The 72,089-nt window shown below is 39.0% G+C and overlaps 1 protein-coding gene across 1 annotated transcript; it reads left to right on the plus strand.

Annotated features, from left to right (window-relative positions):
• Positions 1-1,354: 1,354 nt before the first annotated feature.
• GDAP1 (ganglioside induced differentiation associated protein 1) lies at positions 1,355-20,881 on the plus strand. The gene is made up of 6 exons (XM_083876445.1): positions 1,355-1,376; positions 9,115-9,307; positions 10,568-10,741; positions 13,151-13,245; positions 13,706-13,820; positions 18,649-20,881. Exons 2-6 carry the CDS (start codon positions 9,202-9,204, stop codon positions 19,029-19,031), a joined length of 873 nt encoding a protein of 290 aa, XP_083732571.1. The 5' UTR covers positions 1,355-1,376; positions 9,115-9,201; the 3' UTR covers positions 19,032-20,881.
• The last annotated feature ends 51,208 nt before the right edge of the window (positions 20,882-72,089 follow it).

Consider the following 72,089-nt stretch of genomic DNA (forward strand, 5'->3'; position numbering starts at 1 on the left):
AAAAACAATTATATGATATTTTCTTATGTCTGAATGCATGATAAGTGTAACTGACTTACAAAATAATAATTTGTGTTTAGTTTGGCATGTATTCATCACTAAATCGTTAATTTTAGGTATGCCTAAAATCACCTGTGCTATTAAGTCCATTGTGGAGATCACCTTAGTTTCTCTTTTAGGTTGTCAATTTTAAAATTTGTCATTAACCTGCATGGTATTTGGTTATTTTAGGTGCAAATTTTTTTTTCCAGCTGAATTGAGAACTAAAATTGATTTTGCAATTCCTTTATTTCATGTGATAACATTGCAAAATTTTTTTTAATTCACCCACAGTTCTCTATCTGCTGTTTTTGCTTATGAGAAGTTCTGCCATGAAAACAAAAATTTAATAGAGCTGGAGGACTGTTTCTGTGATACAACATGCTAAAGTTAGAAGCTGGGCGTTGCTTCACATGTGAAGTTTTGTCTTCACATGTGAAGGGATATAGTTTTGGTTTTATGTAAATTTGAGACTGCAGTTTTTGTCTAAAGAAAATTTAAATCAAATTTTATTTTTACCAGCTGGTTGCATATTTGCAAAATTGAGTCAAATGAAATATTTAAAAAATGTCAGCCAGTTTCAAAAATTTATGATGTCAGGATGTTACTACCTTAAATTTTAGTATCCAGAAAGGGAATGAATCTAGCATTCTGCAACTTTGTAATTCTCGAGTTCTAGTGCTGAAATGTATTTGTATGGGCTAAAGAGACAAAAAAAAAAAAAAAGGCAACAACAACAAAAACAACAACAACAAAAAAAAACCACCCCCCAAAAAAACAACAACACAAAAACAAAACAAAAAAAAACAAAACAAAACAAACCCACCAAAAACAAGCAAACAAACAAAATTGTGATATTTTCTGTGCCATTTGGTGTCAGTGGCATATTTCTAGATTTAAAAAAAAGGTAAAATTATAACCCCTGAAGTGTGACAAATGTGCATGTTATTTTAATCTCAGATTTTGTTGGGTTTTTCATTTGTTTGGGTTTTTAAATTTTTTTCCTCCTTTCTCTTACAAAGTCTAACACAGATCTTGCACTATGTTGGGTTTAATCAATGACTGGAATTGCCTGGCTCATTCTGTTGCTATTGAGTGAGTTTCAGTTTGTAAACTACTTGCCCAGTTTTGGAAGAGGTGATCTTACATGCACAATTGCTTTAACAAATACAGTATTTTCCCTTCTACTTTCACAGGTTTTGGGAGACACAGCTGCTGTCCACATTTGGAAGTGTTGTGCAGAGCTGGAGCTACTGTGTTGCTGCCATTCTGAGTTAAGTTCATTTATGGGGACAAATAAACTTGTGTCCCCATTATCATTCGAATTATTTTATGAGGTAATACTTTATCTTATGTTTTTATTTTTTTTTAAATGGAACCTAAAATCGTATCTACCTAGAGTACAAAATGTTTAACATGATTATTTAAATAAGACCATGTGTGTGCGCATGAAGCTGTTAGAATGGAAGTCTTCAATATGCAAGTACGCTTGCTACCAGTAAATTTTGTTTTATTTCATCCTGTCACACTGGGAGTGAGTGTTGAAAGATGAACGGGCAAGTGTTGCTCCGCCAGAGGGGAGAAGCACGTCATCCAGCCCCCAGAATAGCATCGTCAGTAAATACGGTCATGCTGTTCCTCCCCGAGATAGACCCAGATCACATTCGTAGCACCCACCGGGTCTGCTGCTTACCAGACGTTCAGGCCTTTGATGAAACATTTACAAATGCAGCTACAGTTCAGAGGGATCTTCTGCCAGCACTGAAGTAGCTGACATCAAGAAAATGGGAGGAAACGGGATCACAAGCCACGGAGTTGAAACAAAACGCAGTTTAGGGGGAATACAAATTTAATCACAGTATTAAAACCTGCTCCAAGATATGAACCCTGTACTTGTTAGACTCTGTTTTATGTTAGCCTACATTTTCCAGTGACTTAGAACTGCTAAAGCATGAAGCTTTTGTAGAGGAGGAAAGGTGAACTGAAAAATAGCTCTTTGTTCAACTGTCTTGGGTCACACACAATGTCAAAACTGGAATTAAAATATATTGTAAAGTGAAATCAGAGAGAAGCTGAGATTTAATTTTTTTTTTCCAGTTTCAATTATTTCTCACTTTGTGCAATATATTGAAATGAAGTAAGATAGCCCAGCAGGTCTGTGGCAGTGGCCTATCTAGCACGTTAGAGGGGAAATTTTAATTATTCAAGGCCAAGAATTAGCCCTGTCAATTTCTTCATCTTGAAAAGACAGATTATCCCCCTGGTCCAAAAGAATATTCTTACTTCCTTGTCCCAAAGCTCTGTTCACATATTGTTTGTATTTTGCTCTGAGGACTGTAGCACACAGGTCAATTTCTGCCTTTGTGTTCTGCCCGATGGACTTGACAGGACACTACAGGAATTAAGTCAAGGCACCACGTCTTCCTCCTCCCCCCCACCAGTTTGCACGTCTCTGTAAAGTTTGAAAAGCTCATTTCAGCTTCTGCAGCTTCTCTCCTGTGGCTTTGCCCCCGCACCAGTGCATTAGCTGGGGTGTTAGTGGAAAGGGTTTGTTATTTCAGACACATACCATCGCCTGCTGCCCTCACTTCTCCCCTGAGCTCGCACAGGGCACAGAGACAACTTCATACTTTCATTTGTATCAGTTACACACACAGGATTTAAATTCATCCCTCTCTCTCTATAGTGCCTTTTTTTCTCCCCCCCACCCCCTCCAGATAACTCAGTAAATGCTAAATAGCAAATATTCCTGCCTTCAGCTGGCACTAATATCCTACCTCTGTTTTTCTTAAGAAAATCTCATTGAGATTTCTTTAAATGTGATAGGGTAAGTGTGTTTTCAGAGCAGTAGCTCTGGTATTTGTTCTCTATTTGTGAGTGACGTTATGCAGTTGAGAAAAAAATCATGCCAGCATGTTTCAGTCAGTGCCAAAAGAACATAGACAGTGATTCAGTGCCCAGATCTATTGCTGCCCAAAACTGTATCTTGTCCTATTTTTACTTTCACAAATGAGGGTCTTATTGAGAGGAGTTAGGTGAATGTTATGTTTGCCTGCTATCTGATAGTGAATTTACCCAGCTGTTTTATAGTCTGCTGTTCTTTTATTTCAAGCAATTGATTAGTTTTCAGAGTTCAGTAAATATACAGTAAATTGATGTATCATAATTGACCATTACAATTTCCTTGTTTCTGCCGTACTATAATTTGAAAAGATAATGCAACAGTGATGCATAAATGATGTGATCTAGACTGGGGGGGGGAAAAACCAAAACCTTAGCAAGAGAACATGTTCTGCTTATGGCTCCCACCCTGCCATGAGCACTTGTGAACTGCATTGCCCAGACAGCAACCATGATTTTCCGGTGGTGGTGTGGAGCCCACGGTGGCCCAGGACAGAACAGCCTCCATCCCTGCTGCTGTGCTGGTGCAGGGTGCTCTGGGACAGATGATGACTGTAGCTTTTCAATTTATTTTTTTTTTTTTTACTTCTGTCTAACACGGATGTCTGACCTTCTTGTAAAATGAGATTTCAAGGAGTCTAATTGAAATACTTCACCTGTTACTGTTTAAGTCCAGCTTGCACAAACGAAATGAGCAAACAACAAGAACTAAGGCTGAAGAAACAAGAATTTTCTTATTTAAATAAGAGCTATATTTCTATGTTGTCCCAGTGATTAATGTTGTTAAAAGATATGGATCTTCCTTAGTGGCCCCTATTTTTTTACTTGTCAATAACAAGGTGTGGAAGTAAAGATTATACTTTAAAGCATCTTAAAGCTGTTTGTCTGAGCTGTTTGTTGGAAAAAGATAAAATGTTTAAATTTATTTACAAATTAACTTATCAAAGTGTTCTTGTTTCCAATAGAGAGTGTAACAAGATTTTTAGAATTTTTAAAAAATTATTAAACTTTGGGTTTGTTTCAGGGATGGAAAGATTCTGATTTCTATAATTTGCAGGAAAGATTTTTAAAACTGTTTTCCAGTCAAAGAAAATACCAAATGAGACTTCAAACAACATTTTACAAATTTGTATTTAACTCCTTAAATTTTCTTAAGGCTTTCTGTGTTTAGGTGTCGTTCAGTTATTTTGCATTGTGATTGTAATAGAATTTGAGCTGGCCTAAGAGCTGATACAGGACTCACTGAAGTCAGTACAAATCACCCCTCTAACTCTGGTGGACTTTGTTTCAGCATCTGTCCAGTCTATTTTACAAGGCCAAAGTTGTGCACTCTGGTTTTGGCCACAGGCTACAGCAGGAAGGTACTATTTCTTAGATTCATTGTTTGTGTTGTGAAAATACGTGAGTTTTAATGGGCAACCAAAAGCCAGTGTGCCAGACAGTGCTGTGCAAACAAAATGTCATCATTAAAACCAGTATAAAAATCAACACCTGGATGCTGTGCACAGAGCTACAAAGTTTTCACTGTTGTGGCTTACTCATCTAAGTTAATGTGAGGGAAGATGAAGCATGTGAAGTGATGATACAGAATTATTCCTAAATGCTTGGTAATGATCCAAGTTTGTGAGCTGGCATGTTACACATGTGCACAGAGACAACAAACATGGGCAAGTATAAAAACAGTTTAAAATCTTTTGAATTTGGCTGATATATTAGATTTTATAGTAAAGATGCTGTTTACATATCCCTCCCTTGAGGCGGGATAGACTTGATAACACTTTCATGTTAATACCTAGATTTTAAGCTTTACAGCTAAGAAACTACACTTTTTCACTGTATGAAAATATATTAAATCTTCCTGTATGTGCATTAAAAGCCTGATATTTCAGGAAAATTCATTTCAATCATCAAAACTGTTGAGATTTATATATCATTAGAACAACTAATATTTTTTGTTACATCAAAATTACTGATAACTACTTTGAGATGGGCTTACTATAAAACTTCTAATAATTTTATATAAAATTAATTATTAAGCAGTATTGCTGAAGTATTTAGATATGAGACTCCGGCAAGGAACAAGAATACTATAGTATTTAGGGAAAATTTGGCAGAAGTTTCTGGTGAAATCCCTGAAGAAAACCTAGTATAATATTAAGTAACTTTAACATGACTAAATAAATTCTATTATAATTTGATTTTGTTGGATGTAAAATGGTAACTAATTATATTTCCTGAGAACATGAATCAGCTATCTAGAATTGCCATCGCTCCATGGTTTTATATGCAGTTAAATTAGGGCACAGATAGTCTCAGCTGTGACTATCAAGACATAACGCTGCTCTCACTCTTTCTATATAGTTGCATATCTAATTTTTCAGTCATGTTAAAGTTCTTGTGAGTTCAGTATTAAGTCTCAGCTGTGTACCTATGTTGTTTTGACTCATATCATTACCAGTTAATACCATTGCCAGTGGTATTCAGTCAATAACCATTGATGACAGAAGGTCCAGAACAGGACCTGTCTTACTTTCCCAACAAATATTAACTCCTGCAACACCGTCAATCAGGCCAGTTCTGCACTTGGAATTGAACCAATGCATCTGTTAATGATTCATACACAGAATACAGCTAATTTTCAGCTATAATGGCTCCGGCTGCATAAAAAAAGAAAAAAAAAAGATTTTTTTTTTTTTTTTGCCCCTGTAGTCTAATAAATTTGAGTTTCAATATGCACAATGAATTGATCTGATAATAAAAAAAAAGAAAAAAGTTCTTTTTTAACTTGCATCAATTACTCTAATGACACATCTCACCTATGTGTTTCTTGTTAATAACAGGGAGTGAAAGGTGAAGTAAAGAAGAAAACTGATTATCAGGATACTGATTTCCAGATCTTTGGCCCAATTTATATAACTGTTTATCAAAATGTTTTTTATTTTTAGCATTATCTGTAAATGCTGTTTTCTTTCCATGATGTAAAAATATGTGCATTACAAAAAACTTGTAGAGAGGAGTGCATATATGCATATATTTTTGAAAATGTGTATAGGACGCTAAAAAAGGCCCAAGAGAGGCCATGTAGGGCAAGAATATCAATGTGGTAGGAAAAATGACTTATCACAGAGCTAGGGGTCTGCTTGAAAATGCCAAGATGCCAGTTGGATTTGCATTTGTGCTGCTTGTGTATTCATGGCAGTTACTCATTAAACATGCCTTTAACGAGACTTTTATTTCAGTTGAGTGAATGCTTGTGGAACAAAGTTTTCCGGGATGTGGTGTGCTTTTTCATAATCTGACCCTTTTGCTTGCTTTTCTGTGGGTATGAGAAGATAGAGGGCAAACATGGAATGGATGGATTCCTTTCTTCTCCGAAGAGAAAGGAATCGTTCCTTTTTAATCTCTGGAAGAAGGAAAGTCCTATGCACCGTATTTTGGAAAAGGGAGTCCTCGTGTGGTCAGGCATGGGAACAGCCCTGGCGGGCTGGAGGGATCCCAACCGCCGGCACTCCCTCCTTCAGCTGAACCACGACTATAAACATGGACAGAGGGGTGGTATTTATCACAGAATCATAAAATGGCCTAGGTGGAAGGGCCCTTAGAGACCATCCACATCCAGCCTCTCTGCCGTGGGTAGGGACACCTTCCACTAAACCAGGTTGCTCAGAGCCACTTCCAATCTGGCCTTGAACATTTCTTGGGATGGGGAGTCCACAGCTCCTCTGGGCACAGCGCCTCACCACCCTCACAGTAAATAATCTCTTCCTAATATCTAATCTAAACCTACTCTCTGTCAGTCTGAACCCATTCCCTCTTGTCCTGTCACTCTATGCTCTTGTAAAAAGTCCCTCTTAGTCTTTTCTGTAGGCTTCCTTCAGGTACTGAAGGCCACAATTTGGTAACCTGTAAGCCTTCCTTTTTCCAGGGTGAACAATCCCAATCCTCCTAGCCTTTCCTCATAGGAGAGGTGCTCCATCCCCCTAATCATCTGCTCCAACAAGTCAGTGTCCTTTCTGTATTTCACAGCAATATGGATGACTGGGTTAGGAAGAAGAAATGCCTGTATATGATTGCAGCTGCTTTGTCTGAACAAGTCTGAAGAAGGAAATATGTTCTCAGTGGTCCTTCTTTCTTTATTGTGTTATAAGATAGATACATTTCCTTGCCTTTCTAGACATCTAAACCAGGTAACAAAATAAACTCAAACACAGAAGTCTGTGTGTGATATTAAATTAATTAGCTGTACCAAGAGAAATGCAGTAGTGGTCTATGTGGTAATTGACGAAATTATGGCATTTTTATTTAAAGGCAAAATTAAGGAAAAAAAGCAAAACAGAAACCTGAAAGAGTGCCTAGTTCATATAAATTTTAAAAACCCAGAAAAACAGTTTCCAGTTCTTTCCCTTGAGTTACTGTAAGATCTCGTTGTGAGGAACAGCTGTACAGCAGCCTAGGCAGGGACCTGTGAGAATATCCATGTATTGGTGAGTCACAGGTTAAAGCCCTTGTGCATGAGAAGATATTCCAGCACTCCTACCTTAGACACGTATCTTAAAGAGAAGTAAATCCAGCTGTAATGCCATCAACTGCTTTCTTGTTGTCAGTTCTAAGCACATTCTCCAACTTCTTGAAGACTGACAATTAAATTCCCCCAAATGTGGGATTTACCATCTGATTGCTATCAGCTGGGATTTGTGAGAAGCCTCTCATCCTGCATGACCTTCTGAAGAGATTATTTTGATTTGTGACTCTAACAGGGAGTGGTCTCAGAGGAAGGCATGGGGCTGCCCTTGTGCCCGTGACCAATACAGGGCTGGAAGCTGGCTTTTTGTTTCTTACCTTTTTATTTATGAGATTTGTCCATTACCTTGTCTCAGTGACTTAAATCCATTCCCTTGCTTAACATTAGTCAAAATTTCACTTAATTGTTCTTGTTATTGAATGGTCTCAACATACTACACTCAGGTCTTTCAGATACTGATTGTGGGGTTCATCTGTTACATAAAAATGGCACGTAGGACTGAGTTATCAGGCTTACCTGAAGTAGGAGCCTTTTCTGGGAACTGAGCAGTCAGAATGAAGAGAGCAATACTCTGGGTTTTGTAATCTCACTGTGTTTTTTAGTTTGCTAAAATCTGCATGCTGTTGCTGAGAGGGTCTAATATACCCTCTAATCAGCAATCGCATCTAAACTGTCTCCAGTGTAAGATACAGAGGAGGCATTTCCTGATGATGTAAGCTATTGTTTGTTATCAGATGCTTTTCAGAAAGGACCTTGCTTCACACAGGGAAAATGAAAAAAGCCCTACAAAACTGTTGGATTTTCTAATTTTATCTAGGAAAAAAAATTAAGAAACTTTCTCTCTTGAGACTGAAAGAACACATGTGGAGGCAAAAGAAGTTATTTGAAAGCTTTGTTCCTTCTTGCTGACTCATTCTGCAATAGAGGATCTATGCCCACAATGTTCAATTCAGGATGATTTATGTTTTTGATTTTTTTTCCCCCTCTAAGCGCGTGTCGCCGATGTCTCTGAAATTCACACTGGAAGTGATGTTTAAAAAAAAAAAAAAAAAAGAAACCAAAACAAAACCTAAATAAATATAAAAGGCTAAATCCTGCCATGTGACCTTCCCTAGCTGCGCATCCATCTTCCTGCGCTTCCTCAGGGGATGCTGCAGACGGCTTTGCAGGCGGTTTCCCCTTCGGAAAAAGGGCTGTCCTCCGCGCACTGAGCCTGGGGGGAAGACGGAGGTGTCCCCCGCATCCCCCGGGCATCCCCTTCGGCTAATTCCCAAGGGCGGCTCGGCGCGGGGCGGGCACGGCCGCCGCTCCACGCCCGGCGCCAAGGGCCGAGCCGGGCCAGGCATGGCGCCGCTGGTGCTGTACCACTGGACACAGTCCTTCTCCTCGCAGAAGGTGAGGGGCGGGCAGGGGGCCCGGATCGCCGCCTCCCGCCGTGCACACTGCCCCTGCCCGCCCGCGGCGGCGGCGGGGCGGGAGGGACGGAGGGATGAAGGATGGAGGGATGGAGGGATAGAGAGCTGAAGGGCTGAGGGATGGGGGATGAGGGCTGGGGGATGGAAGGATGGGGGATGGAGGGGAGCGGCCGTGGGTGCTCCGAGGCGGGGCCGGGCGGGGATGCGGCCCCGGTGACCGTGTCGGTGCCGTTCCAGGTGCGGCTGGCGATCGCCGAGAAGGCGCTGCAGTGCGAGGAGCACGATGTGAACCTGCCGCTGAGCGAGCACAACGAGCCCTGGTTCATGCGCCTGAGTTCCTCGGGAGAAGTACCCGTCCTGATCCACGGGGAGAACATCATTTGTGAGGCGACGCAAATTATTGATTACCTTGAAGCGACGTTTGTGGATGGTAATCCCGCAGGCATTTCAGTATGTGGTTCTTCCCCTCAGCCCGTAGCCTGCAGCAATGCTGCGGGCAGCTGTGTCCCTGCAGGACTCTGCCTTTAGGGCAGAAAATGTTTACAGTCTCACAAGTAAGCAGGCTCTCCTAATAGTTAGCACTTTGGGTTGAAAACGTGTTCCTCTAAAATGAACTGAAGGCTTTCCAGCACCTTGATGAGTAAACCTTTATTAGTAAAACTTACCTCTTTAGCCCTTCAAGGAAGGGAGAGGCCAGGGATAGCAGCAGCACTGTGATGCACTAACCTTGGTGTGACACTGCCATGGAAAATAACACACTGAACAGAGCTGCAGGATTCTTGACTGCATGACTGCCTGCATGCCTGCCTTTGTCGAGCAGGTCCAGATTCTCTGTTGAGATAAGAAGAAATGTGCATGATTTCAGAATAATCTTCTGTAAAACAATGGAAGTAGAATGAGCAAACTATTTTTGGAGCCAAATGGAATGAAGATGTAAAAGAGCAGGAAGAGAAGTCTTGGAAGTGATCATGTGCAGGGTTTTGAAGTTCTTTGTGCTGGTACTGTTAAAAAAAAACCAAACAAAACCAAAACACCAAGAAAAAAAACCTGCCTCAATTTTTGAAGGAAATGCAGAGCTGTATTTTGTATAGGTGTGAAGATGCAGCATTTTTTATTCCAGGGATTTATTGCTGCAGTTTTTGAGATATGAAGAAACCACATTGTTGAGTGAACATAATTTATGCTTTTAGTCAAAAAAAGAGTTCTAGCCCAGGTAGATCGAGGGTAGGGTAAAACTCATTGATGTGCAGGAATACTTCCAATCATGCTTTGCCTAGGATTCCTGTACTGTAATTCTTACATCATCACAGGAGCAGTAACGTTTCAGCCATTACAATTTCCTGGAGTCTCATCTGTGCCCAACTGTGAGAGTATTTTAAGGTTGTATGTGATGATGACCTGTTTCTAGATGTATGTAATAGAGCTGAGTGTGGTTTTCTGCTTTGAAAGCCTCTTAAATATGTGTTTATGTGGGTTGCTGCATAGGAATTGGAATTATAAAGCATTTTAAAATGAAATACAAATATACATTTCTCTGAGCTGCAGTCACACCATTGAGTTATGCTGGGGAACATGTGGAGCTTTCTCACCTGTGGCTGTGTCACCTGTCCCCGCTGGACATAACTGAATGAACTTTGGTCAATTAGATGATTCTCCTTTGCTTAACTTTATTTTAACCTTTGTTTTGCAGAGGAAGTACCAAGATTAATGCCAGAAGAGGGAAGCATGTATTATCCAAGGGTTCAACACTACAGAGAGCTTTTAGACTCCTTGCCTATGGATGCTTACACACATGGCTGCATCCTGCACCCTGAGTTAACAGTGGACTCCATGATTCCAGCCTATGCTACCAGCAGAATCCGTAGTATGTACTGGTGTAGCTCTGAATGTCTATAACTTAGTAGGTTGCTGCATTACATTCATCTTCTTTCTTAAGTCCACCTTAAACATGAAATATTGAGCATAGTTTACGAATATTAGTTGCAGGCCTTGATGATTGTGCATATAATTTTTATTGCTTGTGTATTTTGTTGTGATTTGAAAATGGGAAAAAGAAAGTGTTATTTTTGAGGTGTCTTTGGAGATAATTTTTGTACCATTTAAAAGGCAACCTTTGAATTGATGCTGTTATGTTTCCTTCTGTGTATTACAAAAGAACTAAGTAGTTCTAGGAAAAGAATCAACTTCTGACTACACAGCTGGATGATGATTCCTTGTTTACAATTACATTCTAAGATCTCTGATTTTTTTGTCAATGCCAGTGGTTTTTATAATGTTGATTTTTTTGTATGTTTTAGAATGCTCAGTAGAAAAAAGTCAAATACTGTAGAATTTTTGAAATGTAATACAACGATACTGTTAGTAAGTCCATGATATCGTAAAAGGTGATACTGTGTTAGTTTGAGAATCATATTTCCAACAAAATATCCTCCTCCTTAAAATTTTTGGTAAATCAGTTCTCTTACTAGCCACACTGTTATGTTGTCAGAAGTGAAGGCAGGCAGTTAATTTTCCATATAGTTGCATGACTGATGTTACTGAAGTAACATAGAATCATAGGATCATAAAGTCATAGAATCATAGAATGGCCTAGGTTGGAAAGGACCTTAAAGATCATCTAGTTTCAATGTCCCTGATGTAGGCAGGGACACCTTCCTCTAGACCAGGCTGTTCCAAGCCCCATCCAGCCTGGCCTTGGGTACTTCCAGGGATAGGGAAGTCCACTGCCTCCCAGATATTTTCTCTAGGCTATCTGTTCCAGTGCCTCATCACCCTCACAGGAAGGAATTTCTTCTTCATATTCAATCTAAATTTACCTCCTTCAGTTTAAAGCCATTCTCCCTTGTCCAAGAACATGAATTATTCTCTTACTTAATCAGTGCATTATGTGGTTTGGTGGGGTTTTTTGTTTGTTTGTTTGTTTTTTGTTTGTTTTTTTTTTTCCAAATGTGGAAATAAACAGTTCCCAACTGTTTATTGAACAATTGTGCTTTACTCATAGGCATTGTGGATAGTTTTTTCTGTTTTCACATGGTGATAATCAATGCTTTTATTACAGTTCACTTTACAACATTGTCTTCTGCTTTTCTTGTTGTATGTATTCTTCCACTCTAATTTCTAGTTGGTATAAGTTCTCATTTTGCACATATTCATAGTGTTAGAGCTCACATCACTGCTCATCTCAATTGGGATGTTTTCTTATCTTTTCATGCTTAAAACATAGCCTACATATTTTGATTTGAAGCATTTTTTTGAAAAACCTGTGGATGTTTCTTAACAATTCTTTTGCATGTTCAAACTTCTCCTGGATGGTTTAGTTTTCAGCTTGAAACACTTTTTTTTCAGACTGATTGATATAATAAGGCATGAGCCAGTTGTGTATTATGTTTATGCATACCAAATCTAAGTAAGTAAATAATTGCACATGTAAGATTTTAGTTGTATGAGTACATTCTTCAATTTCTTCATACAGTATATTGAAGTATATTGGAGGATGGCTTTCACAGTCATGTTGAGATGAATATATAAAAAAGTGAGTTTGTTATTTTCTAGAAAGAATTTTTTTATCAGTTTAATTTATCAGACTTCATTGTAACTAAACTTTATTATCAAGTACAAGTGAGAGGTGATTCATGCTCTATAATTACTCTTTTGTTCTCAATTTATGATTAGAAATATTTATTTTAGAAGATTTATAAATCTGTCTTTTGGTATTCTAGATTTGTAAGTGCAGCATTTTCATGCAAAGCCCCATTTTAAGGAAAAGGCTGTACACGTGTAGTAGAAATCAGTAAAATCGACTTAAACTTTTCACATCATTCCTTTTTTAAATCGTGTCATGAATATTTTTCTAGGACACGCACACAGTTCTTAAAGAACATTTCCAAAAGGATCACAGACTTTGGCATCACATTTTAGCTAAATGAAAACACCTTGGCTCCATATTCAGCTGCATTATGCTTTTGCTGTAAAATTATGCTAATGACATACTGTGACAAAAAATCTCACTGTGGGCCTACAGCACTTTCACATTTCAAACTGATAAGCTGAAGGTGTGGTGGGTCAATTTCAAAAGCATTTAAATTTTTCAAAATGTGATGTATTTAAATCCTAACCTGTTGCAGATGCTGTATTGAAGCAGCACTTCCAATTTCTTTGGTATATTTGTATGCAGGCGATTGATCAGTTCCTTTGGATCGCATTATGAATATGTTTGGATATCTAATATTTGTCATTCCTTTTTTTTTTAATATTTTTTTTTTATTTTAATCAGGCCAAATAAGTAACACAGAATCAGAATTGAAGAAGCTTGCAGAAGAAAATCCAGACCTTCAAGATGCCTATATAGCAAAACAGAAGCGCCTTAAGGTAAGAAACCCTTTGTATGGGTCCCTTTATTATAAGCTTGTTAGTGTTAGATTTTTTTCATCACAATATAAATATTTGTTTCACTTGTCATTACCAGTAATGTCATGCAGTGGTTTAACCCTTCAAGGCATGAAACAGTCTGTCTTCAGATCAGCTACACACTTCAAGTGTGTGCTGAAGTACTGGACTGGTCCCACTGACCTCAAAGGTAAGTAAACATCAGTGCTGATGTTGGGCTGTGAGCACCCTGCAGGGATAGGAAAACCTTAATATCTGGTATCTCTAAAGTTTTTTTCTGTTTTCTGAATTGTCACCAGTATCCATGTAGTATCCAGCTGACTATATGGACAAAATAATCACGTTTTATGAATAAACACTGTAGTATCCTAAGTATAAGCTTGTCTGATAAAAGTATAAACTCGGTATGATTATTAAAACACTAACCTGTATGTCTATTTAGTCTAAACTGCTGGATCATGATAATATAAAATACCTAAAGAAAATACTGGATGAACTGGAAAAAGTTTTGGATCAGGTTGAGACTGAATTGCAGCGGCGAAATGAGGAAACACCAGGTAAGGAATTTTTCTTATTAAATCCTGTTTATATTTCTCTTTGAGGATATTGAGTAAACTTGTTGACAGCACCATTATAAAACAATTTTTAATGTGTCAGATTTGATACTTTTAGTATATATTGATCTACACATCACAGAAGGGATCAATACTCTTTTAAATACTAGCTTACTTTACTGTTCCAGTCAGTGAGTTAGTTCTCACTGTCTCATGAGAGTGCTTGATCACATTTCCAGCAAAATGAGTACAATTAGCTGCACAATATTTTAGTATTTTTATCAGCAAATCAGAAAAAAAATAAACTACAGAATGTTGATGTTATAGGTGGAGGCTTCAGTTCACTATAGTGATCACAACCTTAATGTTTAAGACGGGTTTATTATAATCTTGTGCAGATACTCTGCTGCTATTTGTGGTGTATGCAGAATAAGAAATCTGAATAATTGCTCTAATCATTAGGCAACCTCCTTCTCTCACCCTCTTGGAAAGCTTACCTGCCTCCAGCCAAATGAAAGTCAAATTTTTCACAGGATCACAGAATCATCAATGTTGAAAGAGACTTTCAAGATGATCTAGTCTGACTGTCAACCCAGCACCATCATAACCACACCTAAACCATATCCTGCTGTCTGCTGCCCTGGGCATCTTATTCCAATGCCTGATCACTCTTTCAGTGAAAAGCATTTCTAATATCTAACCTGAACCTTGTCTGGTGCAACTTAAGCCCATTTATGCTCATCCTGTTAGAAACGACTGGCCCAAATACAGACCCCTTGGGAAACCCCACCAAGTGGATGTAGCTCCATTCACCACTATGGGGTTCCCAATACCTCTGAAGGTCCAGCCCTGGCAGAGAAATGACTTAAATCAATGAGTGAGATAGCATGATCGGATATGTCTTGAAAAATCAAAGAGGTTTTAATAAGGAAAGAAAAAGATAAGACAAAGAGCAAAGCTGAGCACAGTATAGGCAGAGGTCCCATACACTTAATACAATGAAAATGTGCTGAGTTTCTTTGTTTTCTTTCTTTAGTACTAAATAGTTCAGGTGGCCTATTTGGCCCCTGGCCCAATGAAATAGGCAACAGGCTTTGAGCTACGCTCTCCAAGCCCAATCAATGCCTCTGTGCTGGCGCTGAGCCAATTACTGACAGGACAGCAAAGATGTTTCTGGGTCCTTTACCTTATAAGAAATGCAAGGGGTGAGTTTTAAACCTTTCCCTATATGGAAACACCTGCTGGGGGTGTGGGGTGCATGCCAACACACCACCACTCCCTGGGCCTGAATATCCAGCCAGTTTTTCACTCAGTGAAGAATGTACCCACCCAAGCCAGTTTACCCAGGAGAATGCTCTGGGAGACAGTCAAAAGCTTCACAGATGTCTGGATAATATCCATAGACTTTCCCTCATCTAGTAAGTGGGTCACTGTTCATGGAAGGGAGGTCAGGTTGGTCAAATAAGACCTGCCTTTGTAAACTCATGCTGGCTGAGCCTTTCCCCCTTGTTGTCCTGCACATGCCATGTAGTGACACTCAGGACAATCTGCTCCATGATGTTTCCCAGTACCAAGGTCAGGATGACAGGTCTATAGTTTCCTGGATCCTCCTTCTAACCCTTCTTGTAGATGGGTATTACATTTGCTAATTTCCAGGCAAAGAAACTTCTGCGGTTAACCAGAATGGCTGGTAAATAGTTGAAATAATTGGCAAGTTTTTGGCAGCTCCTTTCTTACACTTGGGCACATCCCATCTTGACCCATAGACTTGTGGGTGTCTAACTCTCATGACAGGTCACTAACCATTTTCCCTTGGGTTGCAGGGGCTTCATTCAAGTCCCCATTACCAACTTCTAGCTCTGGGAGCTGGATGTCCTGAGGACCACGGTTTTGGGTGTTAAAGACTGAGAGAAGGAAGGCATTGAGTACTTTGGCCTTTTCATCATCCCCTATTATGTTTCCCCCTTCATCCAGCAAAGAATTGAGATTCCTTAGCCCTCCTTTTGCTGTCAATGTATTTACTGAAACTTTTTATTGTCTTTAACTGCGGTGCCCAAATTAAGTTCTAGTTTAGCTTTCTTTCTAATTTTCTCTTGCATAATCTCATTACATCGTTTTAGTTATCCCCTTCCTTCCAGAGGTGAGACACAACCTTTTTACCCTGAGTTCCAGCCTAAGTTCCTGTTTAACCAGGCTGGTCTTTTTCCTTGAGGAAAAGGCTGTAACAGTCCTGACTCTTCACAGCTGCGAGGAAGCTGTTTTATTGTCCATAGCATTAAAAGCTTCCTCATATCTTGAAATACATTCTTCAGGACTTAATTTTTGACTGACAAGTTGCGCAGCCTTTGAAATGGAGGCTTCAGGTTCTTTCTGGGATTCTTCAAAATTGTGCAAAGCCTCCTTCTCTGAGGGTCTTTTCTTAGATTTGGACAAGATGTTGTTGAGGTCACCCATGACAGCCTCTACTTTGTCTCTGGCTTCTCTGGCTTGACAACCTGTTCTTGTGCCTTTAAGTATTCCTCCTTAAATCTTGCCTGTCCTTCCTGTACTACTCTGCCTTTCAGGACTGACTCCCAAGGAGCTCTGTCAGCCAATCTCCTAAGCTGTCCAAAGTCTGCCTGGCAGAGATCCAAGGTGGCAGTTCTGCTGGTGCCTCTCCTTACTTCACTCAGAACTGAAAACTCCATAATTTCATGGTTGCTGTGCCCAAGGTGGCCACTGACCACCACATTACCCTTGACTCCGTCTCCAGTTGAGAGTCAGTTTTCTTTTACACACTCCAGGAATCTCCTAGACTGCCTCCTCTCCACTGTGTTGTATTTTCAGCAGGCATCTGGGAGGCTGAAGTCCCCCACAAGTACAAGGGCTGGAAATTGAGACACTTCTGCCAGTCTCCTGTAGAATGCATCATCTGCCTCTTCATGGTGGCTGGCACGTCTGTAACACACTCCTACAAGGACATCTGCAGTGCCTTTCCCCTTTCCCCTGATCTATACCCACAGGCGCTTAACCATGTCAGAATCCTAAATTCTGTTTAAATTGGATTAGCCTTCTGCTTATTCACAGTGTGGTTCAACTCCCAGTCGTGCTAACTAATATGAGTCCTTTCCTTGACTTCACTGGGAACTGTGTGAAGCATCAGTCAATATCAACTACATCTGCTCAAATCAATAAGTTTTTGCATTTAGCTCCATAAATAGCTGTTGTAATAATTACTGGTTACTATCACAACTGTAGGTTTGAACCAGCTGTTGAAAGTCTAGATTAAATTTTCTAATGACTCAACAGCAAAGGGGTCACAGAAAATATTTTAACTCATAAAGGATGGAAGGATTTTGTTCAGCAAACTACATCTGCCATCACTTCCAGCAGCCCCTTTCCTTTCTCTACTAAGTAGGCTTTCCACAGAGTCAACTGATACAGTATTGATGAGCTTATGAGAACTGCTGGGATCATAATTTACAGGATTTTGTAAAACATGGGGCTCTTGGAATTTCGTCTGAGGTATTCCCCCTTTGGAGGTTTGTGATCTGTGCTTCTCCAAGTCCTGGTTAAAGTCAGAGCTCCTGCTTCTCTTGCAAATGCTTGAATCCTTCAACTACTACTGCTGCTACTGCAGGCATCTTTCTTTCACACAGGATAGATTCTTTGGTCTTTTCCATGATCTTATTTAATGCACTGGATGAATTCCTTCCAGGTATCCTTTCAGCAACCTAGGATACACTCCTTTTCTACAGAAGCTTTTTCTTTTCCAGACCTCTGTAACCAGTCAAAATGGACTTGTACCAACTTTGTGCCAAGCTGTTGCTTTTCTTTGGTGGAAAATGTGTTGGAAAGGAGATTGCAAAACTTCTCTATTTCCAGAGGGGTGCTGCTGAGTGTTCATGCCAGCATTTTTGCATGCCTGCTGTGTGGGACGAACTGCAAACGTTACAAATGAGACAGGAACAGCATAGTCCTCCCTGTTTGAGATCTAGGCTGGAACAGAGTACTTATGCTGGCAGCTGTGATAGCTGTGCTGGCTATCAAGTTTCATATCCTGAGTTTCAAAAGCTCTTGGTATAGTCAGTACATGCCAGCCCTTTCAGGTGGTGGTGGTGGTTCAGATCCTGACAGTGAAGTGTGAGGCTGCCTGGCAGTGTCTGCTCTGAGCCATCCCAGGAAGATTCACCTCTTTCCTTTGACTGGAGAGAGTACCTGGGGTCTCCATCTGTGCTCCTGACTAGTGGTGAGCAGTGTGAATATTTGTCACTTCTCAAACATCTCAGTGTAAAACTTCTATGATTTGGGGTCTAAGAGACACAAAAGAGGGACAGGTAGACAAATTCTCTCATGTCACTGGGGTGATATGTTTGGTCCAAGTCAGTCATCTGATCCATTTCTTTTGGACTTGAAAGCCTCCAACAAATTAGCTGGAGTTAGTTCTTGAGTGAATGTCATAGAGCTAAGTGACACAGGCAATACAATAAATTCTTCAGACAAGTGAAGGCTTTTCAGTAAAAACTAAACTGCCTTCCTCCTTTCCAATCCTGTTTAATTTAATCCAGATTTGAGAAATGTAGTTGAGGAAAATAAGTGTTTACTGTGGTTTTTAATTTATGAACCTGGAATGTGGATCTTTTTTCCTTAACAAATGTAGGCCAGGCTGCTAAGCCTAAGACTGCAATATTGTGCAAAGAATGGACAGGGATTAGTAAAATGTTCATTGATTAAAGTCATATTTTAGTTGAAATGCTGTTGCTCTTTATTAGATGGTACTTTGAAGTAGCACTAAACTAAATGTGCTTATATTCCATTAGTTCCTAATGCTTCATGTTTTATCTCTTCTTAGAAGATGGAAATCAGCCTTGGCTCTGTGGTGATTTCTTCAGTCTGGCAGATGTGTCACTTGCTGTCACATTACATCGCCTGAAGTTCCTGGGATTAGCAAGAAGAAACTGGGGAAATGGAAAGCGGCCCAACTTGGAAGCTTATTATGAGCGTGTCGTGAAGAGAAAAGCATTTTACAAAGTTTTGGGACACGTCAACAATATATTAATCTCGGCTGTCCTGCCAACAGCATTCCGTGTGGCCAAGAAAAGGGCTCCCAGGGTTCTTGGCACCACCCTGCTGGTCAGCATGCTGGCAGGGGTGGGTTATCTTGCTTTCCTGTTTCTTCGGAAGAGATTTGCCAACATGGTGCTATCGATTAGGACCAGGCAAAATTATTTTTAGACCTTGTCCATCCCTGGTGGCGAGTGAAGGGCATCTCTGCCCTCCAGGAAAATATCTTCAATAAAATAAAAACGTTGAAGAACGATTATGTCTGTGAATTAGAACGTTGTCACAGAGTAATCGTCTCTGCTGCTATATAATTGGGTTGGCAACGCTGAGATATTTTTCAAAAATATGTGTTGGGAGGATGACAAAGGAAAGAAGAGACTTTCTTTTCAGCCAAGGGCCTATAACTGTGACAGTGCTTTGTTAAAGTGGTTATTGCCTCCTTTACCCAGTAGCTGACCTGATTAAAATGCTTTTATTTATCAGATATGCAGCAATGTGACAGCTTTTTACTGTAGATGAAATGCATAGTTGTGCAGAAACCAGCATCGTTAAAACACTGGAAATAGCTCTTACTTTAAATGCTTAGAGTAAGATTTAATTTGTGCCTGTTGTGTACAGGAGAAAGTTTCTCTGTACTGATTATTGTCTATTGATTTGCAGTTGGACCTTTAGGAATGTGTTAAAAAGTAATCTTGTGAAGCCACTTTTGTTAGTGTATGTTCATACAGCAGCACAGGAAAAGACCTGAAACAGGTAAGAACATCAGTGATTTGTGCACTACACAAGTGAAATTCTCCAGAGGCATCCCTGGACAACAGATACTAGAATTTTGCTGAAATACAAATGGGGGCAAAACACCTGACACTTTCGAAAGGCTTTTGGGCTCAGACACAAACTCTGGCAGAATTAAATCAAACTATCTTGGTGCACATTTGCTGCTTTCATTGGGGTGGCTTGATACAGTTGCCTCCATATGAGTGTCCTGTGTACCTTTTCCTGTTTCACTCTGAGCACTGGCTATTTTTTGCACACTTCTTGGCAACATTGGCAATTGCACGTGTCTCTCTAAAATGCTTGCCCACAATGTGCCACAGCTGACTAGGAAACACATGCAGAGCAATGCCTTTTTGTATAAGTAATTAAATATAGTTCACTATCTGTCAGTCTGGGTAGGAAGACTGGATTGAAGGTAAAGCTGAAATTTAGTAATCATTAAGCAGATGATGCCTGTGTTTACTTATAGATAGGAGTCGTGTTGATGGTAAGTGAAAAATACAGTAAGTTGGGAGATGATTTGTATTGCTGATTTTTTGCAAAACTGCACTCTTGTAGCATGGAGGAAAGGTGTAGAAAAACATTTTGATTACTTCCTACAGCTCAACAGATGCTGTGAGTTTTATTAGTTTTAGCTAATTAATAATTAGGTCCCGTTTCAACAAGAAATGTACATTCACCTGAAAGTAGACTTTGAATCATTTTGCAGCAAAAAAAAGCATTTGGGAAGGGCTGAAAATTCTCATGACAGTTCAGTATGACTTTTGTATGCTTGATGAACATTTGAAAGCCTCAGAGTTTTGTTTACAAGTTGTACATAGCTGCAGCAAACAAAGCATAGCTTTAAGTGTTTGCCTATCAATAATCAGTGCTAACAGGCCTAAGGAAATTTTAGGTGCAGTGCTGGTGGCTGTGGTCTCTCTGCACAGTTGCATTTAGGTGCCAAGAAAAACATCTCAAGTTTGTGGGAGGGAACTGTGGCAGTTTCTGTCTGGGCAGTCTCACCATCTAACACATATCAGTATGGATAAAACTGTTGGATATGCCTGCTTATTATTTAATGTTGGGCTAGTTGTCTAGCAAAAGTAGACCTAAATCTCATTACTCATTTTCAGTAATAAGAAACATCTTACCTAGGAAACAATGTGCTTTTTTATTTGTCAAAAAGACAGTTTTATATCATTCTATTTCATGATCCAGTGGTTCTCAAGAACTTGTTGAATTAAATATGCTCTATTTAGAAAAGCTATATTATCTCTAGAGTGGGTTTAATCCAACAATACTATTAATGTACTGGCAGCTTTAACTGAGTTCATTGTTTGTGTGTTGCAGTTCATCTGCATTTACTTGTGGCTATCAAATTCCACTAATTTAATAAACACAGAGTAAGACCTGTAACTTAATGCTTTCCTGGCATGTATTTCTGTCACACCACCTGTAAAATGTAATTTGATCAAGTCACAGTAAAATTAAGTATATAGGACTTAGCATTCTTTGGAATGAAGTGACCACCAGATGTCAGTGGTCCTCCAGGACTCTACTCTGTCGTGCCTCTGAGGCAGGAAAACACTACTTTTCAGAGAAAAAGTTTGTGATCTCAGCATAAGAGGGTTGTGAGCACCCTCATCACACCAGAATTCTCTCCAGAGCTCTGGAAACAACTCCATGTTTCTACCACAGGTTTGCTCTCTGACACCTGCCACTTATGCTTATGCAGTTTCTATACTGAGTAAATGAGAGGCCAAAGTTGATATTTCACATGAAAATGAATGTTACTGAACAACAATTAAACTTGTCATCTGCAAGGATGAGCGTGGATAAAATTTTACTGTGGAAAAGTATGGATCCCTGGTTTGATTCATGTCTGTTAGTTCAACTGTTTGGTATCCTAGTTATTTTCACTGCCCTCAAGTACTCTAATTGATTTCTGTACAGGTGGCAGCAAAAGGCTTATCCATGATTAAATTCCTCAAAATAGGATGAGATTTAGAAGAACATATGCTGCATTTGGCTCTTTGTGCAGGACAGATTTTGTGCTTGTAAAGTTTCTATTCAGCCTGGCTTATTTTCTTTCTGGTAGCTCTGTATACTATTTTGATTTGGTACAGAAGCAAACTTCTAGTTTTCATTTACTATTTGCTTTCATATCAGGCATCAGATATATTTCATATCTTTATGTGGGACCTGCACAATAAACATTGATTCTAAGGCCACTTTCTAGTCTGGTTTATATCTTCTGTGTCAGTAAAACAAAGCACATTTGAGGATTACACAGTATTGCTGTAAGGACTCTGATGCTATTCAAGGAGAGAAGCCCTTGAACATGTTTTAAACCAGTTTAAAGGTTGCCTTGCATGTATATGGAAACAGCAATGACAGTGATGTTTGCTTTGGTTGTTTGTCTGAGCTCTGTATGTATGAGGTCCAACAGAAGCTATTTGATAAAGTAAAAAAAAAAAAAAAGGAGAGGGGCAAGCAGGTTTTGTACTTTCAATTAATCATTTAAAAAACCCAAAAAACACAAAAGCCAAAAGCAAAACCAAAACAAAACTGAAAAAAAAAAAACAAAACCAAACAAACTCAAAAAAACCACTTTGCTTCTGAGTGTGTTCGTGATTCATTGTTGAGCTGCAGCAGCTGGGGCTCCTTTCTGTGAGGTGCATGACAAGCACATAAAGTGTCCACAGTGACATTATTCTTGGGGAGACTAAATGGTGTGCCCCATTAAATGAGTGTTAGTCTGGCCATAAGTTAAGCCCCTTCTTTTTTTTTTTTTTTTTTTCTTGCACAGTAAGAGTGTATTGGAGCTCCTTCCTTGTTAAGCAGAGGAGGAAATAACAGTATGTGAGGCTTGCGTGCATCACCTCTCAGGATCTTGGAAGACAGGGAAGCTGCTAGGATCAGGTAGACAGCTGGTAGGGTTTGAGTTTCTGGAGATTATGACACCTGTAGTCTGTGCACCAACTTTGGGTAGCCTTGATACTTTAGCATTAGTCAGAAGTGTGCACAGAGCTCTTGCAGTGGAAAGCTTATGTCTAAACAGACAAGAGGCAAGAGTGAATACAAAGGTAAGAAGAGTGAGTATAAATTGCCATGTCCAGATTCACAAAGCCATCCATCCACTTTTGCATGTCACATTTTTAAAGGCATTTTTTACTTAAGTCTGAATTTTATGGGAGCAAGGAGCTACTAAGATTTAGAGAACAGATTGGCATGCCCTAATGCATGAGGATTAGGGAGAGCAGCAGATGGAAAGTAGGTGAAAAGTAGTGGGTCTAAATATCTGGAGCACACTGTGCTCTGCAATATGGTGTATGACACTACTGTTTGCTGAGGCCTCCTTATTATCTCTCTGTTTAGCCAATGTTAGACAAAGAGGTGTAAGGTTGTGCTTAGGCAATTTATATGATGTACTGAGGAAGTCAAAAGCATGTAGAAAAATCCCAAAGAAAATATGCTGTGTTTTGTTCCCTCTTTTCTTTATAAAGAAATTTTTAGTTTTGGTACACTACCAAGTCATAAAATCAGGCACTCAAAACTCAGGAAATTCCAGAAGCCAGAGTTCTTACAATACTGTTAACTCACTCATACAATACTTCAATAGCCTTTTTATTTCTGTTTTTCTTTCTAAGTTACAATCACGGTGCTTAATTTAATGTGAAGTTAAAAATGTTGCACTATAAAACAGGCTGTGGATAAGCTGTGTTTTGGGAAGAAACTGTTGGAATTTGCAGACCTGAAGGCCTAACTATTTCTGTGCTTTACATTAGCATTAATATTTACCACAGTTTTAAATACTCATAATTATATAGAAGTGTATTGTGTAAACGAACACATAATAGCAGAAATCAGTATTAATCTACTTCATATATACTAATATATATTGATACTTTATATACATATCCACTAAGAATCCCTATTTATCCCTTTCATATTTCATTTGCTAAAAATTACTAATTGACAATTATGTATTTTTCTGTATTGCTTACCTTTATAAAATAAATTTGCATTTATAAAGGTAAAGTTTTGAAAATTTAATATAATTGTAGAATCATACCATGTTTTGGGTTGAAAGGGACTTTAAAGAGCATCTAGTTCCAACTCCCCTGCCATGGGGAGATGTGTTTCCCTTTCTTTATTTATTCTGATAGCATTATAAGAGTATTTGAAAAAATTGGTTATGTCATGACTGTAGAGGCTTGAGAATATATACAAACATATTTGGTGCTTCATGTTTAGCTGATCATCCAGATCAGAATCTGAATGCTGCTGTATTTGGACTGAATAGAAAGCTTTAGCTGTTGAGAAACTATTGCCATCCTGAAAATTGATAATTTAAGGCTTCTTTCAGAAAGATTACCTAACTTCAAGTGTTTAAGCAGATGATGGCTGTGTTTCTGTAAGCAACAGAAAACATAGGGCCAGAAAACATAGGGTCAGACCAGATGTGAGGGGACCACTGGCTCTGTCACCTTCTGGCTGAGGCATTCACCTTACAGAAAGTGGAGCCCTTCTCCCCCACTTTGTATTGAAATAGGCAAAACCAGAGAGATAAAAACTCAGCTGTAGAGACAAAAACTCCTCCCTCATAGACACAGGCCCCATGCACTAGGGTCAGGCTCCCTCTTTCTCAGCACAAAACACATCTGTCTTACAGAAATCAGAGGCCATTCCTTTGACAAAAAGTAATTTGGACATGTGGAGGCTGAGACTGTCAGTCACTCAGCAACTTGATGGAGAGCAGGGCCTGCCACACAACTTGCTCTGGCAGCTTTGTTTAAAAGCCAGCAGCAGCTGGCAAATGCCAAGCGCTTGGTAAGGATGTCTTTAGGTGCATAACACAGGTTTGGGAAAAGGGAAGGAATTCCAAAAACTGTCCAGAGAAGTTCCTTCACTGGAACTTGTGGTCCAGTTCTGTGTGGCATTTCTGCAGGTGAAGAGAGGCTTTTGGATTGCTGCTTCTGAGGATATATTGTTGTAACTCACTTCAACTATTTAACTGAAGTCAATGAAAGGAAGAAGAAATATCTGTCTCTGTTGAATACATGGTTAAGCCAGCTTCCTGATACAGATATTTAAGTTGGATCACTGTTCAGACAGGTACTGTGAAAGCATATGTTTTGAACTGTATAACTCTCCTCAAACACCTTTACACAAGCCTAGACACCAAACTAGAAAAATTCAAATTAGAGGTCTGGATTGCACCCCAGAGTCACAGGCAGTAAAAATAGAAAGACCTATTGTTTGAGTTTTCAGGTCTTCAAACAGAAATACTCCCAAAGACAAAGATCTCACTGGAAATCTGTGCCAGATGCTCTTTGTCCAAATTTTGTGCCTTAAGAATTTGTGCACCCTTCTATTGTGCTGAATTAAAGACAGCTCTAAAACACAGAATCGACTAAAATTTACAGAGGAAACAAAATTGGCTGATGTTGCAGTAATGGAGGTATCAAGATTTCAGTTTCTAACAGAGAGCCAAATTCAGATCTGGTATGAGTCATTGCTATGAAAAATGCAGTGGTGCATCTACTTACATGGGATCTGAATTTGATTTTAAAGTCATTATGCCATGAATCACATTTTACAACTTTGCCTTGACAAGTTTTATTTTAATCAATCTATTTGTTACAGGGACAATGAAAGCGGCACAGTATCTTTCTGAAACAAAGGAAATATGCATAACTTAAGCTTTTAAAAGCTGTGTAAGCTTTTAATATGGGCAGTATATACTGAGTCAAAACATTTGGAATATGGAGTTATTTTTGGAGTAAAGAATTCTTTTAAAACAAGTCCAAGAATGTATGTTTAGGACTGATTCCAGAACAGCATAATAAATTTTTTATTCTTTGGATTTGAAAGAGAACCAAAAATCTATAGCTGACTTAATTTTTCTGTTGTTAACTGCCAATTGTAACTGTGATACAAGGAAGCTCCAGCAAATAAAAAGATAAAAAATTTTGCTTTTATGTGTACATATATAATATATACAAAACAAAAGCCCTTATTTAATTTTCTTAGGTAAAGCATATCGGATTAGAGTTCTGCCTCTTGTGTTTTATAAGAAATTAACAGTGTCCTTTTCATGCAAAGTAAGAGATGGAAATATTCCCAAAGTGGCTGGCAAAACAGCAACATTGGCAACATTGGCTGAGGCTGCAGTTCCACATCCATAGCAGCCCACAGAAGTGGAAGTCCAGCAGCAACTGAAACAGGCTCATTGCAATCCAACAGCCTTCTGTGACAAGTGGGAGGAGAAGCAAACCAAGCTTCAAACCCAATGCAAGAAGTGGCTGTGCTTGCAGTCCCTCGAGCTGGTTGCAGATAGATGCAAAACATGTTCCTAGCATCTCTGTCTAACTTTATGTTTACACATTATCAATGACTGTACCAGTTGTCAGTCCAGGGGTAATGTATTGAGAAAACTTACATATGGAATTCTGGAATCAGGAAAAAGTTTTGCTTAAATTCTGTATAGAAAATGAATTGAAGATATATTTGTGAAGAAAAGCATATTCATACCCTGCTCTCAGCAAGGATTAGTTCTGAAATGTGGTCTGCTGTCTCGCACTTCACACTGACGTGCTTCAGCACCATGATGTTATGGGAGAGAAAAGGGACAGGGAAAATAGTAATGGAGACTCAGAAAGAGGAACTGAAATGGTAAGTTATATTAACAGGCTGATATCCTAAGGTTTATGCTTTGTTTGGTTTTTGTTGGCTTTTCAATAAGAAAAAAACCTACACCTGTTGAAGTGCTACACTGCGATGTGTGCATTGCTGTGGAGAGGGAAATGCAATCACATCACAAAAATGCTGTCTGTTGATGAAAGAGTAGAGCCTTTGCTTTCTGTGCATGAGAGTTTATCTGAACACCTCTGCTGGGGATGAAATATGTGAGAGGACAAGCATTGTTATTACATGGTTCATTGACTTATTCAATAATGATTCTGTTTAACGAGAGATTCTGTACTTCTGTCACAGCTGAAAACACTAATTCAAGACAGAAGTAATTTCCCTGCTTGCCTCTATTAACAATTTATTAGGTATTACCAAATGTTATGTTTTTGCATGTATCATAATTAATCTCACCACACGACCTTGCCTCAAAAGTAGTTTTGTTCTCCTACACTGCAGTCCTTCATCTCATGTTTGTTTGTACAGGACTGGTTCTAACCTGGGCTGTTTGCTGTATAACCTGCAGTTCCCCAGGCTCCTGCCGCTGGTGGGCACTTTGTGTAATGTTTCATAGAATTGTAGAATCATTTAGGTTGGAAAAGACCTTTAAGATCATAGAGTCCAACTGTTAAACCAGCACTGGCAAGTCCACCACTAGGCCATGTCCCCCAGTGTCACATCTATACATCTTTAAATAAACCACCAGGATGGTGGCTTAACTGCTTCCCTGGGCAGCCTGTTACACACTGCTTGACCACTCTTTCCATGAAGAAGTTTTTCCCAATAGCCAATCTGAAGCTCTCCTGGTACAACCTGAGGCCATTTTCTCTTGTTTTCCAGAACATCACCTGGTGGAAGGCTCTACAGAAGTGCAAATGCTTACTTCTCTAGTTTGTACTTTAAATTTTTTCACTTCTGCACTTAGAAAGAAATATTAAACAAAGAATAGATAAAAAACCCTGAAGCACCAGAAAAGCTAGTTAGCTATTTCAGAACATAAATTGACTCCTTCTTCAAGCTGAAGGAAAGGTCAGTAAGCTCCTGCATGTACTATTTATTTTTCTTTGTGTTTCATGTGAGACAGATAAATTTCAGATAAGTGCAAGTGGTGGAATTTTCCTTTCTAGCTCAGACAGGCCAGATTTTGAGGGAGTTTACTTGCCTACACTTGAATTTTTGCTGATGAAGTGTGGTCACTGTTCTTCATCGAAAGGAGCTCAGTACAAGTACATGGCTTATGGTCAACAATGTTTGGGTAAGACATTTGCATAATTTTCTCAAGTGTCAGTGACTCCACAATGTTTGCCTAAGTAGCTTTAAGAAAACACTAGATGATTTTCCAAATGGTAGTCCCTCTGTTTAAATATGAACCTTAATTGCCATGTTTAAAACAGGGAGTTTTTATATATAATAAACTATTTTTCCTTTAATCTCTGGAGTCTGAATGATTTGGTGTATACAGAAGAAGAGAAAGTATGGTTCCTGAAAGACCTTTTTTTTCAGACCTTTAACAGAAACAGTACAACAGAGAAGGATGAGTGAATAGTCCCTGCTTCATAATTTCAACTAAAACTATCTTCTGATAATCTTTGACATAACTAATAAGAGCAAGTGATATTTTATTCTGTGAATTGGGCCTATATCCTTAAGCTATTAGTTAATACTGGTTGCAATTTGGCCTTATTTGGACGCTTCATTGTATTTTGAAGAAACTAGAGAGCTTTTAGTCTGCCTGGAGTGATCTTGAAACATTTTTTTCTTCTTCCTCAATGCAGTAGTTGACATCCTTAGCACAGACTGTTTAAGACATTGTCAGCTCTTTTGAACTCCTCTTTTTTCTACATTCATACCCAGGGAAAACATAGCATAGACTATGAAAGTACTGAAATGTGCTTCCTTAAATTCCCATCTTTGTGTCTTTGTGAAACTTCTGTCTTCCACCCTCCTTTTCACAAGCCTTTGTAAAAGTCCATTTCAAGGCCGTACCCAAGTCCTTGTTTAGTTGTGGAGATCGAAGGGTTTGAAAGCATGACCTCCTAGTTCATACTCAGAAAAGTTTTGGCTCTTTGCACAGGATAGTTTGAAAACTGCTATCATGGAAGAAGCCTGTTCCATTTATCACATGAAATCCTATCTCCTCCTCCTCCAAGAAAAACTCATCTGTTGTCAAAATTTTCTGCCAGTTTGTGTCTTAAAATAAGCTTGGCTTTTTGCCCCCCATCATTTATTGCAAAAATAAGCACAACCTTGGGTTTCTGATGGTTTCTTGGTTAAAATTTTGAAACTAAGGTTATTTCCAAATTTCATAGCTCAGTCATACCCAGTTGTCCTTGGGTAGCACTAATGTTACAGTTTAAGCAAGTTTTCCTTCTTCCTGGTATATACATTCCCATTATGTATCTATATGCAATAATTGCCCTATAAAAATACCAGAACAAAATAGTAGAGTAAAACTATTAAACTGATATATTTTACAGAAGGAGAAAAGAAAATTTCCACAGGATGCCCTACCTCAATAAATATTTTCCCCAAAGGTGAGATTGTAAGCAAATACCAGTACTTGGAACCCTTACTTTCAAAGTGTGTTTACTAACTAAAACTCTGTTACACAGGAGGACACAAGTGAGAGCAGTATTCAGTGCAAAGCCAGTATTTTCAGTAACATGGTAATAAAGTTAAAATACTTGTTAAAAAAAAAAAAAAAGAAACCAACAAAAATAAATTAAAACCAACCCACAAAACCCTTAAGAACCCTTTTAGAAAAACAGTTCAACACAAATGAATTCTCTTAGCAGTGATAAATAAATAGTGATTTCATGACACTGTTTATTTACTGTCATTGAGATTTTATCTTGGATCAAAATATGTCAACAAACACACAACTCCACCAGTTTTGGAATTAAATACAAGACTGGTATTAAAATTATAATTCCTGTTGATACAGAGTATAATCCAGCCAGAAACTTAAATTAAGGTTGAATCACAAGCCATCTGTACTGCTATAAACACTCTTGCTGTATGTAGAAACCCAGTCACAAAAGAGTACTCCTTGTTCAATTCTGATTTTTTTTAGAAAAACACATTTACTCATCCCATTTATTTCATATTGTTCTAATTATCCTCACAATGTGATCATTCGCAAAAGGCATTCTTGACCATGAAGAAAACTGTGATGAATTATTAAAATAAAAACTAATTTCAGAGTCTACTTTTGAAAGTTTCTCTCTGGCCCAGAAGATGACATCATGTGTCAGTGACATTGGCAGCTTCGGAGTACTGTACACCAGCCACGACAAAATAGTTTCAGTCCTAGTTTAGCAATAAATTATATTACTATGTAATTAATTTCCAGATTATCAAAACCTATTAGTACTTCTTCTCAGTAACCCCTCCTGGGGCCACAAGGCATCAGCTGGGACCATGGAATAAGCCTGAACTGCTCAGCAATGTTGAAGCACAGACAATGGAGAGTCCTTCCAAAAACACCGCGGGAGCTGGAGGACCATGGGAGAACCATATCCCTGAGCTGGGTGATCATGGGACAACCACCTTCCTTTGCTTGATCCCACCATTAAGAAAGTGCCATTTTTCTTTTGCTCTTCAATTTGGCCATCTCACGGATGCTTTGCTGGCCATGAGTGGCAGGGTGTGGGCAGCAGGAGGCTGTGGGGGCCCAGAACTCCCTGTACCAGCCATGGATGGTTTTGGGACTGGCATGAACACCCTGGTATGTGCCACAACTTGGAGCAGTTGGAGGAGCCCATGGTCCCTCAGCAGGTGTATTTTGGAATGAGAACAGAGTGTGGGGGAGCAGTCCATGTACCCCTAAGGGCCTGTGGCAGCAGGTCACCAATGCTGGGGCAGGGACACTTCTGAGTGACTGTCATCAGCACAACAGAGCTCTGCAGGAGAATGCAGGAATGCATTTCCCACACCGAGCAGGTGTTTCTATATGAGGGAAAAAGTTTCAGCTTACCTTAAACAAATAAGGAAGGCAAACTAGAAAGTTCTGTGCCCTTCTCATTGTGATTGGCCTAGTGCCAGCACAGGAGCATTGATGGGCTTTGGAAGTGTAATTCAAAGCCTTTGCCAATTTCATTGAGCAGGGTGCAAAACAGCCCGCCTAAACCATCGAGTACTAAAGAGGCAACACAAAGGAGCTCAGGGGCTTTCTAGGGTGTCTTCACAAGGTGTCAGAGGCCTCTCTGTCGACCGTGCTTGGCTTTTTCTTTTGTTTCTGTAACTTTTATTTTTTTCATTTATTAAATCTTTTAATTTTACAAAACACAGCTGAAGAGCAGTCTTGCTAATTATTTTAAGCCAATCTGAGAAGTGCAGGACACCCTCAGAGACTTGATACGTCTTCACATGTCTCATTGCATTGTGGACACGTGCTAGCCTGTGTCAGGAGAAGGCTACAGATGTGGCCAGGGCTTTCTCTTTCTTTAGTCTTGCAGACACTGTGTCTGGTGGGCTGGATCCCTGCAGCCAGTGGCACAGCAGCTCAGGATCCATCACCTTGTCCCAGTGTCCGCTGCCCTGGTGTCTTGTGTACTGACTGGGAACTGGCCAGAGAGCACCAGGCTGAGTTTCTCACTTCAATGGAGAGCACTGTTTGGGCCAATGGATCAGAAATTCTGCCCTTAGAGCAAGCAAACCCCAACATGTCAATGCAAAGGCCTGTGAGCTTTGCTCAGGATTGAATTTAGTGCATTGGGTTAAAAATCACAGGTCAGACTCACAAGAAGAGACATGCCTGGCAAGGAGCTCGTTGTCAGAAAACAGTTATCACTGTTCAGTGTACGGATGAATAGTAAATTAGGGCTTCTCCAGTTCTTTTGCCGTGCCAAGCCTTTCCCTCTTGGCTGTACAAAGGAAAAATGCTTTTCCCTAAAAGGTATTTTTTGTAATGAGAAATCTGCACAGCATGGCTTCATCTATGAATACTTAAGATTTAATAAAATACAGAAGTAAAGCACATTTATTATCTGTACATCATTACAGAGTAGGTATAAATATATTTTTTCAATATGAGACTATTTTGGAATATCTGCCATTGAATTAGATTGCATTTCAAGGATCTATTTGCATTAAGTATTTTCCACTATGGACATTGCAAAATGTTTGTTTTTTCACAGTTCTAGAAAAATACAATATATTTAATAGTAGAAAGTAAGAAAATAGTCTTTGGCTTGGGATTCCTTTGGATACTGTGCTTTGACAACTGCATAAATCTTGTTTTCTTTTTGGTTTGTCAAACAAACTTCTCTTCAAAAGAAAAAATAATATTTAATTTTATTGACACATTAATAAATCTCATAACCTGCTATTAAAACCCAACTAATGCCTCTATTTCCATTATGCCCTATTTATTATGTACACGGTGCCATTTCCATTTTTTAATCCCCATGGATTTCTTACTATTTCTTGTCAAATTTTTCTGCCAATTGGCAGATGACTTGCCACTTCCCCAGTCCAATCCTGGGTGCCTGGAAGACACCAGACACTGGGATGTGGAGCTGTGTCCCTGCTCCTGCCCAATCCAGTGCAATTAGTTCCAGTTGGGTAATACCTGGAGCACTCCCTTAGCTGAGGAAGGATGATCTCCCTCGCCAAGTGAAGGTTAAAAGAACAAGTATTGAGCAGTGTTGCAGTTTTGCAAGCACTGTTTCCAGTTACAGAAAAAAAAAAAAAAAAAGTGTTTTTTCATCTGTTTCATCATACACAGCTCCAAAATGCAAGAAAAATACAGTTAGAAACCTCACATTGTTACATGCTGAATTATCTGCAGAATTGCTGTTATTTTATTGAACTTGACAGGTTGTGAAGAGGGATTTTATTGGTAAAAATGCATCTATAATTACATGTATTGTTTCTGATATCAAGTATGGTTACAGCTGCTGCTTGAAAATTCATAAACACTGCAGTGTTTGAATGAAGAACTGTAGAGCAAGTAAATAACAAATCAATAGAAAATATTTTAAAATATGTGGCAGCTCGAAAAGAAAAATCTTTGTATAAAAGGTAGACCAGATACTACTTTTTAAATGATAAATTTATTATCAGATCAGTGATTTAACATGAGATAAACAGAACTATAAAAGAGATAAATAAAAGCAAAATGGAAAGACTATCCTACCTTCTCTCTTATTTCATATTTGGTCTTACCAATTTATGTAATCTGATGGAAGATTAAACAAGGGCTATAAATTATTCAAGTCATCAGGCTTAAAATGGAAATACTAGAGGGATGGTTTCTCCACTAAAACATAATTTTGAACTTGAGATATCTTATATAGGCCAGAATGAATCATTTTAATGTCACCTGTGGTAAAGCATAAAACATCAATTTTCTTACCCCATTCATCCCTTTCCTCCTGTGATACAAGTGACATTTGTATCTCACGTTTGACTAAACCATTCCCATCTAATTAGCCATAAAGTTTCCAGGAAACAGACAGTCCCCTACTTCCTTTGCGAGCTCATTTTCAGTAGTTAATTGCACTTAAAAATGAAGATCTGAATCTATGTATTTGAAGTGTGTTTTAGATTATAATCTTCCGCATTTAAATAAGCCCAGCTGTGCTTATCATCACTTCAAACCCACTCAGCTGAATGAGCATGAAACCACACAGATGCTTGTCCTTAAAGACAATGACTTCCATGTCTATGTCAAGCTCTAATATCCAAGGTGATGGATGAGGAGCTGCAAAAATAGTTAATGAATACACTGTGTTGACATGACCGTTGGGATGACTGTTGGGCTGTTTGTTTAGTTAAACACTGGGCTGTAAGAAAAGCAAATGAAGAGAAAAACTGCCAGAGATAAGCTATATCTTGGTAAACATTTAAAGACAGTTACACAACCAATAGAAAAGACAGCTTGTCCTCCCTCTTAACTCCTTCTAAGGAAAGAAAGGCCAGAAACTGAAAAGAGTCTGGACTTAGAAGGTATCTCCCTTGATCTACAGAACAGATAAGTCTTGGGAAGAGAGGAGAACCAGGCCATGACATAAGCATCTGTTCCAGTATTTGTTGTTTTAAAGCCTATTTTACATTTTGTATATGAAAACAAGCCAAAGGACATCTGAGAACTGAGGCTGTAGTAGGTCACACTCTTGTCTTGAACAATGGTTTCAAACAAATGTTTAGGAAAAAGAGATAAGATTAGAGGAATGATACAATGAAAATTGCTCTGAGAAAAGTCCCAGCTGATAATGGCTTGTGGCACAAGGACTTCCTGAGGCAGAAATGGTTTCTGTGCATTTAATACCCCCTGTGAATTTCTTGTCAATGTACATGTCAATGTCTTCTTATACCTATGTACCCTTCTGGAAGTCACTATCCTGTGTCAAGGAGATTTTTAACTTACACATTTTGTATATAAACTCTCTCTTTTTATTTGTTTTGAGTCTTCCACTTGATGGCTTTAAGGGACTTCACACTTGCCAGGGAAAAAGAAGTGAAAAAATACTTCAACATCTGTTGACAGTAACTTGAAATACTGAAAATTACTTCAAAGAATTATTTCTGTCCTTTTGAGGGCCTTCAGGTTCTAAGCAGGTACTCAGCCAAAAGACAGATCTGCAAGTTTTGTGTCAAGTGGGTCCTACTTACAGGTAGGCTTCAATTGAATGATATATCTATGTATCAATATATCTATATCTACATATATATGTGTGTGTGTGTGCATATATATGTGCATATATATATATATATATATAAGAATGGAATCTCGGGCTGCTCATCACAAAACTGTAAATTCCTTTTTCAGGAGCAGTAAACACCTAGTATATGGTACATAAACATACACCTTTTGAGAGACCCTGAAGAAACAGAAGCTTTGAGGACCATTCTTCTAAGAAGCATTTGGACTGGAGAAAGCTTAAAATAGGTTCTTGAATGAACCTCTATTATGAGATTGTAACTTGTAGATAGAAATAAAAATCCACATTAATATTGACAGTAGAATATTTGTCATTTGTTTCTACGAATAAAGTGCAATTTTAAGCTAGTCTCTACTGTAAGTTGAAGCTAATGGTTTGTGACGTCAGTGACTGATAAAAATAATGGATTTCTTTCCTTCTTATGACATGTCTCCTACGTCATAGGCAGCCAGCAGCTCTTGGTTATGTGAGTATAACTTCCTAAAACTCAGTGAAGTTAGCCCAGATTTTCACTACGAAAACTGAACTGTTATGGCCAGTTGAATTCACTCACATTCTTTTATTCTAGTGTCAAGGCATCACCTCACCTTATTCTTTCATCAGAGGCAGGATTTTCTAGGAGCTCTTCGAGAACTAGAATTATTTAACAGGCTGATTAATCAGGTGTTCAGATAGTAGCTACAAGTTCTGATCTCAGTAATGATCTGACATCCCTTTACACTAGTTTGAGACTAAATTCTCCCTAATCCCACCTTCAGCTGCCAGCTGAAGCAATCAAGTCCTTTGTTGTTTATAAGGAAATAGTTCATTCTTTATTTTGTGGGTGATACTTAAGGTATACCTTAAGTCCTTGCAAACAACCGATACATGTTCTCTTTTCTTATAACAGCTTGAACAAGTTAATGTAACTTATAATAATTTCACAGTTTCTATTTCTCTATGCCTGAATGTTAACATTATAACTAACAAATAAAGAAAAGCCAAGATATACTTTATTGTAAAGTGCAACTTCTCGCTCCTTTGGAAAATACACTAGTGTGGCATGACATTGTTTTGTCAGCCATATAGTGACTTTATCTCATTTTCTGCAAATGTTTATGAATGAAATTACACTTGGATTTTAAGTAGAAATTTAAGAATGTATACCCTATCACTAATTGCTGACATGCTCTCCCACTGTATTCTGGTATAAGAAAATATAATTGTAGTGCTGTAGTAGTTATTTCTGCCATGGCATGTGAGAATAATGTTAGTTTATACTTCAAACTCTTCTCCCTTTCTCAAATGGATGATATGGAGATTTTAGTTTTCTTTTTCTCATTGACATATCTTATTTAAAGGAAAAGAAAGATATAGTTCTTTTTGTTTTTCAATACTGGGATGAATTTATTTGCACTTGTTTCTCATTAGTCAACTTGATAGCAAGCAACACCAACAGTTGGTAACAAACTGAGTACTTCTATTTCCTTGGAGATAATTAATGATAGACTTGACTGCTCACGAGGGTAAGGCTCATTAAGGATCAGATCTTGCTGTTAAATTGAAAAAGTACTTCATTGTACTTTTTGTACCTTTTGTGGGGATATGTAAATTTATAAGCAGTATATCAATATATCAATATCTCGAAAGTCTACAGTGACATAGGGAAAAGCCACTTTGGAATTGATGTGAGTGTCTGCAAAGAATTCTTCAACCTTTCTTCTTCCATTTTTTTCCTTTTTACTCTGAACAATCCTTTGTCTTGCTTTGATTAACCACAGAATGAGGCAAACAAGTGAGACTGCAAGTGGTATATTTCTTTTAAGAATGCTTTTTAAGAAATCCTTTTCTCAAGCTGGGCATTAACTATTTTTGTTTGAAACCAGTGTGTGATTAAAAGAAAATATGTGAGGAATTAAATGGTCTTGCTAAATGCTGCAAGGTCAGGATTACACATTTAAAAAGAGATATTTTCCCCAAATTGTCACAATCTCACAGATTTTCTTTTCAAGCTGCACATATTCCATGGATAGTAAATTTTTTCTGTCTTCACTTATTCATCTTTAAGATGTTTGTTCCCTCACAGAAGGGTCAAGTTTAAGTAAGTGTAAATGTTCTGAGGTCTGAGATCCCGACCTGAAAGATACCATGAAAAGCTACAAAATACTTATCTTTGCCATGCAATCTTTGCCAGTTTAGGTCATCTTTTTGAATTAAAGTAATCATCAATGAAACCAAGCTTTGGCTTAGAAAAACACATAATTTCAGAGCAAAGAGCAGAAACATGTGGTGTTTGAAAGCAGTCAAGTTCTCTGATACTTATCAACAGCAACACTTTCTTGGAGAGAAATATGATAAATGAAAATTTTGCACTGCCTTCCAGGAAGGGTTCAGCTCCTCTGAAGAGGAACATAAGTTCAGAAAGAATCACTGATGAGCCAAGGGAAACATCTGTGGTTAGTTAACATAGTACGGATTAAACAGAGTAATTGCGAGATGATGATAGTGCAGCTAAATGATTTCAAACCAGCATTTAAATTAAATTCCTCACGGCAAAAGACTTGCAACTTCATAATCTTTCAGCATGTAAGGAAACAACAGTGAAGAAAAAAGAAACAATAGTTGAGGGATTTTCTCAGTTAATTTCTTAACTCATTGTTGACATGTTTACAGTTTGTAGCTACATGCATACTGACCAGGGGACTGTGTGTTGGAGATACCAATTTCCTAAAATCTCTCCCTAGAAGAAGCAATGAGTATCTCTGCCTTTTTTACACCTAGGCCACTATAATCCTGTCTAAGGCCTCATTGTTAGTTTCATTTAAAATATGTATCTATTGCACAAAAGGCTGACTTTACCCTTGAGAAAAGAACTCTTTTTTATTCTCTACTTTGCTGGTGTTGCAACAAGTGTAGCATCCTTAATCTGAGATGTGGAAGTGGGAATCTCCTTGGGATGCTGCTGGTGAAAACTAAATGGTCTGAATACAGTTCTTTTTACTTGCAGTACTCTTTTTTTACATATACATCGAGATTTCCACTGGTTTTGCTTTCTATTTATAATTTTCTTTTCCTATAACCTTCGAGTTCATTAGTCATTATTTGCTGGGGTTTTTGCAACCAGCTGAGTGATGGTCATGTTCTAGAGCTTCCAGGACTCAAGATGAATGGTGTTACAGTGCTTGCTTATCACATCAGCTGAATGGTAGTGCCCATTTTGCCCATCACAAATGAAAACCGAAAAATGCCCTCAAACTGTGATGGAAGTCTACTCAGCTGGTCAGAGCATGGTGTTAATAGTGCCAAGGTTGTGAATTCAGTTGCCATATAGACCATTCACTTAAGAGATGGTCCTCATGAGTCCCTTCCAACTCAGAATGTTCTGTATTTCTGTAAAAGATTTCTTGTGTTCAAGTGAACGCAACTTCTGAAAGGTAGAGTTTGAAAGTTGCTCTGGGCCTGTTCCTGCAGCTCATCTAAGGCACTGTATTTCACTGAAGTGTGGTAACTGAACCTGGTTTTGGAGTCTTATGATAAAGAAAGTGAGAGTCAGACAGAGTAAGAACAGTCCAGCTGTTTCCCCGATAGGCTTTCTTACTTGTCAAACCAGAGTACCTAATATGATGAGGGGTGAGCTGGGGATGTTTTTTACTACTGCATTTGTCAATCCACACAGTGTTTGCATCAGAATTCCCACTTATTTGTCCTTTTCCAAACAGCTTGAAAGTGCTGTTATTTTCTTCTCATTTAATGAAATGTTCTGCAGTACTGCATCTCCCTTTGTGTGTCCTCTGATGAAACTACCATGCTGGTGATGGCAGATTTTCTCAGCAGATCATCAGATTGCAGTCTTCCAGGAGAAAATGCAATTTGGATGTACCATCACTGCACTTGCATCAGTCTTTTTGTGGTTCATTCATGTAAATGCTACTAAAGAGCGTGGTTTTACAGGACACAGGACACACATAAAAACATTCATTTGAACTCACCCATAACACGGCTGCTGTGCTTTTTCTGATGATCATGCTTGTGGACAGTGGAGGATGGTTCCTTATTTATTTGTGAGTGACATTAACTTGTTGTGTGATATTTTATAGTAATTGGCTTATTTGTGACAGCTTTGAATTTCATTCCTTTGTATGTTGCTGGTTAATTCAAGTTGCTGCCTATTCTCTGATATACCTGTTAATTTTGTATCCTAAGATCAAAGGGAGCATGAATATGGATACAATGGATGTAATGCACAATTTCATTACCTGAAAAATTAGTAAAGTGACTGCATGGAGCGGTAGAGGATGGAATCTTTAATTTGATGGAGAAGGAAGGGCAATACAGGTATATCTTCTATCCAGTGTTACATGAGAGTGTGAGAATCCCAGGTAGTACCCACATTCTTACTGCTGTGAACAATACAACTATAAACAATAAAACCTTTTTGTTGGCCTTTAATCCTTATCCTTACATCCTTGGCTGCAGCCCTGAGAAGGCAGTTCAAGGTTAGCATGGTACAGGTGACATACAAATAGCCTGAAATCTGTCATTTAGCTGTTTTGTTGTGAGATGTCTTGGCTTGCTTAGGTAGTAAGTTTAAGAAAGTTAAAAAACGGTGAAAATTTTTGATCCTTTCCTCCAAATCAGTCTGCTGTAAATTGATTTGTCTAATGTCCCTCTATTAAGGTAAAATTTTCATTAAAATTTTCATATGTCATCAGTCCTGGCTAACTGGTGAGATGCCAGGTGACAGAAGGTTAGCTAAGGTAACACTCATCTCCAAGAAGAGCTGGAATGAAGATCCAGGGCACTGTCTGTCTGACCTTAGTGTCAAGGAAGACAAAAGAGCAAATTGTCTTGAGTGTCATCACATGGCCCGTACAGGACAAAGGGTTGGGACCAGTCAGCCTCAATTTTTGAAAGACAGGTCCAACCTGACCAACCTAATCCGCTTCTATGACAAGTGAGTGAAGGAAAGGCTGTGGGTGTTGTTCTCCTGGATGTAGGAAAGCATTTGACATGATCTGACAGAGCATTCTCCTAGAGAAAATGGCTGCTCATGGCTTGGAAAGGTGCACTGTTTGCTGGATAAAAAAACTGGCTGGATGTCTGGATCCAGAGGGTGGTGGTGAATGGAGTTAATATCCACCTGAATTTTGGTGAGAATGTGGATCTGCTGGAGGGTCAGAAGGATCTAGATGGGCTAGATCAATGGGCCAAGGCCAATTGTAAGAGGTTCAAAAAGGTTAAGTGCTGTGTCCTGCACTTGGGTCACAACAACCCAAGGCAGCACAAAAGACTGGTGACAGACTGGCTGAAAAGCTGCCCAGAGGAAAAGGACCTGGGGTTGCTGGTCAACAGCAGCTGAACACGATCTAGCTGTGCTCAGGTGGCCAAGAAGGCCAACGACCTCCTGGCCTGTATCAGCAATAGTGTGGCCAGCAGGACCAGGGAGTGGTCATTCCTCTGTGCTCAGCACTGGTGAGGCCATGCCTCAGGAACTGTGTTCAGTTCTGGGCCCTGCTCTACAAAAAAGACATTGAGGTCTTGACAACATGGAACTTGTCCAGAGAAGGGCAATGGAGCTGGTGGAGGGTCTGGAGCACAAGCCTTACTAGGAGTGGCTGAGGGAGCTGGGAGTGTTTAGTCTGGAGAAAAAGAGGCTCAGGATGGACTTATCCCTCTCTACAACTGCCTGAAAGGAGGTTGTAGCCAGGTGAGGATCCCAGGTAACAAGTGATAGGACAGGAAGAAATGGTGTAAAGTTGTGCCAGGGGAGGTTTAGATAAGCTATTAGGCTATTAACTAAAATAGTTGCCAAATATTGTCCTGGGACGTGAAGGTTGACCAAGGTTCTTAGCTTCCCTGACTCTTACTTTCTTTATCATAAGACTCCAATTCCCAGCTTAGAGTGCAAATTTAAATAAATATTAAGATGTGTAAGATTTGTTTTTATGCCAATATTTAATTGATTTATTTAATTTTTTTTTTTTTTTTTTTTGGAAGCTCATAGTGCAGATAATAGTTGTAGATTGAAGTGAAGGAAACTGTAATTTGTGCCAAAGAGAATAGAAAACCAAGTAATGCTGCTAATCTTGGCCAGGCCAGGATCGCCTTTGGCACTTGATGGTTGAGTTTAATTCAGCAAACCCATTATTCAACTTTCATTAACCCACAATGAAAACAGAGATTTGCAGGGGCCATTGCCATTTTTCTATTATTTTATTAAATTGATAGGTTCTAGTGAATGAGAAGTGCCTGTGCATTTGTTGCACTAATTCTCGTGCAATGCAGTTTTACCAAATGCTATCAAGAACTATTTGACTCTGAGACAAATGAGTTTTTTACTTTCATATTTGCTGCAGTACTTGCACATGAAGTATCTTATATTCTGCTCCCTGCAGGTGTTGGGAACTAAGACCAGATAAGAGCAGTTGGAAGTGCTCAGAGCAATCTGGAAGAAGCAGGAGATTATCCTGTAGGTCAGCAGGTGTTTTCTAAGCTTCGTTGTTTCTCTCCTTTCTATCCTATCAGCATTCCTTTTTCCTCCAATCTAAAAGTTAAGTCACTGAGTAAAGGCTCTGAAGGTAACTATGGCCTAATACCACGAACGCAAATATTTATTACCATTTGAAATCCTGTCAGGTAAGCAGAGCTTTAAATTTTATTCTTGGAAAGATTGGAGACCTGTTTTTCTACTCAAGACTAAGCAGGAGTTCAGGTACACTCCTGGGAGAGCTCTTCTTTCCTGAACTGAGTCTGACTCAGACCTGTTCAGCTGCAATTAGCTCACAGTTGGAGTACATTAGAATGATCTCTCACATTACAAGTCCCATCCTGGACACTCAATGTCTTCCTGATTAATTCTTTATTTCTCTAAACAGGTAATTTCAAACCACTGTGCCTTAACAATGTCTAGTTTTACAAAAATGTGTGTTTTATGACATCCCTTCACAAGAAAAAAAAAAACAAAACCCCAAAAAAACCAAATCCAAAAGGGAAAAAAGTCATGTTTCCTAAGGTGCTTATAACCGAGTATATACAATAGGTATGTTTCAGTTTCTCCACAACACAATACTGACTTCCTAGGCAATGCTGATGGAGTAATTCTTCTTGGGTGGTTCAAGTTCAAAACTGACTCTAAGTTTTAGAGTATCACCTGAGGCATGCAATAATCATAACAGCATGCACTGTCAGGAGTGTTTCATTCCTTGATTGCTGTATTTTTGGTGTATGCTTGGGAAATCAACTGATCAGAATTTGTTTCAAAGTTTTAACTCATCCTGAAATATTTCTTTATATATATATTTTTTTAATTTTGTAAGTAATGAAATCCTGGGTCTTACTACTGAGAACACTTCTGTTATGCAAAATATTTAATTTTTATTCTTAGTCCTTACAAGGACTAGTAATATTCAAATAGCAGCAGTCATTTGGGAGTAGAAACCTCAAAATGGCACTTGGAAAAGACCCCCAAATTAAATATAGATTGATAATTCTCGGGTTTTAATCTGGTTGTTTCCTCACCCGAGATTCCAAGGCTGGCTGGTGGTTCGTGTGGGCATGAAGGGAGTGATTTTCCCTCTTGACCTCTGAAGGATTTAGGGTCTGCTGTCTGACTCTGTGTCTCTGTGTTCTGTGCTGACCTCAGTGCTCGGTGCTCGGCACGAGAATGAAGTGGAGTCTCAAGGTCTTGGTTTTCTGGTTTCTCGCGTTGTTTATTAGTTCTTATCTTACAATTCTCTGTGTTCAGCCAAGATGTTCACAGCAGCCTGGACACGAGGTGACTCCTCTCCTGTGTCCGGCCATGGTGTTCACAGCAGCTCGGACACAAGGCGACTCCCCTCCTGTGATGGGAGGTCACTACCTCTTATACAGATAACTACGTACCCATTGTTTACAATTCCATGCCAATGTCTATCACCTATGCTAACAGGGTCATTTCTACTCTGATCCAATCCACTGAAACTACTTTGTGCCCACGTCACTACAGAAGATGGATGCCAAGGGAGAAAAAGAAGAACCCAGGGCACCGCCCTAAAACCACCATCTTGTCCCTTTGCATCTACATTCTAAAAATCCAAAACTACAAAATCTTCTGCACAGTGATAACTACACTACTCTCAGTAACACCTTTGTGACTTGCAATTCTTCTCTGTGTTAGATGTTTTTCTCATGGACCAAAATCAAAGACTGTGTCTTCCTGGGCTCTGTGCCAGGCAAACCCCCCTGCACAGACTCCAGACCCTCTTTCTTGGGTCCCAGGCCTCTCTACCGAGGTCTGTGACTTCCCAGGGCGCCCAGAGGGATGCCCTAGACTCCAACAGATAACATATATTTTGAGCATTGATTGTGTCTGAGGGAACAAGGTGATGCTTTCAAACTTAATTGAAGCTCTGAGATAGCCAATATGAAAATAGAGAAATTCAATTTTTTTATGATAATGATGATGTTTATTATTATTATGCTAGTTTTTTTAGTGTCTATGGAAATCAGTGCTTTTATGAGTTTAATGTGGATTTCATGAGGAAGAGGCTGTTGGAATTTCCATTATGTATTCACTGTGTTAGGTATGTCTATACAGCCCTTTAAAGAGGCCTGGATGGGCACAGGGCTGATAGGATCATACTGCACTGCCTGCAGAGAATGCCAAATAAGATGAAGCAGTGCAGGAGAATGTTGTGGTATGCCTGGAGAAGGGTAGAGAGTATGAAAAACAGCAAAATCACCTGGGAGATATTATAAGAAAGGGAAAACTGCTTGTTTAGCTTGGAGATCTGTCTAGATGTGAATCTCATTTTATTTTAAAGATTTCATTTCAAATGGAAACTTTGGATATGAAGTGTTGATTTTGTGCCAAGGGCTTGGTTGAGGGTATTATTCATAAAACTGGGAGGGTTCAATTATCCAATGAATGGCTGTTACAGAGCAACAAACTTTTACACAGAAGCTTAGGTGAGGAGGAACTTCTCAGGCAGAATGTATAGTGGAAAGATCAGAAGGAAATTTGAAAAGGAGGTTTCTTCTCTGAGGAAGGGTCTAAAAACCTGGCCAAAGATAAGAGAGGCAGGCATTATTAAAATCTTGATCAGATATTTGTTTCTGAAGGCTGCAAGAGTAAATTTGGAACTGTTAAATTTAGGGGGGGGACCATTAGAAGGCAGAAAGGTAAACAGTTGAGTTTCTTCCATAGTCTTTTTGTTAAGTTCTTTCCCCTTAATACGATATGACAGAATTCAAAGCTGACTGGTTGAAAATTGAAAATAATGATAAATCTCTCTCTCCACTTCCCCTAGTGTTATTGATAAAATTCTATTTACATAAAAGATCTGAAAAGAATTCAAGATTTGCTGATGCCAGCTTCCATGCTTAGCGCTGAGCTAAAACTCTGTAGGCTAAATGCTCTAAATTCTCATCGTGTAGGGAAGCAATTGTTAACCTGTGGAAAGAATTCTCTAGAGGAGGTTCTATGTCAAATCCTTTTTAGGAGTCTTTACATTGCAGTATGTAGCACTGACCACTGACAGAGATAAGCTGAGGCAAAGCAGTTCCTTCTGTGAGCTGTGTCAATCTTACCCCAAGGTTTTCAAGACTACTTGTGGTAACTCTCTTTGCCTAAAAGGTTTTCTAGTTGTTATGTTCCTGAAAAGTCATATCACTTGATGCAGTAGTCTCTAAGGATACATTTCTGCAGATGCATGATTTCTTTCACTTTGCTGTTAGGCATCTCCCCATGGGCTCTGACTGTTATTACATTTTTATCTACAGTACAAATGAGACAAAATGTTTGTACAAAGAACCTCACAAAGCATAGCAGAAAAAGAAAGAATCCTGGTTCTTTATCCTGAAAGGTCCTGGGACCACCTCCAAAGAGGCTGCATTCCACAGATGGGACTTTCCACTCATGCATTGCACCTCATAATTTTCAGAACAACCAAACCAAGCCTTTATGTTGTTCTGCTTACTTTCTTCAAGGTGGTATGTTACTGAAACAGTCCAGTTGTCATTAATGTTTTGCAATATCTCTTCTGGGCATTCAACATCAGTTTTGGTCTACTGATGTCTGCTCATTTCCTAAAATGAAATACATCTCTTAGACTCTTTTGGGTATGATAGCATTGATATTACAGAGTCAAGCCTTTTGAAGCAAAAAAAGAAACATGCAAAAAACCTAAACCCCCCCAGCATCCCCCCCATGAATTAAAACACTTTGTTCAGCCTTAATTTGCCTCTTCTGCACATATACAAAATAATCTTTAATCATTCAATTTTTTGAAGTCCCAGCCAGGGAGCCCTATCCTTATTCTACAGCAGCTCTTAGCTCTCTTCTGACAAAGTACTGGAGAGCAGCACAAGACAGTTGTATTATCACTAGGAAATCTAGTGGCTATTACAAATTACAGTGTTATCAACATAAGAAGATTACACCAGTGATGATAATAATAAAAGAAAGCACTGAAGGAAAACACAACCCTTACAATCATAGCAGTTCGTGCTCACAGTTATGTCCCACCCTGAGACTCTGCCTTTTGGGGAGCGCTGGCTTTGAGCCTGTCTCGGAGCTCCCTCTGGTGCTTCACTGCTCCAGTGCAACGAAGAATTCAAGTCGTGACAGATGTCCACAAGAAAGGGCTGTTTTGGAATGAGTCTCATTAAACAGAGGAAACTACAACAAGAAGTCTTTGCATCCTCTGGTTTAAATTATTATTCCTGAAGGAGAGTGGATTTAGATTAGATACACAGATGTAGTTTTTACAATGAATCTGGTGTAACACTGGAACCCAGAGAAGTTGCCCAGAGAAGTGGTGGATGCCCGTCTCTGGAAATTCTTAGGTTAGACTAGATGATGCTCTGAGCAACATGATCAAGTTGAAGCCTGCTCATTGCAGGGCTAAATGACATTTTAAGGTTCCTTCCAAGACAAACTATTCTAAGATTCTGTGATTCTATGACTTCTTATGCTAAAAAGCATTCAAATTTTTTAAAGTCTTTTTTTCATTTGCTTAATAACCATTTGTTATTCTCAGGTAAACAAAATTGAAACATTTTAATTTTAAAATGTAATATTAGTAACTGAAGTTGTGATAAACCATTATCTCACATTTATGGTGCTGAAGATACACATTCATCTTGTCATCTATGTTTAATTTTGGGCCCCTCATGACAAGAAAGACTTGGAAGTGCTGGAGCACATCCAGAGAAGGTCAACAAAGGTCAATGAAGATGGTCAAGAGTCTGGAGCACAACTCTTATGAGGAGCTGCTAAGGGATCCTGAGTTGTTTAGCCTGGAGAAAAGGAGTTTCAGGGACGCCCTTAGTGCTCTCTACAGCTGCCTGAATGGAGGTTGTAGCAGGGTGGGATTGGCCTCTTTTCCCAAGTAATAAGTGATAGGACAAGAGGAAATAGTGTTAGGTTCTGCCAGGGGAGTTTGAGATTGGATATTAGGAAATACTTCTCTATAGAAAGGGTGGTGAAGTATTGGAACAGGCTGCCCAGAAAGGTGATTGAGTCACTATCCTGGGAGGTATTTAAAAGACGTGTAGATGTGGCACTTAGGGACATGCTTTAGTGGTGGATTCAGCAGTACTGGATCAACAGTTGGACCTGGTGACCTCACAGGTCTTTCCAACCTAAACAATTCTATTATTAATATAAGAAATATTTAAAATAAATTACTGGAGTTGCTTTGCTCTAATTTCATGGTTTCTTTTCTTTGTAATTTTTTTGACTTCACTGATTTCACAAAACTGCTGAACACTAAAAGCCTCTTTCTTGATGTTAGTGGCTATGGAGTGAGTGCAAAACTGTCTTCTGTAAGTAGAATGCATTGTAGAAAGTCCAAGTAGACTGACAAAGATATTTTTCATTGCACTAATCTCATCTCTATCGATCTTGAGTTAGCAATTAAGATGTCTTTGATTTCTCTTCATGAAGCATTATTTTCATTCAATTGTTTGGCTTCATTAACAGACAAGACAGGCTTCTATGAAGACTGCAGCAGCTTGCTTACTCTGTATTTTTTGTCTTTTTGAAACGGCCCAGTTTTTCCTGTGTGATGTTAAATAAAGAGAAATAATTTGCAACAATTACAGCCAAATATGTTTCCATTTGATGGATGAAAAGAGAATTTTGCTCCTTCTTATGGGACACATTATGCTGGTATCTGTTGTTGAAAATCAAGGGGATCATGAACTGATATTTGGAGCAAAACTAATTTGTACTTTTTTTTTCTATTTTTTTCTTTTTTTTTTGGCACCAGTAAAACATAAAGTATCTGTTGGTGTAGATGTTGGCTACATGTGCTAGTGATGGTTGGAAAATTGAAAAACTCTTGCCAAGGTAAATAGTTTTTATCAAAGTGAGTTGCTGTCCAGGAATCTGAATCAGAAAATTCTTTCTGCTAACATTCTAGGATTATTGGGGAAGAGCAGTGAAACCTGCATGCAGAAGGAAAAAAAAAAAAAAAAAAAAAAAAAAAAAAAAAAAAAAAAAAAAAAGCAAGAATGATGCTTTTGGCAATTCAGCTTGCATTTTATTATTCTTTTGTCAACTTGAACATGTAGATATTGCTGTCAATGTGCCCATATGGGCACCCCATTCAGCCTGTCAAGTCATCTGGAGCTCAACAACAGCTTTCAGTGTGCCAACCATATGTTTGGATCCCACCTACAAAACTTCAGTTAAATAAGCAATGGTCTCTTGAGAGATAACTGTCTGCAACATGATTTATTACGAATACTAAGCCAAACATAGTGTAACTCTATTATATTTGCAATGCAATCTCGTCCTATAATATTAAGTATAAAGGAGAAAGTCTTGCTTTAAGTCACATCATTATTGAGGAAATAATATATTTTTGGTAACACTGAATTTTAACAAAGTAGCCATATAAAATCTTTGCTAATATATATTGACATGAGCCAAGCCACTGTACTGAATTTATCACAAGAGACAGGGCAACTTCTGTGTTCTGCCTCCCATGTTGGTTCTACTCTATCAGAACAGCTGTGAGAAAGACAAAACCCTTTGTCTTTGCAATCATTTTGCCTGGTCTTCATTGCTGAGACATAAATCTGCCTATCTTCTCAGAGGTGCTTGGAGCTTGCTGAGCAGAAAATTGACAATCTTTTATCAGAGCCACAACAGGACCTTTACCTGTAGCCTTCAGTTGCTGGTTGAAAGTGGACTTCTGTTTTTCTGTCTTGCCAGCTGAACTGGGAAGTCACAGCATAACACGGGTAGCTAAAAGAACCCAAACAAAATAGAATCCTCCAAACCCCTAAACCCTCACCTGAAAGAGTTTCTACTAGAGAGGAAAAACTGCTCCTACCAGAGAGGAAAAAAATAGCATGCCTTGAATTGAAAGCTGGCAGAAATCTTGAGCCCTGCTGCTAGAGCTGGAGGTGGTATAATCCTGCTCTGGGAAGGACACATGGAAGTTGGGATTGAGGCTGAACTTGGATGTTTCTGAGGAGTCTTAGCTTGAACTTGAGAAATAAATGTTTTACTCGTAGCAGAATAGCAGTATTTTCCTCTAAAGTGCACAGATACACAGATGAAGTATTTGAGACTGATCGGATTACAAATCCATCCATGAAGTGGCCAGTCACTTTTCCAGGCAGGACTTTTTGCTTGTGACCTCCTTAGAGATTTCTGTTCCACAGGTTATAAAGTTGCTACAATACAAGTTGCTAATTAAGGCAAGTCTGACTTGCAGTAACTTTTCAAGCTGATATTTGAATTATATTCAGTAAAGTTATATTTGTGAAATACTTTTCTCATATCTTAGGTTTTATGCTGACCACAGGCAAGCAAAAGTTGTCATTTTTTTTTTTTCTGTCCTGAATTCTGTTTTAGATTGTCTGTATCTGTAAAGCAAAAGCTGAGACATGATAAAGTTAATTGTGGGAAATGTTAAGAAAATAATTGAATAGTGCTTCAATTTGAGGCCCACTGCATTCTTTCTTGGCTGTAAGATGCTTCCTTTTCAAGATCTTCTGAAAAGAAAGTCATCTGTCTTTAGCAGAGGTGACTGAAAAGTTGGAATTCTAATTGAAATTGGACTGGCTTTATTGGATACGGTGGCAAGAAAGTGGTTGGGTTTCAAGAAATTAATGGCAGTATCTGTCACAGAATATGTTACCTTGTCTTGCAGCTTTTCAAGCTTGTTCTGCTAAAGCTTATTCACTTTCCTGTTACCTGTAAGATTTCCCATTTTCTTTTCACACCATGGGGAGAAGTCATCATTTTTGGTGTATGACTCTGATCTATTTCAGATCTTTCTTTTAGATAAGATGAACATGCTGGTGCTTCCAAATACTTAGGGCCCTTGCACTTTGTTGAAAGTTACATTAAATAATATAATTTTTTGTATAATCTCCAAATTAGCAAGACAAATACATACTGAAACACTTAAGGGCTTACTAAAGTCAACTTTGGCTGAGACTTTCCTCAATATTTCAGTTGTATGTCTTCATCTCATCCCTATTTCTCTTACGTAATTTGCATTGTTAAATGGTGGAATGCAGTTTGTATAGTGGAATTTGTTTAAGGAAATTTCTTATTGTTGTGCATCATATATTTTCTGTGCTATTACTCAGAATTTAAAGACAATACTTGAATTTTGCTTCTTTGAAATAGTTTTTCTTCCCATTGGTATTCCTAACTTTGCTTACAAATGTTTTATTGAGCAGGGCCTAGAACATGAGAACATGAGAATCCATCTCTCTTCTCAATTTCTTAAACTTAAGCATGTAAAACTGGACTTTCTGTTGCTTCTTCTCTTTCTGACCTTGTCAGTCTTGATGCTTACCTCTTGCATAGTCTAGAATGCAGTGGAAGAATGGGGAAAAAATTTCTTGTAAAACCTATGTATGTAGCCTGTTTTTTCATCAAGATGTCATTATATGCAAATGACAATTGATTAATAACTGATGTTGGGTTTTTGTCTGGTTTTGATGCATTTTTTCCCAAAGTATTGATGGTGGTAAGGGTAATTCCCATGATAATGATGTATACAGAACACCTTGGGATGATTTTCCAGGCACTACAGCTGAGGTCTCTAGTGCTCAGTCAGCAAGAAAGACTGGTGAAAAGATGCTGGAAGCTCTTATTTTCTTTACCAGGGAAGGAAAGTACTTGCACAAGGCACATTTTCACCTCTTATTGCAAGTGCCTCTGCAGCAAAGAAAGCCAACAACCCTGACAACCCCAATGATTCTGCAATTCATTCAGATCATCTGTAACAGGTAACATTTTATATACTTCATGCACCTTTAAGCACAGATGCAAACAATGACAAACTTATACATCTATATGTATGTGAATGAATAAATAATCAAACAGATGCGTACAAGCTGGGCAGACTTACTTCAGGAAATTATTTATGATCAGGAGAAAAGCTATTATATCATAAAATATCCCCCTCTCCCAACCAACAACTCCAAAAACAAAGTATAATGCTGACTTTTTCCACAGTGACCTAGATGTCAGATTTCAAAAGAGGTTATCCAAAACAAAAACTTATAAATGAAGTAAAAGCTAAGGAAGACGTTTAAGTGGGCATGAAAGAGGTAGTCAGTGGGGGTGGTTCAGTGTCTCAGACTAACAAACCATCAGCCAATTTTCTGTGTGTGTAAGATTCAAGAAATGATAGTTTTAATTCCTCAGCCTGCTTATTGACAAAACTGTTTATTGTTGCTTATCCTAAAGTTTTGCATTTCGGGTTTCCCTAACCTCTGTTTTTAAATATAATCCAAAATTAAACACTTATACCTCATTTTCCCAGAGAATGCCTCAGGAAATTGGTCAGGTACCTATAATCACAACACGAGTGGATGGGGCTGTGAATGCTCACCAAGAAGTCCCTGCAGCTGCACATTTCATTTCCTGCAGCTGGCATTGGGATAGATTTTTATTCCCATAGCGGATTTATGTTGTGATAGATTTTTAATCCCATAATAGATTTATGTGTGGTGAGATGCCAACTAATCATTAAGCACAGTGTGTGCTTCCTCCTTGGTTGCCAAGTGGTGCATTTCCCTTGAAACTCACCCTCACGCTGCACGTATTATTCATGCACAATTGTGCAGGAGGGAACCAGTCAAAAGCTGGAAGTAAGAAGGAGCCTTAGCAAAGCTGGGCAAAAAGCGTTTCCGTATCTGTAACTGTCTCACTCTTTCTGGGCTAAGAAGTATAGAAGTAGGGACTCGCAGTAATGAAGGTTGTACCAAGGGTTCCCCATAGCCTGTAATTGTCACTTGTTACCACAGAAAGCACTGTCACATAAATCCTTCCATGAGCACAAGTAAGACAGAGGAATTTCCATAGAACTGGGAAATGAAAGAGCTTTGTCAACTCTGTGGGCTTTAAATCTGAAAAAATATTTTTGTTTCTTTCCACTCACCCTGATTTTAATATGAGATTCTGTAGACAAAGGTGTATACAATCTATAGGAACCTTTTCTCTGAAGCAAATTAAGGCACTTTAAGCCAGTTATCCCATGGCTTAAATGCCAAGGAACTAAAATTTCTGGAATGCAATGCTTCAATAAATAAATTCAGAAAACTGGAAATAATTTGGAGTGAGATATTTGAAATGTAACCATAGCTTCTGAGCAAAAGGTCAGTGAGGTGGTGAGAATTCTTCCCAAGCCCATGGAACTGCTCAATCTTATCCATAAAGCTGATCCTTCTTGCTTAGCATATTAAGTAACTTCAAACAAACCAGCCCTGTCAACCTAGATTGACCATGACCAACAAGGATTGCACAAGGTTTTCAATTTAAGAAAAATTGCTAATGGGTGTGATAGGATATCCCCTCAGAGCACTTCCCTGCAGCCTGCTGTGTCTGTTACAGCATTCAAGGCAGAGCAGTTCAGCCAAGGTGTCTGTGTGATAGCCTTGCTTGAGGGAATGCTTATAGCAGATGGTTTAATGGCATTTGCTAAATGGAGGGCTAAGCACTTTCTGCTCTTTGACAAATGAGAGTGCTATAAATAAATGTTTAAGTAGCAGTAGCTTTGAGCTTTCCTTCTCATCTATCCATTTCTGGTCTGTGGCCAGATATTTGTAGACCTGCTTTGCAAAAAACAAAGCCTCCAGAGACTCCTAAATGCTGCCCTCAGTCTTGGCCAAAACTACCAGCTTTCTAATAATTCCTAATGAAAAGTCAGTTAATTTCTGAATTCTTTTAAATTTTAGTTGTGTCTGGCCAAAACATTACTAACAGCCACATAAGGAAGATGGCAGAGTGTAGATTTTGGAAGGGGGACAAAATACAACATTTAAAACCATCGCTCTGAAATTTATGCAAAGTTCAGTTGAATCTCACATTCATTTTTAGGAAGCCAGTTGCTTGCCAATTTCTTCCTCTCTTGTCTTTCAGTGTTTTAAATTCTTATGAAGTAAAATACCTGTCTCCATATTAAAATACTTCCTGTGTTAGAAGGGAGCTAAAGGGATTTTAACAGAAATACCTGGAAATAAGATAACAGCTCTTGAAATGTATTGGAGCTAGGCCATCTGCAGTTGGATGCAATATGCTGCTTTATAGATGCTAGAAATAGACAAAAATTCTCAACATAAACCAGAGGTGAGTGCCAGTATTTCAAAATGAAGCAAGATGCATGAAACATTTAATTATCATTTTTTGAGACAGTGTGAAAGTGAAATCTCATTTCAAACAAGTGAGGATAGGCAAACAAAAGAGGCTCAGTTTCATTCTGTAAAACTAAAATATTTACAAGTAAATTCTCAGCCATTGTGAAATGTGGAGCCCATAATAATTTTACTGTCTTTCTGCTTTGTAGCAATCATTTCCCTTAAGAAATTCTTGATTGGAAAACTCAATGTTTATGGGAAAATATCCGATACAGTAAAGGCTTATATTGGGTAAAATTCATCCTGTGTGGTAGGTCATTTGCTGGAACAGAAAATGAGTGGAGAAGGCATCAAGCTTGAGAAAATCACAGGAAAGAAATGGATCAATGAGCTGTCTTGTCTAACATTTAAAGTGTGGTCTTTTTCCCTTAACACAGTGGGAGATCTGGTCCAATACCAGCAGGTACTGATATCAGTGGACCTTCATCGTGATCCATTGTGCTCTCTGTTGGTTTTATCAGTACAAAATCTCTCAGTGCTACTGAGCTTTAATTTACAGATTTCCTGGTGTCAAGCAGCATGGAAAAAGGAAGAAAATATCTCCATGGCTACACTTGTTCTGGTGTTAATATTTTTTGTTTAGATTTTGAAGTAGCAGAGACAGAATTTGGATCAGTTCTAAACCTCTGCACACATAATTGGGATCACAATCAACTCCTGACATGTAACAGAGCAGAAGTGCTGCAAAGGTGATGTGCACCTGTGTGTCTTGGACATTGAACTGAACAGCTTGGCCAGACCTGAGGAAGAAGATGAAGGCTGAAGACCCAAGCGAGTGCTGAATGATGGAGGACTGCTTGAGGAAGGATTAGCATCTTGAACTTTCTCCATGTTCTTAAAAGCCAAACAGCAAACAGGCAATCCTTAACCGAGAGAAAGAAAGCCTGACTACAAACAGTGTTTAAAGCAGATTTAAGCTCTTGAAACCCCACCTTCGTGATGCATCATAAAGTGTTTGAAAAAATGTGAAATAGACAGTGACTGCTGAGAAAGTTTACCAAAGAATGAAAAAGAAATAGTTTAGTTAACAAGATGAGTTATACACAATTCACTCAGGATATGGTAATAGCTATATTTTTTTCACTGAATTATTTAATATTTCAAGGTAACTTTAGGACGGGAAAGGAAGCTTACCAAAAACTCTTTACATATACACGGTTTGACTGTCAAATGGCAAGGGAAAGTCACTCTGAGGAGTGGACAACAGTTTCCCAGATCCTTGCTAGCTTCCCCTTATAAAATCAATTCATGGAAAAAAAATAATTCATGTTTTTAATATTGTAACAAAGGGCACCACTTGCTCTGGTGTAGTGCAGCAGTTATTTAACCTAAAAAGTAGATATTACTGGGAAATTGCTACCTCTAGAATAATCCAAACAATTTCTTACAAGTGAAGATTTTTCCCCAGAATTTTACTTTCCATTGTTTGCTAAGCTATGACAGCTTGAGGAGACTGTCAACTTGCCATACATATTCCTAGCTATGTCCTGCATATTTAATTTATTTCTACATTTTAGAATGAAAAACAGGCCAATAAATCATTCTAATGTACACAGATGTGGCTAAGATTACGTCCTGTTCTCTACTATTTTTTTGCATGCTGTAATCTGGATTTATCTTGACTGGATTCTTTACTTATTGCAAGTGATTTAGGGGAAAGTCCATGCCTTCATATATGCTTGCATGGTTCCTAGAACAACAGAACTTTAAATGTGAATAGAGCCTTAGGGCATTTTTGGTGACTAAATATGGACTTCTATGGTCAAACTAATGTACTTTGGAAAAGTGGGTAGACAACTAAATTATGACTTACTGAAGAAGGGGTTAACATTTGGGGTTCTAATTTCAAAAAAACTAAAACAAGCAAACACCTCCTCTCCCCCTGAAAAACTCAGCATGATGATACCAAAAAGAGGATTTTTCTCTGTGTAAGCAAATCCCTTGGAAGCAATTCTGCCTGGATAGCTCTGTGGAGAAATTAGGTCACATTTGGCTAACATCACTTTATTGTCAGGGTAACCTGCTCCTTTGGCCTCTCTTGCTTGCTGTGTGTGTCTGTGTACTCGTTTGTGTGTGTTTGTCTGCACTTTTCCACAAAGGCTCACTAACTGTGCTGAGAGTCTGTGAAGGAGTTGATTTTTATTTTTTTTCTTCCTCTATCACTGCAGGTGCTTTAGAAAGATAAGGGACAAAAAGTTACTGAAGGCTTCTTTGATCTTGGCATCCATTTTGGTTTCTTTATCAAGGAAATCTATTTTCAATATAGAAGATTGAGGACTGCTAGACTGTTTTGCAGACTCTGAAGGCTGTCCTGTAGAAAACAGCCTTCCAATAATAATAACTGTACAAAGTAATTTCAAAGTAACCTCTTCTTATCTAGTCAGTAAGGAACAAAGAACAAGAACATTTGTTTTGGTTTTTGTTTCTTAATCTGAAAGAAATCCAGAATTTAAGAGCTCTTTGGCCTTTTCAAGAACAACAAGCTCACATGTGATTTAGTCATATAGCTGCCATAAAGTTGTGGTACTGTGCTTTCTTAAGAGCTCTGTTATCAGTCTGATATCTGAAACATCAAAATGAATGCCATGCTGTTGCAGATTATTCCAAGATCTACACACAACTGCAGATGTCAACTTTTCCTACATACTATGTACTTTTATGAGTGCAGACAATGCTGCATTATTTGTGATTTTAAAGCAGTGAGAAACATAATGCCCTCAACCAGCCCAGTATATGTTATATATTAGAGTGTGTGAATGAACAATCCCAGTAAAATGTGTATAAACAGCAAGTTCTTGCAGCAAGCTGTGTCACCTCACAGAACAAAATCACTCTGAACTAGAGACATTATAAGATGACTTTGTGGCTGCACAGACCTGAGGCTAGCTGGGACTGGACCAGACCCCAACACAATTTGTGAAACAGGGAGCCTCAGCTTTTAATAAAGACAGTGATGCAGCACAAGGGTCCAAACACACCACAGCTACTGTCTGTAAGGGCTCAAGAGCTCAAGCAAATATAAGGCACTTGAATTGGAAGCAGAACTCATTGAGCCTAAATTTTAGCCTAAACTATGAAGGCACTGGCATTTCAAAACCAATTAACAATGATATTTAATAAGTTGAGGTAATTGGTAGTAATGTGCAAATAGAGAAGAGAAAAGAAGGGGGGAAAGTTCTGAGCTATGTCAAACATATTAGCATAGCCTGAAGTATATTAAAAGACTGAGGAATAATTTTAAAGAAAAAATAATTAAGCACATGGAGGTAAAAGGAAAATAGGATGAAATGCAATATTGAGTTACCAGAGACTGATGTTGAAGTTCAGCCCAATATTTTTCTTTAATAAAAATGGATTTTTAGACTAGAGAAATACAGTAGATCTATCTGGATTTCAGTGAAATGTTTGATATGCTGCCACATAGGAAATTACTAGTTAAGTTGAAATAAATGGGAATTAGAAGAAAAATTGCAAGGTGAGTAAGGAGCTGGCTAAAAGGAAAACTTCATGTGTTTTGCTTAAAAGGGAACTCTGAGGCTAAGAGGAAGTTACTGGAGGTAGTCATAAAGGATCTATGTGGGCCAATATTACTTAATATTTTCAGTAGAAATCATTGACTAAGAAAGATAACATTGTTTTAAGAGAACCTGTTGATGACCCAGAATTGTGGCTCTCCATGCTTGAGAGCCACACACTGTCTTTCAGAAGAACCAGTCTGGCTTGCATTCAGGTCTTGTGGGACTGCCTTTCCCAAGAAGAGTCTGGCATGTGCAAGATAGGCATTGCATGGTTTTTCAGTGGAGGAAGAACCCATCTCCCATCTCACTGGGATCTGCTGGTTCCTCTCCTGCCCATCACTGGGTGTGTGTTTAGGAGACGTGAAGGTCCTGACAGGGCATCATCTCTTGGGGCAGTCTCATTGCAAATCTCCCAAGGAACATTCATCAGAGCCATAGAGCAGCCTTAGTCTAGAGTTTTACCCAAGACAACCCGCCCAGGCTCTCAGCAGGGCGTATTAACTCCAGCACAGTGCGTGTGAAGGCTTTGACAGGGCTCCTGAGTCAGACCAGGCTTGTGGCTGCCCAGGCTGGCACTCTGACTCAGATGGAGACAAACTCCAAGATAGTTTTGTTTGTTTAGCCTACCAAAATAAAGTCTGAGGAGAAATTGAATTATATGATAATTTCAGGACTGGAATTATAGTAAATTGTTTCCTTAAGTGAAAGGAAACTGGATTTGATGCTCCTCCCAGTCTTTTGTCCTAAGCTTCTAAGTCATGCCTAACTGACTGTGTGGTTCTTCTGGCAACAAAGCCTTGTCAGGGTGGTCCATAGTCGAAGATGTACACTTAATTAATTCTTAAAGATAGCTGGAGAGGGAGTTTTCTGCTGTCTTTCTGCAACTTTGTGATGCTGGAGGAGTCTCTAGGTGGAGTATTTAAATTGTTTGTGGTCTGGATAGAAAAGACAGCAAGAAACAACTTTGCCAAAAGTTAAGCACAACCTACTGAGAGCTATACAAGAAACACTAAAGGAATGGAATTTCTGCCTGAAAGAGGATGCAGACATTTTGAAGGAGCCAGGAAAGCAGCACTTTGATAGAGAGGCTGTGTGCCTCTATTGGAAAAATAGAGAGTCATGGATTGATTTTGCATGGCAAGGTTTAGGAAGTGGGGGCTACAGGGGTGGCTTCTGTCAGAAACAACTCTGCAAACTCCCCGGTCAGGAGGAAGGTGAAAGAGGACATGCTCCAGGCACCAGAGCTGAGGTTCCTCTGCAGCCTGTGGTGAGGACCATGGGGAGGCAGCTGTCCCTCTGCAGCCCATGGAGGTGCATGGTGGAGCCCATTTGGATTATGCCCTTTGTCTTTCTGAATAACTATGATGTGTGGTGTTGCCCTGCTTTCCTGGAGAGGTCTTAACACCCACCTGCCCATGGGAAATGGTGAATGAATTTCTTGTTTTACTTGTGTGCACAGCTTTTGATTTCCCATTAAACTGTCTTTATTTCAACCCTCAAGTTTTCTCACTTTTACTTTTCCAATTCTCTCCCCCATTCCTCAAGAGGGAGTGAGAGAGTGGCTGTGGTGGTTATTTACCAAGTGGGGTTAAACCATCACAAAAACTGGGCCCAGAAATCAGGAAGGGAGATGTTTTTAAGATTTTTTTTTTTCATTATCCTATTCCAAGTTGATTGGTAACTGATTAAAGAATTTTCCCAAGAGATATCTGCTTTCCCCAAGACTGTAACTGGGGAGTGATCTTTCCCTTGTCTTAACCCATAAGGTTTTTGTTCTATTTCCTCTCCTCTGTCCAGCTAAGAGGAGTGATAGAGCAGCTTTGGTGGGCACCTGGCAGTCAATCCATCACAAAGCAACAGACAGAGGTGTTTTGGTGTAACTCAAGGGTTCTAATATGGAAAATCCTTTGAATTATGCTGTGTGAGTCTGCCTAGGAGACATCCATCTTATCCCCACAGATTGTGATGGAGCTGACACATTATCTCTTCTGTCTTTCACAGAAACTGATTTTGTTACAAATGACCAGTTGCTCAGATTTTAGATTCAGCAGTGAGCCTGTCCTTTTCACAGAGTGAGAAAAAGCAAGCAGGCTGGAATAGATTGAGCCACAGATACCAAAGAGGTGATAAAGGATCCATAAGCAATTGGGTGGTTTTGGTTTTTATTTCTTTATGAGATTTTACAGGCAGCAGTGAGACTATCATCTTGGCAGAGAATGAAGAGTCTAATGGTGTAGACATCAGCTGACCCATTGGTAGGATAAGTTTAAAAGAAAGGAAATAGATTAGGCTTTTTGGTAAGAATAGAATTTGCTGCTGCTTATTTTGTAAAGTAAGATGTATGACGTTTCTTGTTTCTCGCTGTAGACTTCAAAGTGTCTGGGTCACGTAAGGTTTTATTTCTGTAGAGCGGAGTTGCACAGGCGGGTGCTCCAAGGAAGAATCCTTTCCAGTGCAGGCAGAGTAGGCTGCCAGAGCAAGTGAACTGTACACAGCCTTAGTACTGTGCTTCCTATGTAGGGAGGGTGGCAAAGAGTGTGGGGAAGCAGCTGGACAGACCTTTTTTACATGCTGGTGGATGACAGGTAGGAGCTGAACTTCAAATTCTCGGCAGGCTTCAGTTAGAATCTTGCCAGCTTTCCTAGTCAGTCCCTTTCCTGCCTCCTTGTGAGGCATCTAAAGGATGAATTGAGGACTGGGGAGCTCCAAGGTTTCCAGTGAGCTGGAGAAACTGTCCATCCTGGATATAGGGATCTCCAGGCTTCGGGATGGGAAGTCTGTGATGAGTTTCCAAGTGTCATGTCTTTGTACCATTTCTACCTCATGAATGACCTCAGGCTGAAGTTCCTTTAAGTTCCACAGCTCAGTTTGAGCTGCTCTGGAGCTGGTGTTGGAGGAACTCTGGCCTGTGCAGACTGCAATTAGCACAGTAATATCATGGTGGTTATGCAGAAGCCGTTCACTAACACATTTTAGACTGGCATTCAGTAATGCACAGCTGTTACTGTTACTATTAACGATAATTGTGTCCAATCCAGCTGGTGACTGCCAGCAATCTTAGGAAACACATTTCAGTTTGGAAACACCTTGTGTTTAAGATTTTCTGAAACTAAATATGGCTGGACTTCAGTTCTGTGAAAAATTTCCAGTGTTTGGCTTTTCCTCTCAAAGCAGGATGAAAAGTATTCTGGTAATTTGGAAATTATCACAGAATGGAAATTCATCTCCTTGGCCAGCTCTATTTATGAACTCATTAATTCAAGTGCTCATCTACCAGCAAAAGATTTCCTAGCCTTTAATTGTATTGGAAGTCTGTGCTTTAGCCTTGTCCCTCTGGTTTTGTTTCCAGAACCTATTTGAGATTCTTTCTACCTTTTCTTACTATTGGCTATGATGGCACTTGGAATGCATTAAGAAACTGTAAGAATGCCAAGGAGTTTGTTTTCTTGTGAGATTATATATGACATTTAAAGAATAATCCTTCAGCTAGCAATCCATTCCCTCCTCTAAAGAGACCATTTACTTTCAAATTAATAATTAAAAAACCCACAAAATCTACAGTAAAGCTGAATGCCTCCTTTCTAGTTCTTCCTCATGAATGCGGTCTTACTTTTAGAGTGTTCTATATGGTGATGCAGACCAGGCCCACTCTTCATTCAGTGCTTAATTTTAGGCCTCCAGATCTCAAAATCTTGGCCTGCAATTGTAAGTATACATTCTTTGTGCACCTTTCAGAAGACAACTCTGATTGTCTTACATTGATTTTGAGTCATTATTCTCTGTGCTTTGTCTTTGCCGAATGTCAAAATACAGCTGTTTCTCTGCTTAGGGGATACATTATGCTAAGTGCACTGGAAAAAAACATTGGCAAATGATATAATGCTCTGGAAAAAAGAAAGAAATTTGGAAGGTGCTGGGGGGAAAAAGAAAAAAAAAGGAAGTAAAAGAGTAACCTTGCATCATACTACTGGCAAATTTTGTCAAGCCAACAGCCAATCAGATTTAATGTGGCTTTACTCTCAACAAACCTGCAGCAATGCTATTATAGTTTCACTACACTGTTTATGAAAAGCTGAGCTGCTCTGGAAGGCATTGCATGAAAGATAATTCTATGAAAAAGAGAAAAAAACCTCTAATCACTGACAATGCTCATGTCTGAAACCTGGTTTTTGAATGTACATTAGAAGGCATAAAGCAAATACTGAAAAATGGAGAGAATGTGTTAGTTCCTGATTTTAAAACAATAATACCCTTTCTACTATAGCAACGACTAAAGTAAGTGACTATCTCATCTATGTATCCATACAGAAGGAGAGAGAGCAGAATGATTAAGATACATGTGCCTCTGCACATGTTCTCTTTCAACAGCTGACATTTCTACTGTGAAGCAATCAGTTATCCCTCATCCCAGAATGGGATTTTCAAGGCAGCTTCCTGCAGTACTGCAGCCATACCTGCCCTTTGCAACTACAAATGCAGCAGCATCCCTGCCACCATCATGCAAAGGCTTTAGGTGGAGAAGTAGCAATGGTCAAAGTGGGATTGTTGCCCGTAGTTGCACACATGTACACACAGACTCACACTATCACTGAGGATATACTTAATCTCTCATGCCTGGGATTTGCATGTGTAGATGAGAGTGTTTCAAATACACTTTTACCCATCTAGCTGCATATTCTGCCTTTTCCTGGTGTGTACAAACATAGCCCTGCAGGGCAATGGGCCTTCCAGCACAACTAGACTTAGTCATGGAGCACATCTCAGGACAGCATGGTTGCTGAGCCTTCCATGAGCTGGAAACAAGGTAGGTACCTTTGGGGATGTTGAATACCAGTACTACTGTATCACTTTCTGACACAGGTGCCTCTCTTTACAGAGGGCTGGTTAGCTCAGGTGGCTGTTCATGGGGTGCAACTGCTCTGTGTACAGGTACCTCAGAATAAATGGAGACTTTTGTGTCTTGAAACTGTTCTTCAGCATGAAGAACAGAATCTTTAAGTTTAGGGTGAGGTAAAACCATATTCTTTTTTTTTTTTTTTTGAGAACCATATCTTCCCATCTAACCTATGATGTTTAAATGAAAGCTATGTAAAAGGAATTAAAGAGTAACACAGCCTTCTGGGGTTTTTGCCATTTCTCCTCCAGTTGACAACTCGTGATCAGAAAAGACTAACATTTTTATAATCTTTAATGTGTCTAGACTGCATTTTTGAAAGTTCAGAATCACAGAAAAGCTTAAAGTTCATTGTTTTTCAGTTAAATACAGATGCCTAAAGGAGATCGGGGTTAGACATTTAAATTGCACAATTACTTTCTAGACTAGAACTCTAGCCCTGGGTTTGCCACATGTGTGTAGGAAATACACATCAAGTCACTGCAAGTTGTCCCAACTTGAGGCCTGGAAGCACTAGGAATGCAGGAATGCAAAGTGGACTTTATTCATTATGTGTCTTTTTGAAAGGCTGAGTGCGAGTTCTTTTGTTGGCTCATGAAGTGATGGGAGAAACTTACTAGATTTTTCCTGTGCTGGTTGAGCTGTCTCATCATAGTATTGATGTGGAATTATCATGGAAGCTTACAGTGAACCAAAGCTGGGCTTGTTTAAAGACACAGATGCGCTTCTGGGGTTTTGTTCAATTACTCCCCTAGCTGTAGGAATTATTTGTAAAATGTTGTCATATACTCAGAGAAAAACATCACAGTTTCTTCTGGAATCTTGCTGTTCTAAGAGGCTTCTATTCTTTTACTGGGCCAGCAGGACAGATCACTGAAAATCAAGATTGTCCCAGTGGTATTTTTCTGGTAAACATCAAAGGCTCTAGAGGCAAAGCAGTTCAAACCATGGACAAGTGCCTTCAGGACAGAAAAAAAATGCTAGCATGAATTTAGACCATTAGTGCCTTTGAAAATCTACCCCTTTTAGCTGCAGCGTGTTCTGCAAGATCTGTGAACAGTTTTGTCCAGCTGTTGGTTATGAGCATTCACTGTGTAAACAAAAGGATCCTCCATTCCATTTTATAGGATGTGCTTCAGCCAGGATCATGCTTTGAGGCAACCCTGGGGTGTAAGGTAAGATTTCTGTGAAGAAATTTGCTGTCCTCAACCGATTTATGAAAATACTTGCATCACATAACTTGGAGTACTAGGGAAAAAAAACACTGGATGAATTTCACATCTGTCCTAAAGCAGAGGCTGTATTTCACATCTAGTTTGGCCACTGGAGGTCAGTGTTTTGGAGCAGAATGGATATAATCCATTTGGTAATACTCTGTTAAGGCCATAAAGACAGGAAGCACTGTACCAGACCTTTCCATGCGTCATTGTGGTGTTTAGTATGTGTCATCTTGGCTTGACATGGGAATATGAGTATATTCAGCAGCAGTCAAGGGGTTATGTTTTTGAGTAGTGTGAGAACAGCTGCAGACAGGATAGCTATTTCTCAGAGATTATGTAATGAAGTTGCATGATGCAGAGTGCAATCGTGGCTTAGTGTGCTAGATACTCCTTACTCACGTCACTGCATAATATGACACCAGGGCAAAGCATTACCAAAACCAATAGGAATAATTGCCTAATAGTACTTCATGCTTCATTTAGAGCTGAGACCAGCTCCAGCAGCTTTGTCTTTTCTGTTTGCATGGTTTTCACTTCCCTCCTGTTGGTGCTGAGAACAGGGTGTAGGTGGGAAAGGAGGGGCATGTACATTCTCCATATTACTTTGTTTTCTTTCATATTGCTGGGATTGGGAGGCTCTCTAAAAAATGGGTAAATAATAGTGTAAATAACAGTTTATCTAAGAGGCCAATACTGGGACAACAGTCTTGGGACTGTTTAACAACTTCATCAATCATCTAGATGATGAACCAGAGTATACTTCAGCAAGTTTGCAGATGGTCTGTGAGGAGTAGCTGATATGCCAGAGCATCAGGCTGTCATGTATAGGGACCCCAACAGACTGCAGAAATTGAGTGAAAGCAGTGGGTGCTGGAGAAGCAAATGATGCAGAGAAAGAGCCTTGACCTCTCCTTCCTTGCAGGTATCTCCCAGCCCCTCCATGTCACTGGTATCCTCTGCCTTGCTCCAACTGGCATTATGCTAATCCTTTCCAGCTTACCCTGCTCCAGTCAAAAACATATTTTGTCATCCTTACAAACTCTATCACCAAAATATGAGAAAAAAATAGGTCATTTTTTCCCTTTCTGTCAGGGCCACACAATTCATATCTAGAAATTCTTCATAGGGCTTTTTTCAGTATTAATATGTTATCAATCATAAGTAACACCACACCTGAGACATGCAGCCAGATTCTGCTCAGATTTTTACTGGTTCAAATCTGGAATATGTGATAATTTGAATGAATTAATTCCCAATTTACTACGTCTTAGGAGAGAGAAGAACTTGGCTTTTTTGTACAGTTTATCATTCAAATAAATTTTCTATTAAATACAGAGATAGGTAAAGGGAATGGAAAATCATGCTAGTGGGAAACAGCCAGCCTGTTCCTGGCAGTATTTTAAATTATATCAATAGGTGAGCCAACCTCCATTTTTTTCTTTTGTCTTTCAAATTGAATGGTTACAGTCAGAAGTATATGTGGTTTGTCTCACCATTTTCAATTTCTTAAGGAAAAGAGTTTCATCTTACAGAACTTAATTTCTGGTAGCTGAAAAGCATGGATAATATATTTTTGTTTTAAAAGAGTGACAAAATCCAAAATATCTTGGGAAAAGTCAGATTTGTGGTAGATCTTCTTTCCTGCTGAAAGATTTTCCCTGAAAGAAAACATGTCACTCAGAAAACCACCCAAATTGCCCCTCTTAGAACATGGGGATATTTTGAAGAGATTCTGACAAAATAGATATTTAATTCCTGCTTGCAAAAGCAAAGGTGATTTCTGTGGTACATTTATCCTCAGAAAAGGGAGTACCCTCAGGCCTAAGAAGAGTTAGGCTTCATCATGTTTTGTTGCTATTTTAGTTCTTCAGGGGCATAAGTACATGGCCACCTTGATGCTGGAACATAATTTAAGTTAAACAATGGAAGGCAAATTCTTGCAGTGCAATTTCAAACACCCTTTCCTGAGAGTGTCCTGCCCAAGAAGTACTCACACTATTTCTCTTTTTTCCCAGGGCCAATTTTTAAAGTAATTCTCTTGCTGTTTGCTTGACCTTTTTGTTGGGCTCTCTCACAATGGTTTCCATCTGTTTCTGTATTTCATGTACTTCATTAAAAAACACCCACTGAAACATCCTATGATTCATTAAATTATTGTGTCATGGATCTTGCAAGTGGTCTGCATTTATGTGGTGGCTCTCACAGTTTGGTGTTCTGAACTTCAGTAAGAACTTCACATCTTTCTTCACTGAACGATGATTGCCAGCATCCACAAAATTTCCTCCAAAATACATCACATCAGTGTGTTGCTGCTGGTGGCAGATAATGGCAGCTGTGAAGATCTCACAGATCCATCTTAGCAGAGATCTGGAACTTCTTTGGTCACGCCCTTGAAAAATAAATAATATTTATAGGGAGAGACAAATACAGAAACGGGTTAATTGGACTGGAAAACTGGTACCAATGATGGCAGAATAAGAGGAAAAGTCTAATTTACTCAGCTGAGTAGTCATGATAAAAAGCTGGTTGTGATATCTCACACTGGAACTTCTGCCGTGTCATGCTGCAGGGTGTCATGTATGCTGCACAGCCTTTCAAGAAAAATAGCTTGAAGCAGAATACATAAGAGTGTAAAAAGGAAACTACCTGTGTGACAGCAGTTAAGGCTGTGTCACATGGGGGTACATAAAGATCTAAAATATTCCAAGCTCAGAGAAAGGATTTTACATACACTTGCTTGGAAGATCATTTGAGATGTAACTATAGAAACTCTCACTATTAAGAGGGAGGATTGAATATTTGAGAAGCTTTCTCTGACTAAATAGAATGAGCCACAGCATAAGTTTGGAGCTGAATTGAGCATGTCTTCTGACAGGACCACAGGTCTGTTATGTAGTGCAAAGGCATATGAGAGCTGTGGCTTTTCCTTTTACATTGGTCCTGGCACAGGACAGCAGATCACAGGGGGAGCATGCAAGCTACCTCTGCCACAGCAGTTCCCACAGAGGCTGTACAGATTGGCTTGAGGTGTTAGAAGGTCCTTGGAGCATAAGGGAGAAGGGGAGAAGGAAGAGGCAAAGGAGAAAATCTCCTACTAAAGGCATGAGCTGTATTGGAACTGTAGTCATGGCCACCAGCAGAAGACAGCTGGTCATCTGCTGTGCAAAGTTGTGCAAAGAAAAGTGTCATTGAACTGAAAGCATCATTTAGTGCAGGGAATAAAAATTGCCGCATCGTACTCGTTATACGTTTCTAACTTGTGACTAGGTACCAGATTTTATTGCAGTTTTAATCACATATGTTCTTGACTATTACAATTTCTTTTTTCATCTCTCCATTTACATGTCTGTTCTCTAAAGTGCAGAATTGTATCACTAGACTGCTCTTTTCTTCAGGAATTTTATCACTTTGTCCTGTATAACTTTCACTGGCTTCCTTTCCATTATCAAATTAAAATGAAAATTACATTCCTGAGGGTTGATCTTTTTTTTTTCATCACAACAGTTTTAGGTATGTGTAGCTCTCTGGCTTTATTAGTGTTGTGGTTGAAAAAGAGGAGGAACACCCCTGGCTTTTAGAGCTACCTGTAGATTTATTCCCTTCTGTCTATCATCTTGTACTCATGGCAACACCAAGATGTTGAGTCTGCACATGTTCCATTGTCTGGGTTTCTTTTTTGTCTCTTTTCCATAACTGGCTAGTCTTTACTTCCTTTCATATTCTATCAGGATTTTTTTTCCATTTGAGTCACTGCATAACCTTCAATATGCCACTACAAAAATGTCCTTTGAAGTTTCTGATTGAACCTATGCACAACTAGAAGAAAACTAGCAAAACAAAGAATGTCTCCAAGAAAGAGAAGGCTTCATTGGATTCTTCATACTCTACTTTGGTAGGAGCTGAAGGCCTTCAGTCCAAGGAGACTGTATTGTTTCCAGTGCAGGCTATCCAGAATGAAATTATTTCCCTTATAGCAAACTGTATGCCTAATTTACTAATATCGGATTAAGTGGGATTAGACATGGGACTTTCCAGATGATTCCAGGCAATGAAACCAATGAAATAAATTCTCTTCCAATAATACATGGACAGAAATGTAATTGTAGGGTAATAGTCTGCATCCAAAAGTTGTTTCCAGCTTTGGAAAACATACTATTTCCATTCACAGCTCTGGTGCAGCCAATGCCAGCAGGTATAAACTCTGTGTGGAATCTGACAGAATTTCTACCTTAGGGTATGACTGTGCATAGTTACATCTCCTGAGAAAGACAACAGAGAAAGCAGACTGCTAACAAAGAAGATGAAAAATAAGTGGATAGTGTGGATATGAAAGAGTGTTTATGCACTTCTGCTTGACTGAAAGCCTCTGAAAAGAGCACTCAGATCTAAATGCCTCAAAGATCTGGAGTTTAACTCATCTAACTTCAACAGCAGATGCCCAAGTGAAAGTTCCTGATCCTCAGTTTCCTCTTGAATAGTTTCCAGCTTATAGGCAGCTTAAGTCTTCCTTCAACTTTTACATTTCTATACATGTATGTTTCTGTTATGAACTGTACTCAGCAAAGCCTTAACTTTCAGTGTCCTCTGTAGTGGGGTGCCTGTCTCATTGTCAAATATTTTGAGCATCACAGATCAGATATTCTTCTGCCTGTGTAGCTTCAGAAAACCAGAATGTTGGGTGCAATGTGAACAAACCAAATGCTATTGGGTTCTTCATCAAATAGGCAGTGATGATGGTAGTGATTCAGTGAGTATTGCTTCCAATTTTTGTTTTGTTTTTTTTTTTTTTTTTAATACAATACTCTATGGCTAGCATGTTTTTCTAGACTCTGGAAGACATAGATGTACTTTCTTTTTCTTCCTGATTTACAATACCATGCTGGCATTTATTGCTGGCTTCATGAGATATTTTCCTTAATGTGCTGCCTGTTCATTACTATCTGGAAGAACCCAAGTCATTATGTAAGAAGCTTAGACTTTTAGCTTGTGGTTGAAACCAGCGGAGATTTGTGTTATAGTGCTTTAGTAGTGCTTAGGTTACTTTATCAATCCAACCCTTGAACATTCATCCAAGGGCTTTGGTCTCTTGGATATAAAATTGGAAATAATTGGGTGGGAAAAGATTTAAGAGATTTTTGTACAAAACAGTGCAATTTACCTGAAGAAAAAAAAAATCACATTTTTATTCACTTGGAGGTATTTTAATGACAAAGTGTAAGGGGACCATTAGAACAGTTGCAGATGTTCTGTGTGAAATGGCTCAGTTACAGCAAGAACTACATGAACTTTTACCCTGAACTCAAACCAAGATCTTTCCCTCTCATTCCTTTTTTTTTTTTTTCCTGATGTACTAAGTTGTTTAGTTAAACTTTTGGTTTGTTTCTTTTCCTGTTCATATGCCTCTTTAGTCCTTTTTTTCAGCTGGGACTAGTACTCAGCTACCACCAGGAAGGCTGATCTGTGAGACTCACAGCCAGCTATGTTCTGTGTTGGGCAAATTTGTTCCTGTTGCAGCAATAATAGTTACACCAGCCTTCCTAATCTTTTCCATTTGTAGACTGTAACTAGATTTCAATTCCAGAAGAAGGAGGTGGTCATCTTTCTCTTACTGTCAATGGAGATGTCAAAGAAACAGTAATGGGAAAGGGATACCCCAACAACAGGGTAGAGATGAATTAAAAAAACATGGATCAGGGGCCTGTGTTCAATATACGACAGCCTTGCCCGTGTATATCATACTTGTAGTAGGCTGTAAAGGTGTTACTCTCTAGTTAGTGCTCCTAATTCAGCAAGTCACAAAAGCAGTTGTGGACAGAGAGGGAAGGGCAGAATAGGACAGAGAAAGCAACCACTGTACATTCAGCTGTGTGATATTTTTTTGGTCTTGCAATGAACAAAGATGCTTCAGCTCTGCGGCTGGAACTTGGCAACCCTTCTTCGAGTTCCTTAAAAAGAAACAAAACTGTTCTACCATCTGTGAGACCCACTTGTCTTTTCCCTTTCCTCACACATATGCTCACTACATTATGTTAGCAGTTGAATATAGCAACATATGCATGCAAAGATTTCCAGCTGAGATGCATAGACATTCTTTCACAATTACCAGAACGGAGTCAGCTGTGCAGCAGAACTGCTCTGCCCCAATCACTTAACCCATAATTGATTCAGAGGAAGGGACATAGGGAATGGCAATAGAATTTTATATAAGCAGAATGTGGCAGCTGTGATTCAGTCTGGAATATAACTAGCACATGATTATTTGAGACCATGGGCCAGCACAGTACTTAATTATACACTTCACTGAAAGCAGGCACGGTCTTACTGACTTCTCGTATTCTGAAAATTATTGGGCTGGGGCCTTACGTCCATGTTCCATGAAAACATGGTAAGATCATGGATAACTGTGTAGCTGTCTTTGTATATTTTGGGCAAATGCAATTTTATTTTGCCTGAACTCCAAAGTGGTGTGACAGGAACTTGCTCTGATTCAGAAAAGGAGACTCCCATTAATGTAATGCTGAATACACTGTACCTCACAGTGGGGTTTAGGTACATGGACATGCTACTGCTATTACATCCTTGACCTGCTCCAAGCAAGGACAAAACTTCCAGCTGCTTGCCCAAAACACAATCTGCTGACTGACATCTCTCCTGTGGTAGCTTTACGTTCTGTTGTAAAGCTTAAATTCAGGTACTTTCCTTCAGACTATATTATTTAGTAGTATGATGCTAGAGGATGGATTTTGAAAGGTCAGAGGCCATTGTTTTTGTAACTCCTCATCAAAACTCATAGGAATTTTGGCTTTCCTTTTGAGATCAGCTTTCTTCACTTGTGGATGGGATTCACTGGGATAAAAGAACCTTTGCCTACAAGAGTGTAAATTCTTTAAGACATCCTCCATTGGTGCACAGGTTGGCAGGAGCTGCTTTTGAGGGGGGGTGATTTTCACACAGAGTGAATATCATCCTTTTTTTTTACATAATAAAGAGCCAAGGAAAGACCAAGAAAACTTGGTTTCCTTCACTTCTGACATAAAGGGTGTAGATTCTCAGCTGGTCTATATTAACACAGTTTCTTGAACTCTTTGGAGTGATGCTGATTAGAACCATCTGAAGACCCTGTCTGGGATTTCTTGCTATTTTTACAAGACTGTAAAAAAGGGATCTATTCAAGTCTCAGTAGCTATGAAAAGAAGCTATACTACAGACTGCATTTTAGCAACAGAAGAAAGAAAGAAAAAAAGTGTATGGAGTAAGAAATTTTTTACCTGAAAGGTAAAACATGTGGAAAAAATTACCACACAAATGACATATCGAAATACTTTATAGTTTGGAAATACTAATGAATTTATGTCTGGCATTAGCAGGGGTTTTGGGGCTTTTTATTTTTTAATTTTTTTTTGTTTTGTTTTTGAAAGTGGATATTTTGATTCAGCATTTTTAATGAACCATTTTCTCAGCCTTTTTTACCCACATAAATGTAGATAATAAAAATCTACTATATGTCTCTTTTTAATACTCTATGTAAAACAAAAGCTTTATCAAGGCAAAAAAATTAAATGTCTTTCAAAGTGCATTAAGCACCTTTCAAAGGTTGCAAGTAGTTATAATAACATGCTCCAGGATAAATCAATGAAATGCTTTGAGTTCACTGCCTAGAATTAGAAGTTTTGATTTACTTGTTGAAATTTTGAGGCTCCCTGTGCCTAACTGGGATAGGAAGAGTTTTTCACTGTTTGAGCTTGAAACAGAATTCCCACTGCTGGCAAAACCAGTGGAAAAATGTCATGTTTCCAAGCCAAAACAGCAGAGCCCAATTTTAAGGTCTCAGTTGAATTTCTATTTAGTTTATACACAGACAAAATGTCAAAAAAAAAAGATGTCTCAGAAATTTCTGAGTGAAAATGCCACCTGAAAGCACTTGAGTGATCTACCTGCCTATCAAATCCTTCAGATTTGGAAAAGTTTAGAATTTTTTTTGTGTTTTCTTGTTTATTTTTGTTTGTTTGTTTATTTTGATTTGTTAGCAAATACATCTATTTTTTGAAGGCAGAATTGCTGTTCAAAATTAACATCATAAAAGCAACATTTAGCCTATCTAGCAAACAATCACAGGTTAATTTTTATGATGTTCATATAGCTTACTACAGTGTCAGCTCTCAGAGTAGTTTCTCACTATTTTGTGGGCGGGGAAGCCTCTATGTTTATAAAAACTACTTTTCAGACTTTATACTTTCACTATACTAGTAGTCTCCAGATTGAAACTTTCCTGAATTTTATATATATTATCTCATGTATGCTCTCCCTTCCAACAGGTGCCCTTAAATTTGTACTTTTATGACTTTTAAATATTGTCAATTAAGTCAATTGCTCATCTCTCTCTTTGTTCTAAACTCTGATTTCTTGCAGAAATAATGAAGTTCACCTATCATTTTTGAAAAGAAATGATGAAATGAAGAATGAAAACTATAGTAGTTTCCTGAAAACTATAAAACAGCAATGTCATGCACACATTTCAGAAGAGCAAGAAGTGTCTTTTCAGCTCAGTCTCAGCCCCTGGAAAGGTTATGGGCTGTAGTCTCCCCAGTGCCAATTCCATCCCTATGAAGGACAAGAGGTGTTTGGGGACTGTCAAGATGGATTACCCAGGAGCAGATCATGCCTGACCAATAAGGTTGCCTTTCGTAAGGAGATGACTGACTTGGAGAATGAAAGAAGAGTAGAGGTTATTTTTCTTCTTAACTTCACTGAATCCTACAGTGCTGACTATCATACCATCTTTGTAGCCAAAACTGAAAAATGTGGACATGACAGTTGGACTATAGGGCTAGAGGACCTCTGGCTCCAAAGTACAGTGGAAATTAAGCTGAGGATGGTTATAAGTGCCATTCTTCAAGGTGCAATACTGGAGTCAATCTCTTCATGAATGTCTGAGTGCTGGGATCAAATGCTTCCTCATCATCTTTGCTGGCAACACCGTGTTGCAACCAATATACTGCAGGCTGTATATATACAACCAATATAATGGCTGCCATTCAGATGGATCTTATGTTAAAACATTATGAAGTTCAACAAAGCAAAGAACAAAGAACAAGGCCCTGAAATGTGATAAACTCATGCAAAAAAGGCTGGATTCTGATTGGGTAGAAAATAGCTTTGAAGAAAATGTTAAAGTGAGGTTTGGCCGGAGAAGGATGAGTCAAAACATGTTTTTGCAGGAGTGAAGGACAGGTGGACTGTTTTAGGAAGAGGATAGCCAGCAGGAATCAGGATTCTTCTCCTTTACTGTACTTGGAAGATCACACCTAAAGTACTCTGTCCAGTTTTGAACTGGACAAAGATGAGATAAGAAATAAACTGATGTACAGAAGAAAGCTCAGTGGAGGACCACCAGAATGGCTGAGGTCTGAAGAACATGCTGTATAAAATCCTTAGGTCGGAAATGTATTTTCCCTAAGAAAAGACGACTAATGACTGCCCCTACCTAGTGAGTGATGGTTTGTAGAGACAATGAAGATAGGCTCCCTGGGAGATTCACAGTGACAGGAAGAGAACCAGTGGACATTAGTAACAGCAAGGGAAATGACATGTCTAGATCCTCAGGCTATGCCTGAGCTATGTTGCAGGTACTGCACTGTTTCCTACTGTCCCAGTTTATTTGTTGCTTCTTCGGGATGGGCTCCAGATCTACCCTGTGAGTAAATTTGCCTCCTGTTTTCCCTTCTGTTGATTCTTCTGTTGACCCTGGAAGAGACTCACTATCTTGTCTGAAACTGTTCTCTTGGGGAGCAGCCCTGCTCTTGCAGCTGCTAGGCAGGAAACTGCAGTCAGACAGAAAAAATTGTCCCCAGTGGTGGTTTGATGGAACAGATTGCCAAAGCAGTTCATTGACTTTCTGTCCTTGGCACTCAAATGGACAACTTGATGCTGTTTATACCTGGGCTTACCTTGGATGGGAATTTGGATCAGTTGATGTACAGAGGTCCTTTCCAGCCATGGTTGTTCTGAGACTCCTCTGTTCCAAGAGGGCAAAGAGATGAGCAAGAATAGAACAAGGAGTTCTTTGATTTAGCACTGTTGATCTAGTGCCTGTTCTTTAAAAGTGTTTCAGATTCTAGAATTTGAAGTATATGCTTCTCTTTTAGTAGGCAGATTCAGTCAATATCAGAGAAAATTTTCCCACTCTAGAAGATCTGGGCTTAGGTGTTACAGATCAGGTTTTTTTACAGAGGGAGGCAACATTTCTGGGTGGTAGTGAAAAGGGAAGTGCTGAAGCTAGTTTGGTGTACACAGGAAAAAAGACTGGAAAGCAATACAGTAACATCATTGTGAACCACAGTAAAAGGTCAAATAATCGTTAATTCTACATGCTTTATTGCCCTTAAAAGTACCGTGGGGAACAGTCCTACACTGGCAGGGACAGGCAAGATGACCAAATAGCCAGTCTTTTCCAGCTTCAGTTTCTGGGATTCTATGACTTATAGTCATCATGTACTTGGTAGTAAAACATTCTTGTTTCCTTTTATATTTGTCTTAGCTTTTCATTTGTTCCAATGAATAAAAAAAAAAGGAAAAAAGAGTGAGCATTGCTATTAAAAGTTGGTGCCAGTAAAATTAAAGCAAGATCCCACTCTGAGTGTTGGGGATGACCCAGAGATGCAGGTGGAGAATCTGGATTTGCTGGAGAGCCAAAAGAAAGACTCAGACACTGGGCAGATAGCTGGAAAAGTCTGTTAGTGCAGCTGTGAGCTGTGGGAAGACAGAGACTGTAAAGGACAAACAGCTGTTAGTCAGACAGGAAAGTCTCTGGAAAAAGAAGTATAAGGGAGGAGGACAAGTAGTTTAATCAT

Source organism: Zosterops lateralis (assembly GCF_965231275.1).
Source record: "Zosterops lateralis genome assembly, chromosome: 1".
Lineage (NCBI taxonomy): Eukaryota > Metazoa > Chordata > Aves > Passeriformes > Zosteropidae > Zosterops > Zosterops lateralis.

Bases quoted from the DNA above. Each gene is read 5' to 3' on its own strand.
- GDAP1 (XM_083876445.1), top strand. From the start codon at position 9,202: ATGCGCCTGAGTTCCTCGGGAGAAGTACCCGTCCTGATCCACGGGGAG. The intron at 9,308-10,567 runs GTAATCCCGCAG...TTTGTTTTGCAG, and splicing joins TGAAGCGACGTTTGTGGATG to AGGAAGTACCAAGATTAATG. The intron at 13,246-13,705 runs GTAAGAAACCCT...ATGTCTATTTAG, and splicing joins CAAAACAGAAGCGCCTTAAG to TCTAAACTGCTGGATCATGA.